The sequence below is a fragment of the Ruditapes philippinarum genome, unplaced genomic scaffold (genome assembly GCF_026571515.1).
Source record: "Ruditapes philippinarum isolate M1 unplaced genomic scaffold, ASM2657151v2 ctg1106_1_1_1_1, whole genome shotgun sequence".
Classification (NCBI taxonomy): domain Eukaryota; kingdom Metazoa; phylum Mollusca; class Bivalvia; order Venerida; family Veneridae; genus Ruditapes; species Ruditapes philippinarum.
In genome coordinates, this window is record NW_026855119.1 from 22219 (window position 1) to 89401 (window position 67183).

The 67183-nt window shown below is 30.4% G+C and overlaps 2 protein-coding genes and 1 long non-coding RNA gene across 3 annotated transcripts; 1 reads left to right on the plus strand and 2 right to left on the minus strand.

Annotated features, from left to right (window-relative positions):
• Positions 1-18039: 18039 nt before the first annotated feature.
• Positions 18040-20370, minus strand: LOC132742144 (uncharacterized). Its single transcript, XR_009627392.1, has 3 exons — positions 20243-20370; positions 18707-18941; positions 18040-18374 (listed from the first exon to the last, which is right to left on the minus strand). It is a non-coding gene; the product is annotated as an uncharacterized LOC132742144 (long non-coding RNA).
• Positions 20371-31671: 11301 nt separating this feature from the next.
• Positions 31672-40846, plus strand: LOC132742145 (uncharacterized). Its single transcript, XM_060730471.1, has 12 exons — positions 31672-31702; positions 33087-33174; positions 33911-33959; positions 34397-34624; positions 35019-35216; positions 35516-35641; positions 36364-36594; positions 37086-37283; positions 37581-37706; positions 38796-39023; positions 40193-40390; positions 40700-40846. Exons 2-12 carry the CDS (start codon positions 33148-33150, stop codon positions 40702-40704), a joined length of 1614 nt encoding a protein of 537 aa, XP_060586454.1. The 5' UTR covers positions 31672-31702; positions 33087-33147; the 3' UTR covers positions 40705-40846.
• A 1318-nt stretch (positions 40847-42164) lies between these two features.
• LOC132742154 (uncharacterized) lies at positions 42165-47420 on the minus strand. The gene is made up of 3 exons (XM_060730481.1): positions 47390-47420; positions 44477-45596; positions 42165-42195 (listed from the first exon to the last, which is right to left on the minus strand). Exons 1-3 carry the CDS (start codon positions 47418-47420, stop codon positions 42165-42167), a joined length of 1182 nt encoding a protein of 393 aa, XP_060586464.1.
• Between the last annotated feature and the right edge of the window lie 19763 nt (positions 47421-67183).

Genomic DNA, 67183 nt, shown 5'->3' on the forward strand with positions numbered 1-67183 from the left:
AAAAACAAATCAAATCTTTTCATTCTTTACAGAAATGACGACATTACTGGGAAGAGGCATTTTTAAATGTTTTTGTGTAAGTTGGATATCTTTTTCAGATAAAATAATCCGAAGACGCTTGCGTGGCTGAAACCTACAGTGATGAGAGGCAAGTGGTTTTAAGTCATATTTATTGGGGAAAAATGAAATTAACTATAAAATCCATGCTACTGATTTACGGGTTAACTATTTCAAATGACGACAAGAAAAGAGTAAAAATTAAAATAAAACTTAACAAAAACAAAATTTAAATTGACAATTTATGTGGCAAACATGCGACATGCATGTTGCACACACTCGGTTAAAGTAAAATTATGTTTTTGAACAATACGTTAGCATATTTAAAGTTATAACGGTCGTATATGTCAGTCCACTTTTAGGTCTGAAACAATATTATCTCGTTAAACATTAACATTTCCTCCAGTAGAAATTCACCGTAAACCTCAACAGTGTCGGTGCGGCTTAAAACCGAAACAAATCTATATTTCCTTAGTAAAGTTTAGACTGTAAAATCAAAAGTTTATTGTTTTAGTAATTGTTTTATTTAGTAACTTATGAATTAATTAGAGGTCAAGACATATATGACCGGCTTCACTTTTAAACTTCTGAAGTTTACAAGTACATACTTTAATTAAATTTATACATGATTAAAAATATATTGTACACTGTTTAAGATCACAAAATTTACAGAAAGGAGAAACACAAGTTTTTTAAAGAAAGCATGACATTTGAATCATTTCGCCGTTTATATCTTGTTATCTTTAACAGAATTTTAATTTTATAATTAAATGGAAAATGATTTATCATTTGATTATATTTTTTCACTATTATTTATTTTTCACTATTATTTAAATTGGGAAACATCAATTGTATAATATTTAAAAAAAAATACATTGATCAAATTTATGTATAAAATGAAAATAATATTAACAAAATCATTATACAAACAAACATGTAAAGTTTGTTGACTATAATATGAATAACCTTTTTCTCAATTCTAAGAATCTTGCATACAATAAAAAGAATAATCGATACATATGCACTTTATTAATTAGAACATAACATACAACACTTTGGCATGAAAGATGATACGATTTCCATATCTGATTTCTCCTGCATTGAATTTGTTTGCTTTGAGCAAACATTATTAGATGTTATATGATATTACACTACAACATTTTGATGAGCCAATAGATCTGCAAATAAATCACTTCTACTTATCCTTGAAATGTTCGTTCAAAAGTACATATATTTTGTTGACACACAAAATAAACTGTTAAATCAATGTTTTGTGTTCGGAATTTATTTCTATACTGAACACGACATTTTACGTGACAAAAGACACTTGAACATGAACACTAACACACCAGACAAAGTATTTTACTTTAGAAACAATACACCAGTAGATTTCTATATAAGCATGTCTCTGTGTCATTCTCTACCGTTTGTTTCTTAATTGTTTTCTGTATCATGTTTTTTTATGACTGAATTGAAAGTCTAAATGCGTCTTGGAACAAAGCACCAGGATTTTTTTAAATTTTATTATGGCGTAGAAACGAAAAAGAAAAGTTTCTTTCTTAAACGTTCAATGGTATAGAGCAGGCAAGAAGTTTAGCATTATGGGAAATATAGTTTGTCATAAAAAATAAACTGTTCGATCTATGATGATTTTTATACAAAATAGTTTATTTATTTTCTTTTCTATTAAATACAAGAATTTTACGTCTGGCTTCATGTTAAAATGACAATGTATGTAGGTAATTTACGAACCATAGCTAAGCAAATGAAAAACAGTTAGTATTATATTTAACTTTGATTTCTTGATAACGATATTGCGCCTATGAGATATCAAACAATTAAAAAACAATGGCATGAAAGAATGACGCCTTTAATTCGTACATAAACAAAAAATCAGTTTAATTAGTGTTATAAAAAATTTGGGTTGGTGCCCAACAAAAATTTCAAAAACCCAAAAATCTAGTAAACTAAAATATTGCGTTTGTTTTTTATAAAAAAAATTTTTTAAAGGCTGAAAAACATTTTTTTAAAAAGAAAACTAGCAAAAAGAAAATTTTAAAAGTATGTCAACAGGGCAGACTTAAAATTTTTGGGACCTAAAAATTTATTATTGTTATGGCCCAGTGTTCTTTGTTCGCCTTTAAAAACATTGTATCAATTTCGGGCAATTTTAAACCCTAAATTTTATGGGCCCATTCAAAAATTCAAAAAAATTTTTTTACTTTTACGAAAAATTTAAATTTGAAACCTTGAAATGAAAAACCTAAATTTTTGCGTTTATTCCGTGTTTGGGAATGATATTTTGGTTTCCCTAATTTTCATTACTTTCAAAGAGGGGTTAAATTTTTAAATTTTTTGAAAAAACCCTTTGTGGAATTAAAACCCTTTTCCCAAAGACTGAAATTACAAAAATTTTAAAATTGGGCAAAGTTTTAAAATTTTGATTTTTTTCTTTTGAATTTTTTTAGACCAAGGCCCCCTTAAGTTTGATTATAATGTTTATGTGAAAATTTTAACCGGGGGGTTGCCCAATTTTGAGCAATTTTTAAATTTTTTAATCAGGGTATGGAAGCGGTTAAAACGGGGAATTTAAAATTTTAAAGTTTTTGGGAACCCAAAAATTTTAAATTTTAACAAGTCACCGTTGGAAAAAAAAAAACCCCGGGGAACATTTTTTGTTCCCCTTTCGGGAAACCCCCAAAAGGGGAACCCAAATTTTTCCCCCCCAATTAAAAACTTAAATTGTTTGTTTGCAATTTTGAATACCTTTTTCAAAAATTAAATCAAAATACATAAAAAAGTTTCCCCCATTATATTTCCCAACCCTTAAAATTTAAGGGGGGCTCAAAATTAAAATCATTAAAAAAAATTTAATTTTATTTTGCCTCTTTTCCAAAAACATTTCCTTTAAAAACAATTCTTGGGGAGACAGACATTGTTTCCTAAAATGGATTTTTTCGCCCCCCAAAGCAATTTAAAAACCAGGGGGAAAAATAAAAGGTATTTCAGATATTTGGTTTCCCGAAATTGGAAAAATATGTAATAGTTATCAAGGAAACCCCTTATTGGATTTCGGTTTTTCAAGAAATAGAAAAAAAAAATTTTTTTGGTTAAAAACGGGGGTTAAAAATCAAAAAAAAAAAAGTTTTTAATAAAACAAATTTTAAACTGTTTTTTTTTGAATTTTGGGTATTTGGCCACTGATTTTTTTTGGGCCTCTTTGGCCAAGAAAAATTAAAACCATATTGCTTTGGCCCTTCTTCAAAATTTTGGGAGAAACAAATTAAAAATTTTGGGGTTGCCAACCTGGGGGGATTTAAAAAATTAAATTCCCCAAAATTTTTAAAAAACCCAGCACGTAAATAACAATTTAATGTTTGAAGGTTTTAAAATTCGTGTTAAATTAACGCCTCGCAGATATCTGAAAAGTTTTTTTGAACCAATAGTCAAGAATAAATGAAAAAGCGCATTTCTTGTTTTATTGACCAAATTCATGTCTCTGAAAATACGAAAAGTCTAAGTATCACAAATATGATAAAGTTTTGATATTTTAAATGTAATTCAAGGGTTTAAGAAAAAACGGGAAATTTACACACGCTTTTTTTTTAGGTTACCCCCTGAACTTAAACAATGTACCCTTTTAAAAAAAATGTCATTTTAATTGGGATGAAATTTTCTTTTTTTAAAATTCGCATTTCGAAATATTTTGTAAGTGAGGGATGAAAAGTAATTTTTTTTAAAATTATCTCATACCTCATTTTAACTTAAACACTTTTAAAAATTTTTATTTCCAAAGTAAAAGTTTTTATAAAATCCCTTTTCCCTTTCCCGTTTGGGTGCCCATTTTAAATTTTTTTTGGGGTTTTGGGGTATCAAAAAAACAATCTTAAAATAATTACATGAATTGGGGCATTTAAATGTTTAAAAAAAATTTACATATTTCATTTTACCTGCAAAATGTGTTCAAAAAAATTAGTGCAATGAAAATATTCCCCTAAGGTAATTTAAAAAATAAAAAATGCTCAACTTTTGGGTACTTTCTTAAAAAAATGTAAATTAAGTCCATGAAATCCTTTTCTGAATATGTTTTTAAATTTTAATAAAAATAATAATAGACTATTATGGGAAAACTGCAAATTTCCCATTACAAGTCAAGTGAATTGGCTTTTCCCTTAAAAAATTATAGTTTCGTCAAGTTTTAAAAAAATAAAAATATCTACTTTATAAAAGAAGATAAACATTTAAAAAAAAACTGTGTAGCAAAAGATTAATATTTTAAAAATTTAAATTTTAGGGATAGTTTTATCTTTTAAAAGCTTTTTTAAAGTTATTTTTCTTTTTTTTTCTTTTAAATTTTCCCTATTTGTGGGTTTTAAATTAACATTATTACAGTTTTTAAATAACAAATTTTTTAAGTTTTAATCTCAAAAAGGTTAAAAATCATTTCAATCAGAATTATTATATCCTGTAATTTTTAAACACATTAAAAATAGGGTTCCCGTTGTTTTTCTTGTGTTTTTTGTTTTTTTCGTTTGTTGTAGTTTTATAAAATTTGGGTTTTGTTGTTGTTGTTGTTGTTTATGATCGTCATTTTTTCTGATTAGCACCAAAAACATTATAAGTACCCTCAAAACAAAAAAACTGAAAATACACCTTTTGGGATTTATTTTATTTTCATTTCTTGGGATTCCTTTAATCTTCATTTAAACAAAAATAGAAATAAAAACTTTCCTTTTAGGAATTTAAACTCATTTAGAAATTTTTTAAACTGGTTTCAACTGGAAAAATGTTTAAGCTTTTTTTCGTTTTATTTTTTCCCTTTTTTGTTGCTTGTTTTTTGCTTTTTGGGTTTTTTTCCTGTTTGTTATTGTTTGTTTTTTTTTTGTTGTTTTTCTTTTTGGGTTTTTGTTTATTTTTTGGAAAAGGGGGAATTTTTTCTACCCCAACCCCCTTTTTTATTTTTCATTTTAAATTTTGAGTTTTATTTTCCAAAACTGCATTTAGAGACAAAAAAGCCAAAAAAATTTAAATTAATTTTTAAAAAAAAACTTTTTTTCAAAAAATATTGTTATTTTAAAATTTTTAAAGTTTTCATGCCATCCCCCCTTAGGGAAAAATTTAAATTTCTGAAATTAAAGGAAATTTCCCGCTTAAAAATTTTAAAATGTAAAAAAATGAAAAAGTGGCATGGGTAACCAAAATTAGAAAAGAAAACTTGCTCTTTTAAAAACCCATGTGAAAAGGTCAAGTTTGCTATGATTGTCAACAACTTTTTTTACACAGGGATTCATTTGAAAACATTTCGAAATGTCAGTTTCCTTAAATTATCATTTAAAAAAACTGCAGCAAAAACGTATACATTAAAAAATTTTTGTAATAACTATATAAAATATTTTAATTTTTTACTTTTTTGCAAAGCCTACAAACATTTTTTTTTTGTTTAAAACGGTTTAATAGCATCATTTAAACATTATTTTTAAAAAATTTTTAAAAAATATGTTTTACAGTGCATTGAAATTTAAAACTACATGTAGGGTATTGTTTGTCAAAAAAGGTTTTGAAAAACACTTTTGGGTTTTAAATGTTTTTTAAACGGTACCCAAAAGAGAAACATAGAATAAACAATATTTATCCAAAGCCTTTACGTGTTCAAAATCTTTTTTGCCCTTTGTTTTTGGGGCCCTTTCCCTAAAAGTAAATTTCCGTGATAAGCGTAAATTAATCTGCTTCCTATGGGTTTTAAATGTTCATCCTTTTACTTGTTTTTATTTGCTCAAAAGGGGACCCCTTCTCTTTTTCAAATTAGCAATGTGGGGTTGTTTTTTTCTTCTTTTTTAACAAAAAAAATGCGAAATGGAAGCCCTACCCAAAATTTGTGGGTTAAGATAAAAAAATTTTTACCGTCTTTGTTTTGGCGCGTTTTTTTTTTTGGAAATAATTTTTTTTTAAATTTACTTGCAAAAAAAGAAAGAATATCAAAATTAAAATGCTATTTCGGGCTTTTTTAATTTAAAAAAACCCGTTACGCCCCAGAAAATTTTTTTTTGTTTTCCCAAAAATTTTAAAAATTTTTGTACTTTTAGTTTCCAGAAAGTTACTCTTTGGGCCCAAATTTAAACGTTTAATATCTTTTTTAATATGTTTTTTTGGCAAAAAGTATTTTTAAAAAAAAGCAAATTTAGTTTTTAAAACAGGAAGCAAAAAATACAAAATTTTTTTTAAATTCCCCTCCTTTTATAAAAAATTAAATGTCGTTTTTAAATTCTATTTTATTCAGGAAAAAAAGAAACTTTAAATTTTTAAATTTAAATGTTACAATTAAAAAATTTCATTAATGTCCTCTCAAAAAAATTTAATTTAATAAATTTCATTTGGGGACAATGAGGCTTTTAGAAAGGAATTCTTTATTATTCTTAAATTAAGCCGGGGGTACTTAAATTTTTTAGAAGTTGGATTTGCATTGATACTTTTTTGAAACGTAAATTTGGAAAAAATGTTTATAAAAATTTTGTTTGGGTTTTTTTTTGTTTTTAAATTTGATTTTATTTTTTTTTTTGTTTTTTTCTTTTTTTTTGTTTTGTTTTTATTTTTTTCCATTTTAGAATGTTTTATTTTAGGCAAAGGGGGTTTTTTTTTTTTAAAAAATAAAAATGAAAATGATAATAAACTAAGATATTTCACATTCGTAATTATAACATAACAGAATTTTTAAATTTGGGAAATTTTGGGGTTCGTTAAACAAATTTTTAAAAAGTTTTCATTCTTATTTTTTTTAAAAAGGAATATTTAAATTTTTGGGATGAGACCCACGGGGTTTTTAAAAATTTTCCCAAATATATGCTATACTTAAAATCCAATCTACATTACCCTTTTTAAGGATGACACATTTTTGTAAATTTCGGGGAAAGGGTTTGGGGATTTTTCATTAACCATCGCAAAAATTTATTCCCTGATAAAAACCAAACGCATTAGTGTGAAGGTATTCTTTATCAGAAATAAAAGAGTGACTTGTAAAAAAAATTTCCCCCATTGAGAATAAAAACATAACAGTCAATTAAAAATCGCAATGTTTTAAATAAATACCTTTCTATTTTTTGCAATAAAAAGAAGAGAAACTAGTATATTATACCCGTTTCAAAATTGTGAAACATAATTCCCCTTAATGTTTTTAATCCGTTGAGAAAATTAAAAAAAAAAATTTTTTTTTCGGGAAAAAGGTATAAAATATTCTGATAAACATAAAAAACTTAGGCATAACATGCATTTGACGTTTATCTGTTTAACAAGTAATTTCCCATACGTTATACCCTTTTGCAGAAACGTTTTTAAAACATTTACGTTGCAAAACTAAAAAAAAACCATTCAAATATTTAAAAGGGGGTTGTAGAAAAAATTAGAATACTTTAAAACCAAACAAATAAAAAAAAAACAAAAAAAAAGGAAAAACAAAAACCCTACATGACCAAAATGCACAATATTCAGACACAGTGAACAAAATTTGAAAACTTTTTTTAAATTTTTAGTGAGTAATTTGAAAAGGGTAATTCATAAAAGTGTTAATATTATGTCATTTTTGGAAAGGGCTGTTAGGGAAATGGGGATGGGACGGACTGTCGTAAATACTTCCCCTTAACAATAAGAAAGGGAAAAATTTAAACGATTTTAATTTTCTCGGCTTTTTTTGGGTGACCCATTATTTTTTTTAGACACTTCAATTAAAAGTTCGTTCTAAAATTAGTGTCTGGTATTTTTTTGGAAAACCCCCATAAAAACCAGAAATAACTAAATTTTTTCAGTGCTACCCTGTAAAAAGGTTTTCCCGTTTTTTGAAGGTATAAAATTAAATTCCCCCGTTTTTTTCCCTTTTGCCTTTTCAAAAAATGTGGGGAATAACATAGAATTTTTTTTTTCATTTCCTTTGTTTTTTTTTTTTTGAAGGGTGGTTTTTTTTTTATTTTTAAAAAATTTTTTTTTTGAAAATTTACAGTTAAATAAAATTTTAAAACGTTTTATATGAGATAAAAGTAATATTATTCCCTATGTTTGAGATTTCTGCAGGGGCAAATAGGCTTAAAAATCCTGGGACAAAAAATAATCCACATACAGAAAAATTTTTCCAGGATTTTCTTTTTAAAGGGAATGCCCTGAAAATTGTGCCCAAAAAAATTTATTTTAAATTTTATTCACTTGTAAGCATAAGGGGGTTTTATTTTAATGTGTCAAAAGTTTTGTACATAATTACCCTAAAACTATTGATAGGGAAGATATTAATTATATTTGATAATTTCCATAATTATTTTTTAAAAAGACAACAAAACACAAAACAAAATTTAAATTAGGGCGAGAGACTTCCCTTTTTTGACTTTTTAAATTTTTGAAAGGGGTTTATGTTAAGGGTGGGGTATAACATTCAAACAATTTATATTTTTGCCCAATACTTGTATTTGGGGAATGGACAAATGTTTAAAAAAGGCCCAAATTTCCCTGAAACAAAGCTTTTCCCAAAGTGTTTTTTTTTTATTCCATTCAAACGCACCCACTTTGACCCTTTCCATTTTTTTCTCTTCCCAAATCCTTTTTTTTATAAATTTTTTTGTGATATTTAAGTTAAATACCCGTCTTTCCTGGTTTTTAAAGGGAAGCAAAAAAAAATATTTTTTGAAAAATGTGAAAAAATATTTGTTGAAAAAATTGGAAAAAAAAAAATTTGGTTTGAAAAAACTTGATTAATTTTTATTCTTTCAATAAAAAGGGAGTTTTTTTGGGAAATTCAAAGTTTAAATTGAATCAATATTAGTTTTTTTTTTTAAAATTAATAAGATTTGAAAAAAGGGGCCTTTACAATTTATAATACATTTTAAATGTGCTCCTTGCTTTTTAAATTTAAAAACCAAAATTAGATTTTTTATTAGCATTAAAAAAATTTGTTTTAAAATTAAAAGAATGAGTTTTATTATTATGAAATCTTTTAATTTCTTAATGGGGAAGAAACCGTGGTTTGTTTTACAAAAGGGGAAATTTGATTTTAAATTTTAATGGGGAACAATGGGAAAAATTTTCCCTCATTGGGTTTAACTAGAGAGCGTAACTGATGTTAAATGTTTCCATTATTTCTTATTACCAGACTGAATCGGGCCCAATTCTGTGATCAATGTAGATGTTAATTGTTTCTGAGGATAAAATTTTTCCCCCCCCTTTTTCCCAGATAAATTTCATATAAATGTTTGTTTTCCCAACTTATTTGAATTATCTTTCAAATTGCTGAAATAAATTTTGTTAAAAGAAACCCCAAAAACCAAATATATGTATAAATTTTGTTTTTAAAATATATCCATCATATAAACCTACATATTGGGGTTTTTCCCTTTAAAAACTCAATGCAAACAATTAATTTCCAAAAAACCCAAAACCCGGCCCGTAAGACTTTCTTCTGTATTACCACTTTTTTGGAAACACAAGAAGGCACATTTCCCTCTGACGTATAGGAACTTCTTTTTATAAAAGGGCCAAAAATTTTCTGTGCCTGTCATCATTTTTAGAAATACCATTTTTTGATTCGATCTATATTACCCTTTAAAAGGGCTCAGTAATTTTGTCGGCCAATATAAAATTTTTGGGCCAAACCTTTTTCTAGTCCCCTTTCATTCAGTAAAAAATGAAATTTTAAATTACAGTAAAAGATCAAATTGAATATTCAAATTCCCTGGCATGTTTTGGAAAATGTTTAAAGGGCTAAAACTTTTTGTTAAAAATTTTTGGCAAATGAAAAAATATCTTTCTTTTCCGTTATTGGAAAAATACATGGTATTTTGGCGGGGGCTTTTTTAGAGCAAGTTAAAACCCAGAACACAAGTCCCCCTTAAATAACACAGTTTAGTCTTTCAAAAAGGTATTAACATACTATACTTTTTTGTACAAGACCTAAACACGTATCCGTTTCAGTTGCTTTCCAGTACTCAGTGAAAACACGAATCGGGCTGCAGTTTATTTCATTTCCCACTCGGGGAAAAAACCAGGTTTTTAATGCTGCAGTTTATCCCCAGTCCCCATTCCCAAACTTTGTATTTTGAGCAGCGAAATTGCCCCTTTAAAACTGGAAATGACCTAAAAATTTCTTTATTAGGGGTTTTTTACGGGGTTTTTTAACTTAAACTGCCCCTTTTTCTTTGATTTTCTGCTTCTAACAACGACCTGCCAAATAAAAAATGTATTTCTATACCCCAATTTCCCATTAAATTTTGTCTCGAAATAAGTAATAAGGAATCATTATTTTTAAAACCTGTCTGAAAATTTTGACTTTTGCAAAAATCCCTTAAAAACCCTTATCTGGGGTCTAGATAAAGGGGTCTCTTAGACAGAAAAAAAAGTTAAAATTAAAGCTGTTTGTGTAACGATCCCCCCGAGACCCAATGGCGTTAAAATTTATTTATTTGACTACTTTACTAAATCATTTTAAATAATATATTCAGTGGATTTGAAAATATTTTTTATAAAGCCCCTTTGAAAATTTTTGGGAAATAAGGAAGAGAGATTTTAAAAAAATGTTGTTTTTTTAAAAATGGATAATTGTAAAAATTTTTTAAAAAGGTTTTTTCAAAAAAACCCCATTTGGAAATTTCCAAAGGTGGCCTTTGAATTGGAAAACCCCAAGGGTTAAATATAAACTTGTTTTTCTTTAAATTTTACATTTTTTCATTGAAAATCGACTTTTTTAATGTCAATTAATTTTATTTTTTAAAAGGAATTTTAAGACTTTTACTTTATGTCTTTGTATTTAAAAAAAAATTACTTCCTGAAAGCCCGTTAATTTCTTCGTGGTGGTTTTTCCTTCTTCCCTTTAATTCCCAAATTACAGTTAAAAAAATGCCCTTTTTAAAAATTTTTATTTTATCGGGGCCCATGTAAATTCGTGGCGGGTTAAAATATACGTTGATTGTAGTTTGAGTTTGGGTCTGAAATATATTGAAAAGGGACTGGTTATAAAGAAAAAAACTTATTTTTTGCTAAACTTTTAAAAATAACACAATTAGTGCAATACACGGGTTTGTCTTGATTGGGGAAAAATTGGGAGGGGGGTTAAAAAATTAAACCTGATTTAACAGAAAAAGTCCTACTTATGCCCCAACCTAAAAATTTAAAAAAAATTAAAAGGCCCCGCTTTTTTTTAAACAAAATTTTTTTATCCCTTATTTTAAATCGTGTATTTGCATTTGTAGGTTACCCCGGTTTCTTATACACGTGACATCACCGTTTATTTAAAACGTAACTTTTATGTTATGTTTAAAATTTAAATTTTATTAAATACAAACTAAAAATTTTGTTTGGGGTTTCACTTTTTTTCGTTTTGTTTTTAATTTTGTTTCTTTTGTTATTTTTCCCTATTTAAATTTCACAAAAAAGCGGTGACAAGGGTGGAAAGCTGGATGGTTTTTTAGGTTTGTGTGCTTTGGGTTTGGATACAAGGGGAAATTTAAAACTTAAAAAAGTGGGGCCAAAAACCTGAAAAGGATGTTTTTAAAATATCGATTTTAGGGGGTCCCCCCCCCCATTTGCGTTGTAATGGCCTGACCCCGGTCCCCCTCAGCTACGGGGGATACGTTTTGCGAATGGCGTCTTGTGGGATTTTAAACCCCCCTCCTCAAAGGGTCCCCTTCTTAAATAAAAACATTTAAAGGGTTTGGGTTTGGGTATATATAAATAAATGTACAAAACCTGGAAGGAAAATTTTTCTAAAAATTGAAACTACACTTTTTACGTTTTTAGATCCCTTTTTCAATCCGATGACTAATTTGCTATTCCATTATCTGCTTAAATTTAAGACCGCTCGGTCTGTTTAATTTGCATAAACCCCCATTTGAAAGATCCCCCACATCTGTTATGACTTTCGTTAATTTTTATAGGGAAAAGGACACTTAATGAAAAAAAAATGTTCAAAAATTTACTGTCAAAATTATTTTATACTATTATTTTAAGGTAAAAAATTTCAATTTCAGAAAATAAATTAAATTTTTGAAATTTTGGCGCTTTAAATTTTTTGTGAAAACATAAAGCCAAATTTTGATATAGGTAAAATACCTTATGTAATCTTTTACAAAACCTGTAAAATCCCAGAATTTAAATTTGGGCCCTGATTAGAAAAAATAATTTTCATTAGTTTTTTTTTAAAGGGTTATCATACTTTTATTATATTTTACAAATACATTATCAGATTGATAGAAATTGACTTTGGGATTTTTAAACCCAAAGGGATCCGGGAATACTAGAAAAGTTTTATAAAAAATATTAGCGTGTTTAGTATTCCTTTCAAATGATTTTTAAATTTTTGACAAATATCGAAAACATATTACCCCTTTTAAACTTTTTTGGGTCCTGATCTTTGACTAGACCTTTCTTTTGAATAAAAAGGGATTGCTGCGGTGGTAATAAAACTCAATTTGGTTCAGAAAGACACTGCTGTAAAATTTGAGATTTTTAACCCTTTTAAACTTTTAATGTTCTTTTGGGGGCAATGGCAATTCATTTAAAAAATGTGTCGAAAAAGCAAAAAAACATTCTTTTCCTTAGTTTAATGGGGGTTTTACAAATTTCTCATTGTTTATTTCCCTTTTTTTTTTTGCAAGCGCAATATTCCAAAAAAGAGGAAAATATGCGGTTAGCAGGGAAAATTTTACATTTTTCCCTTTTGGGGTTTTGTTTAAAGTATTTTTTTCATAAAAATTTTTGGGTTTTTAGTATTTTCAGAAAAATCTTACATATAAAAAAATTTTTATTTAACCCATAATGATTTTAAACAAAAACCCAAATAAAATATTTTTAAGTAAAAAATGGAGTTAAAATAGTTTTTTTGTGGACAAAAAGTGGTGGGAATCATATTTAAACAAATCATTCGCCATCTACTTTATTTTTAAAAGTTTTGAAAAATAAAGGCATAAATGGAAAATGTATGAAATATATAAATTATAATGAATAACCAAAGTTTACAACTTTTATATTCATTAATAATACTGGCCCAGGGATGTAAAAAAAAAAAATAAAATTTTAAAGTAAAAGTTTTAAAATTCAAAAATTTGTAAACAAATTTGTCCGTTATTTTCGTTTTTAAAATTCCTTTTAAATAATTTCAAGGCCCATATTTAAAACTTGGATTTATTAATGCTAAAGAAATCTCGTTAGCTATTCCTCCAAGTTGCAAATTTGGGCAGGGGTGACCTCATTTTTTCAAAAACAACCACTACAAAATGGGAAAGAAAAGAAAATTTGGGTTTAGAAGATTTAAAAGGGTATTTATTTTTCCTAAAACCATTTTCTTCAATCAAAGGTTTTTTTCCCGTTTTCCCCAAAAATTTTTATAAGATTGCGCGTCTTTTTAGCTTTTTTCAAATTAATTTTCAAGTGCATTAATTTTTTTCACGATAAATGCCCCAACATGAAACACGAAATTTCTTACACGTCAATGAAAGAAATTACTTCTTTTGTTCAAAAATAGTTCAACATATTTGATCCCTTCTTTTTGTTTATTTGGGTTGTTTGGGAAAGGAAAAAAGACAATTATTTTTTCTTGTATTTTTTTACCCAAAAAATTTCACTCATATAAAAAAGATTTTTATAAAAATTTTCAAATGTTTTTTTCGGCCCCACTCTTTTTAATTAATAAAAACCTCTACGCCAAAACTTTTTCTAAAACGCCACAATGCACAAAAATTGATATCTAGCCCCCCTAAATACATTTTAAAAAGAGGTAAAACCAAATAGAAAAATGTATTTCAGGGGGGCCCGGCATTTTTTAAAAAAACCCTTGTTATTTTTTATTAAATATTAGGCTTATTTTAAATAAAGTTTATGGGCTGTTTCCCGAATAGTTCAGTAGATAGGAAAAGATTCTTTTCTTTCATATTTTTTGTATTAATGTTTAAAATTTTTGTTTTTCCCCTTTTAAATTAAAAAATTTTAAAAAAATTTTTTGGGTGCGTTATCTTCTCTGTTTTGGGTTTAAACTCGTAACAACATATTTTAAAGTTTCCATGCTATTGGTTTTTAGTTATGTTGTAAAAATTAAATTTCCCCAATATTTGTCTACTTTTTGGAAAAAGAGTGGGGCGAAAATTTCATGTATCCCTTTTTTAGTTGGAAAAATTTTTACTCCATTGTCTTGAGATATTTTATATTGGGATCATTTTTTCAAGGGCCCAAACTTTTTGGGAAATTTCTTGCACAAAAAAGCCCCAAAAACATTGAAAGACATTTTGACTTTTTGTAATTCAAACAAAGTAAATTTTCTTGGTATTTTTTAAAAAAAGCCCCTTTTGAAAATGTTTACATTTTAAAGGATAAAAAACATGATTGCGTTGTATTTTAAAATTGGGATTGCCCTTTAAAAACCATTTTTAAAAACTGGGGCCCTAGCAGAGAAAAAAAAAAAATTGTGAAGAGACGTTTATTTTTTTTTTCGGGGTTTGGGGGAAAATTATTGAACATAAACAAAATTTTTTAGGAAAAAGCTTCCAAGAAACATTTCATGCTTTAGAAATGATTTTTAAATTTAGGCGGGGGAAAAAAACAAAATTTTGAAAAACTGTTTTAACTGTTAAACACATATTCGAAAAGTTTTTTCATTTTATGGTAAATAACGCTTGAAAAATTTTCAATAATTCGGATAATCGAAAACAAAACCCTAACCAAAAGGGATTAATATGGCTTTCTTTACTAAATCAAAAAAAAATATTTAAAACTTTTTAAATGTATCACAAATATCCGAAATCATCTCATTCTTGTTCAACCATGTATATGACATTTAAAATTGATAAAAAATCAAATGTATCACAAACATTTTGGCATCTCAAGAATATTATTTTTGAGATTAAAATTTTTTAGAAATTTAAAAACATGTCCAAAAAAAACTTTGAAAAAAATCAAAATAGAAAAAGGGTAGGGAAATTGTCCCTTTGGGAATTTTAAAACCAAACAAGTCCTTTAAAAAATAATAAAACTAGGGAATGTGTTATGTCTCTCTAAAAAACATGTCGCTTTTAAAAAATAAAAAAAAGCGTGGTCGAATTCTTATTCCTTTTTAATTTGCATTGCAATAATGTAAAGTCAGGAAAAAAAGGAAAAAACCTCTTCAATTTTTATCATAGCTCAGAGTACAAAAAGTATTGTTATTAGCAAAACATATTGCATTGGGATCTCAGCTTTTCACGAAATATTTATTAAACAGAAATACACAAAAATTAAAAGAAAAAAAATTGAATTGAAAATGCTCACCTATTTTTTGCATTCTGAAAGTGATTGATGTTTATTTCATGCATAGCATGCAGTTTTGGATAAAGTGAAATTTAAAAGGAACTGGAAGGCTTTTAAGAATATTCATAGATTTTGGAACCGAAGCTTTCTATTTTATCTAGCAAGTCAATACCAAAAACAGTACTGTATGGAATGATACATGAGCTATAATTATTATTGTAGAGAGTTGTTTCTGGACACACGCATTATTTGATATCAGTCGTTAAAGGTTACTAAAATAACACATGTTTATTAAAAAAAAAAAATTTAAAGAAATTTTTTAAAAATTTATTAAATTAAAAAGTAGGCCCATTTCAAATGCATAAAAAGGGAAAAATAAAATAAAAAAAAAAAAAATAGGTGAACAAAATGGAAAAAAATGGAAAAGTCCAAAAAAAATAAGAATAGATACAACAAAAATTTTTTTATAAATCATACGAAAAAAAAAAGTGCAAAAAAATTACAGTGTTGGAAAAATTTTAACAGGAAAGTAAATTTGTGACATTATCAGGGAAATAAATTTTTTGTTTTTTTTTAAAAATTTTCAAAAAAAAAAGAGGAATCGTTATATAATTATTTCCTTGTTAAATTTAAAATCAAAGAACAACAACCCGGTGTTACGATTTCCCTATCTGATTTTCTCCCCCATTTAATTTGTTTTACTTTTGAGGGAAACAAACATTAAGTTATTTTGATATTGCACTACAAAAATCTCGATTGAAACTTATAAAAAATTTGTAAAAAAAATACTCCTTTTTAAAAACCTAAAAAATGGGTTTTCAAAGTAAACAAATAAAAAAAACAAAAAAAAAAAAAAAAAGAATTTTAAAAAGAAAATGAAAACATTTTTTTTTGGATTATTTTTTTTGAAAAAAAGTTATAACATTTAAAAAAGTGGGTTAACAGTTTCCCATTAAAACCCTTTTTAAAAAGTTAAGGGGGATGAATTTATATTTCTTATTAATTTGGAAATTAAAAACCTTTAAAATATAAATTATTTACATTTGAAAAAATTTTAACAGGAAAAACCCGAACAAAAAATTTTCTTTTTAAAAAAAAGTTTTTATATTGAATAATATTTTTTTTGGTCTATATAGTTATAACATTCATTTGGAGATGATTTCACGATTCGTTTTAGTTTTCAATAAATGGTTCTTTAGAAAAAATATTGATACCCATTAAACCAGTTATCTTACAGATATAAGACATTCGCGTATATCGATTGAATACGTAATTGTTAAGGACAGACATGTGGTGCTCAATTTAATTAAATCAAAACATTACCTTTTTCTACCCACACAGTGTATTTGTTTTGTTCTTCATTTATAATTATAATTGTCAGTTATTGCCGACATAGAGAACGACACTTACTGATGTCCTTCACATTCTGGAAATGGTTGGTCCCATGAGACTAGTGAGACACAAATTTAAGCAAATAGTTTTCAATTACAGGGACTGTTTGTGAGACGTCATCTTACGAACAAGACATTATGAAAACATTGCAATACCTTTGTAATGCGTTAGAAATCGCGAATTTTATAAAATTCCTTTTTTAAGTTTAACATGAAATTTAAATCTGTAAGACTTATAGTATGTATTTCAAAACCGGCCCTAGTAAAATACAAACAACTGTTTGGTAGTATTTTCTGTTGGTATGGACAATCGTTTAGATATCAGACAATTAAAACATTTGTATTATGGGATATCGCGTACATGATAAAATCATTTATGAAATTTCTGACTTTAGCTATTAATCACAAGATGTTAACAAGAAGAAAAACACCAGTGAATTGTGCATGGCGTTTCAAAGCCAAACTCATTATTAGCAAAAATATGAAGAAAAAAGAAAGTCTTAAAGGATGGCTATTTATAAAAACAAAAAAAAACAGGTTATTAATTGGTTTATTTCAGTAGAGCGATTGTTTAAAAGACTACGATAAGAAAAGATTTAAGTGTCAATATATGAAGACAACTATTATCAAAACGTATGTTCATAGAACTTCCTCTTCTCGAAATTCATGATGTAATATATATATTATGTCATTCTTGGGATACTCTGCAGTTCCGTGTATGTATTTCCTTCTTCACCAGATTCATTTAATTGTTCGTACAAAGATGTTTCATAGTTACTACTTCGATTATAATTTCAAAACGTATGTTCAAAGAACTTCTTCTTGTCGAAATCCATGATGAAATATACATACTATGTCATTCTTGGGATACTCTGCAGTTCCGTGTATGTATTTCCTTCTTCGCCAGATTCATTTAATTGTTCGTACATAGATGTGTCATAGTAACTATTTCGATTATAACTTTCATCAGCTGATATTGTCTGGGATTCGTTAAACCCCTCTGAAATAAATAATTTAATATTTTCATTAATTTACTTACAAAAAAGAGAAAAACAGAATCCTTAAAGAAAGCCAAACAAGGCAAAATTGAAAACCGACACGGGCTCAGTTTCAATGTAACATCAGTAGCTGCTGTTCGTTGTAGCATTATCTTTAAGCATAACCATGGATAAAATCATTTGACATTCAAAGACAAAATATTTCATATTCTTACAATATATCTATGCTTACCAGATTGTCGTGCTTCACTTGTTTCTGTTCTTTGTTTACGGCTGAAATTTACAAAGAATATTGTTATTTTAAGATTTCCGTATTAGTACATGGTATACAAGGAAATATAATACAAGTTTAGGAAAAGTGAATTTATAAGAAAATAATGTTTATTGTTTTAAAGTGATAGTTATTCAAACATCACGTATGTATCAGACTTTGTTAAAAAAATATGAATTAAAGTATAATTATTTATGTTGCCTCAGACAACACCAATTATTGAAAAGTTGTCTGTTAACCCTGGTAACGCTTATTTCTTATAAAAAGATAACTACCTGATATATCTGTAACCCATAAAAGTCAATACAACGGCAACAATGGTAAAAACAAAGGTTCCAAAAGCGACACCAATTAATGTCAAAGTATTTGTACATACCGAACATTCTGGAGTGGTACATGTTACCGTTTCTTTTCGTTCTGTAATGTTTTAAAAATAACAACGCAACACTATAAATATACATGTTTAGAAATAATACAAGTTTTGATTACAATTCGACACACTAACCTATACTATACATATAATGTGTGTGGCATAAGCCCGAAAAATTCTCAATGTACAGTATGATTGGCAAAATCATGAAAATAAGGTCTTTATTTTGTGTAGTTTTGACATTTCAAAGAAAAGACAAGAAGTTAAGAATAAATAAAATCCTTAAAAAGAAATGGGACAGTAAGGGTATACATATATTTGCTATCTAACATGTTTGTAGAGCAATCTGCTAATCTTATAACTATTGTTTATGACTTACGTTGTATTGTATATACATGACTAGTCAATAAGCTTTTAACCTCCAATGGATAATCTTCGTGGTATATTTGAATTTTAAATGAAACTGTCTGAGAGCCACTTCCATTTCCTTCAGTATGTATAAAACCTGTTGTTAAAGATGTTAGTGAATCGCCGTCACATTGATTGCATGAAGAATTGTTGGCATCGAAAATTGATCTACCTTGTTCAATCATATATTCTGTTTCAGATCCATCCTTAAATAAAATATTATATCCAATATTAAAGTAACATTGTGCTCATTTTTTCACTGTCAAGTTGATTAAGTAATATATTTCCAAAGATTGACTTTTAAAAGGATGATTGACCAACAACTGATAAAGAAAAATGTTATGATACAATATATAAACGATCTAAATTATAAAAAGACAGTCCCACTCGTTTTAAGAATTGCACAATTCCAATACATTCTAAAGGATATTTATAGACATTTCCGTTGGTAGTGTAGATTATTGGTTATTTTTTTCTTATTTAAATGTAAAATAGAACCAATTAAGGCAAAATGTCAAGTTTTTTAACCTGTGCACCGACCATTTAGTTGTGGATGAGCACAATGTCACTTTAACATAACAGGCGAACTAAGATGTTTTGAGAGATGAAAATATATTTGATTACTTTACGATTGAATTTGCATCTTATGGCCGCATTTACAATTGCACGATTTCTTTTATATATGTCGTAGAAATATAATTTATTTCTAAAACATTCTAAACACATTGTTCACTAAATACGGTTGGTGTAGATACAAAGTTTGCCGAAAATATGCATCAAAGAATGAAGAAGGTATCCGCTTTGTGCGGACGCTGACACTTTATTTGACGCATTGTTTCATTCCGCTTAGAGCTTCATAGTTAAACACATCTATCTAAGATAGGGTACAGTAAAACAACAACATATTGAAATGTAACCAAGTGCAAGTATTGCTAAAACAATTACTTACCATTAGGGACAAATTGTGCAAGAACGATATCTATTTACATAATTTTGTCATGTCATAAATTTATATGCGATCTTGAGCATAGAAAGACACATGGCATGAAATAAAGAAACTGTATGCAGAGATTCTAAGCCACAAAATAAACCTGCCTTTTTTCTTTCCTTTCCTTGAACAATGAGTGAGCACCTTAGGTTCTGTAGTCTATTACTACATCAAATTGCATTGTCTATGTTGTATTGTCCACAACTAAATGAATGACGCAAGAATGAAATCTTCAGATATTAATGGCTTACCGGCATGCAGACAGTGTCTTAACATAAGTTGTGGAGAAAATATGAAAGCATGCGCCCTGTAAGATGAAGTGACAATATGCAAATAATATGTTTATACTTATGGTTCATTAGGTAAGTATTTAATTTATCAATCAAGTTCAGGATAGCGCCTTTTTTTTAATTTTAGACCTGGTCAGTTATTTGCCGAGAAAACACTTGTTAACTCCCTCCATATCAATTTTGTTCCTACGCTTAACTATAAAGCAAGGAATGATTTGCATGTACTTACTTTGACAATAAACCATTTGTATTTCAACTTCGAATACTCAAATATGCAAGCGGTGGTTATTGATATTTTACCATTTGAGTAGCTGGAAGTCGGTTCGCTGAGTGAAATAGGTGTTGTTGAATCGAATTCTAAAACAAAATGTTATATAAATGTTTTAAGAAAAGATACAAAATGTCTGATTAGAGCAATATTTTTATTATAATTAATGAAAAAGAATACCACCATAAGTCTTATAAGTATATACATGATATATTTATGCAAAAAAGAATGATTGCATTTCTATGGATATTGTTAAATAAGTTGTTTCTTTTCTGTCAATAGAATTTGCCATGCTGTAGTTGGTTTTCTTTTCAGTTGACATGTCACAGAATTGATGTGTGAGCTATTGGTTTTGTAACATTTTATTTGGTTAGGATTAGATATTTGTGAAGTAAATAAATCATATTTTTTTGTAGTTTGGATTGATTTCCTGTGTTTTATTTAAATTTTGTATAAGTTGTTTTAGACATAATTTACCGTCCCGGTAATTAATACTTTTTAAAATGTTTGATATAGTTTGCTTACTAGGACAATGTGTCATTGATAATAAATGTTTTAGATATTTGTGAAGTAAATTTTCCAGATTTTTATTGTGTTTTGTCATTGATTTCTAGGGTTTTATAAAGATATTTTGAAAGTTTTTTAGACATAATTTATCGAATAGGTAATACATACTTTTTAATGTTAACTTTGTGATATAGTTTGCTTACTAAGACAATGTGTCATTGATAATAATTGTTTCGTTTTGTTCAAAGCTGCCTTAAACACGCGGTTGTGCCTATTTCCCTATCTTTGCTTACTATGTAAATTATAATCAAAAATAGATTTCTTCTGACAGTTATATTCAAAGAGGGTGACACATTTAACAGTAAGTACATGTACAAGACTGCATCCTTTTGCGCAATTAATATACTTTTATTGCTCCAAGAACGGGCAATTTTTCAGACATTATATTATAAAGTGAGGAAACGTTTCTCCAAACTAACAGATGTTTTTACGTAATGTTTACTGTACTTACAAACATTTGCATTAGCTTTTGCATTATAAGAATCTTTTTTTACAATCAACATGATGCCTTATTGATTTTCTTATAAGAAAACATCTTTTGAGATGATACATTATATTCATAAATATTTTTACTCATTCAAAAAGGCAGATATTCAGAAGTACAAACGTTAATATTATGCTGGTAGAGATTTTATTTAGACTTGAGCATGATACTTGCAATAATGTATCATATAAAGAGAAAAATCTTACTTAAAGGTGATGGTCTTGCAGATATCAGATCAGCTGAATTTCTGATATCTTTACAGGTAATAGTTTCGCAATCTCTATATCTGTAGTTAATAACTGTCATCTTATATAATGATGCTGACTCATTAATAGAAAATATGAAACCATTTATAGTTGGCAAACATTGCACAGATGGTAAACAATGCTCTAGTATGGTACCATTTGGATAAAGCCAAGAAATACCATAACCAGAATATTTACATATGCATGTTACACTTGCAGGTGCTAATGTGTCAACAGCACCACAAGTGAGCTCCATATCACCTGAAAAAGAAACAGGTTATATAACCCAGAAATCGTTAACAGGTTGTGTGTGTGTGTGCGTGCGTGCGTGCGTGCGTGCGTGCGTGCGTGTGTGTGTGTGTGTGTGTGTGTGTGTGTATTTGGTATATCATAAGTATATATTTTATGAGGTGTAAAATCATAAGGTATATATTTGGTATATCATAACTATATATTTTATGAGGTGTAAAATCATAAGGTATATATTTGGTATATCATGAGTATATATTTTATGAGGTGTAAAATCATTAGGTATATATTTGGACAGGAATACATGTAATTTGTAAACCTATATTGGACGAGTCGCCTGGCGAGTCCAAATTGTTTTTTCTGTGTACAGACATCATTCGGATACTTTATCGTTATCGGCTTTTATCCTTAATGGTACATAAAAATTCATATTGGATAGTGTCCAGTACAGAAAATACAAGTATATTGGACGGTAACGAGGCTCATTTCGAAAGCAAATAATCGGTGTGGAAATAATATAAGATAAATATTGTCAAACAAGAAGCTGACATGTAAAGAGAACATCTGTATTCAATAACGCACTGGCATTTATTCCCCAAAATAATAACAAATATCTTTACAGTTTAGTGACCGGCTAAACAATATAAACTCTGCTCACAGATTCTAGATAAAATATTAACCCTTGTTATTAGTTTGTTTTCTTCGTTTTTTTAATATGAATTGCAATTTTTATTAGTTTTAAAATGTCCGTATGATATCCGGTTTCTAATAGCTTCTAGCTAAAGCCATTTTCAAAGGAGAACACTTAAAGACCCATTAGAAATAAAAAGTTAAACGTTACGTACGCTAAAACATAAAATCGTTACGTACATGTATTTCAAAGCATACATTTCAAAAAGGTAGGCAAGAACTTCACCTTAATCTTGCGTTTATTTCTGCATATCATTAAAAATAAAACTTAAATAATTTAGGTATATATGCGGACACTTTCCAACTTTATAAAATGTAAAAATCATTTTTAAAACTGATGGCTTATCACTGTATATAATTTATTCTGTCCGCTAACCGTAATGTTGTTAAAGGGACTCCACTAAGGTTTAAAAGCCTTAAAACATAACATTTGAATTTCTTACATAAATGAGCTGGGGCACTTTAAACAGAAATATAAATTATTCAAAGATAGTTAAGAAAAATACTTTGAAATGAATTGAAAAAAACGTGTTTTTATGCTTTTCTAAGACAGATTTGAGTGAAAGGTGTTTAAACGCTTTTCATTATGTTCATTTTTGGGTCCTTTTTTTACAGTTTGAATAATTATTCTGAAAAAAAAAAAAAGTGCGCGAATGATCTGAAATTTTGCGCGGAGATTACTGGTCTAAACCTACATCAAATGGTTCATTTATCTGGAATAAATATTTTCAGTGCCATCATTTCAAAAAACCTCAGCGGAGTCTATTTAAAGATACAAAAAATGAATGAGCGTCAATTTGGTAGGTAGTTGGTAGTTGGATATTCGAATAACCAGCTACCTACTAGCTGATAGTTGGTAATTCGTAATTCCCAACTGTTCAACAGCTAGTAGTTGGCAATTCAATCCACTATCACCAGCATGAAATGTTAGAACACATCATACATTTTTAAACACAGAATAAAGGAGGGAACCTAGTTGTTAATGCGCGAATCCCAAACTATCTAACAGCAGAAGTTCGAATTACCAACTACCTTGTGGTAGGTAGGTAGTTGGGGATTCAAACAAATAACCAACTGGGTCCCCTTGTCGACGTCGGGAGACGGGGTGATACCATTTGTTAAAATTCATCTATCTATCTATCTTGTCATATATCTGTTACTTTTTGTGTGTGTGTTTTTTGTTTTTTGTTTTTTTTTTCGATTTTTTAGAGACTACCCACCAGAAGTTCGAATAGCCAACTACCTTCTGGTTGGCAGTTTGGGATTCAAGCTAACAACCAATTGAGTTCCCAGGTCGATTTATGGTGAAGGGTGTGTTACCATATTATACATATAGAAAACACATATTGAGTTATGTAACGGTAACATTTGTTTCAGAAAAATTACTTTGTTTTCGGAGGAATATATGCAATATCCGAATTACCAACTACCTTCCAGTATGTAGTTTTGTATACAAGCGAAAAACTAACTAGGTCCCCTGGAGGACATAGGGAGACGGGTTTTCTCAATGTTGAAGAATACATATATCTTGCTATATACCCGTCATATTTATTCTGGAAAAAACACTTTCTGTTATCATGGGTAAACATGCAAAGTTTGAGTTGCCAACTACCTTCTGATAGGTAGTTGTGGATTCACGCAAATAACCAACTGTGTGCCTTGGTCGATGTATGGTGAAGGGTTGTTACCATATTATGGAAACACATATCTTGTTATATAACCGTAACATTTGTTAACCGTTAATATCCATGCAATATCCGAATTACCAACTACATTCTGGTAGGTAGCTGAGAATTCACGGGAATAACCAACTGTCTGCCTTGGTCGACGTAGAGTGCGGGGTAATACCATTTGGTAGAATTCATCTAACGTGTCTTTGTTTTTTTGTTTTTTTTTTTTTTGTTGTTTTTTTTTTTTGCATATTTCGAAATTCATTTGCTAATTTACGTGGATTGAAAGTGTTCTTTGCAATATGTATTTTAGTTTCTTTGTTCACTCGAAAATGTTTTACCTTTAATTTACATTATTTTTTTTTTAAATTTCATGAAAAATAGTACTAGTATGAGGCTGGAGTTTTGCTGCTTTGACATACTTTTTTCACCTAATTTCCACTAACAGCGTTATCTTTAACATGTGAAAATTAGAGTCTCAAACCATCATTTATCATTAACAACAAGTATTAATTTCGCTTACTTACTGTCAATATTGGAACTACGATTCTATTTAACGAAACATGTTTTTTTCTGGCATGTTTTTTATTGCATGTCAATACCAGTGTTACTTATTTTCTTTTTACTACTCGTTTTTTGTAAAGTCCTTTATCATAACCCCTCGAGCAAAGACATTGTAAAACAATTTAAAGCTAACAGCTATATTAACTATTTAGGTGTGAAAATTAAATTGCATTACTCAATTTCAAGCAGGGCATTACTGACACACTGACACAAGACACTACTGCAATACTGACACACAGGACACTACTGCAACACTGACACAGGACACTACTGACACACTGACACACAGGACACTACTGACACACTGACACTACTGCAACACTAACACACAGGACACTACTGACACACAGGACACTACTGAAACGCAGAACAATTCTCAAACACTAACACAGGGTACTCAAACACTGACACGCAGGACATTACTAAACACAGCAACACAGCACTACTGACACGCAGATGCAGCGCTACAACAATGAAACACAGGAGTACTCATACCCTGATACGCAGGACATTATTTAAACACTCACACACAAGGCACTACTAAAACACTGATGCCAAAAAGATACTTCTCAAACACTGACACGCAGGGCACTACTAAAACACTGACACACAGGGCACTGAAAAGGACACAACTCATACACTGACAGACAGGAAACCTGACAGACAGGACAACACTCTGACACACAGGACACTACTCAAACACTGACCTGACACACAGGACACATAAACCCTGCCAAACAGGGCACGTCTCAAAAACTGTACACACACTGACGCATAGAACACTACTGATACATGACTCACAAACCATGCATCCACTATGTTCGAACAAATTTAACATGGCATAAACAGTAATATTCTTTGTACTTCATAAAATATTCAGGGCAATAACAGAGACATAACTGTGTTAAATAGTAATATCTGGACATGCCAATGGGATGTAAATTGCCTTTGTGTATCCATGGTTGAAATCAATACAGCAGTTGCAAAGAAAAAGCAATATTGCTCTATATGCATACTACATAACTAATCAAGGGCCATAACTCTGTATTGAAGGGTCTGGTCTGAACAACTTCGACAAGGCAACAATATGCACATCTCCTCTTGGTATTAATGGTTCCCATAAAGTTTATTTGAATTCCAGCCAGTAGTTGCAGAGAAGTTGCGCGAAAACAATTATTGCTCTATATGCATACTGCATAACTAATCAAGGGCCATTACTATGAGTTAAATTGTCTGACAGGAACAAGGTAATGATATGCCATCTCCTCTTCGTATTGAAGGTTCCCATAAAGTTCGCTCTGTATGCATACAATACATAACTAATAAAGTGTCTGACCAGAACAAGCCAACTTTATGCGCATCTCCTTTTGATATTGATGATTCCCACAAACTTTTGTTAAATTCCAGCAAGTAGTTGCAGAGAAGTAGTGCGGAAACGAATATTGTTCTATATGCATACTGCATAACTAATCAAGGGCCATAACTCTGAGTTAAAGTGTCTGACCGGAACAAGGCGACGATATGCATATCTCATCTGATCAGAACAAGCCAACTTTATGCGCATCTCCTTTTGATATTGATGATTCCCACAAACTTTTGTTAAATTCCAGCAAGTAGTTGCAGAGAAGAAGTGCGGAAACGAATATTGATCTATATGCATACTGCATAACTAATCAAGGGCCATAACTCTGATTTAAAGTGTCTGACCGGAACAAGGCGACGATAATATGCGCATCTCTTCTTGGTATTAAATGTTCTCATATAGTTTCATTGAATTCAAGCCAGTAGTTGCAGAGAAGTAGCGCGGAAACGAATATTGTTCTATATGCATACTGCATAACTAATCAAGGGCCATAACTCTGAGTTAAAGTGTCTGACCGGAACAAGGCGACGATATGCGCATCTCCTCTTGGTATTGAATGTTCCCATATAGTTTCATTGAATTCAAGCCAGTAGTTGCAGAGAAGTAGCGCGGAAACGAATATTGTTCTATATGCATACTGCATAACTAATCAAGGGCCATAACTCTGAGTTAAAGTGTCTGACCGGAACAAGGCGACGATATGCATATCTCATCTTGGTATTGAAGGTTCCCATAAAGTTTCGTTGAATTCCAGCCAGTAGTTACAGAGAAGTCGCACAGAAACGATTATTGCTCTGGTTGCATACTGCATAACTAATCAAGGGCCATAAATGTAAGGTAAAGTGCCTGACCGAAACAAGGCAATGATATGCGCATCTCATTCTTGGTATTGAAGGTTCCCATAAAGTTTTGTTGAATTCCAGCCAGTAGTTGCAGAGAAGTAGCGCGGAAACTATTTTGCTCTATATACATACTGAATAATGCATACTGCATAACTAATCAAGGGCCATAACTCTGAGTTAAAGGGTCCGACTGGAACAAGCTGACGATATGCGCATCTCCTCTTGATATTGATGATTCTCATTAAGTGTCGTTGAATTCCAGCCAGTAGTTGCAGAGAACTAGTCCGGAAACGAAATTCGGACGGACAGATGGATGGACGGACGTGCCACCAATTAGGGTTTATGTGCTTTATCTTTGATCTTTATGTGACATTTTCCCCCATTAACCAGTAAAATTACCACATAAACCAGTCGGTTAATGGGATTTCCTTCTTTTTTTAACTTAAATTATGGACAGAATGAAGCTCATATACCATTGGATGTTCACCCGGATGTACGGCCGGATGGAAGGACGGACAGAGGGACAACGCCAAAACAATATCCCCCTCCCGATTCCATCGGCGGGGGATAACCAAACAGCCTTCATTCTGTATGTATTATTACATTATATTTTAATACATTTACTAGTTTTGAGACTTTATGGAAAAAAAGAATGCTTTGAAGCTGTCATAGAAATACTTTCTAATATAAACAGATGGAGTATCTTAACTCATTAAAATATAATCTTTATCACAGGTATTAGAAATATGTGTTTGCTTAAACTTAAATGCCTCAGAAACAAATAAATTCTTACTTCTTTAGAAAGGGCAAACATGAATGTTATAATGGTTAGAGAAATGTTAGATGCTTGTTACCTGAACAAAACAGAGATAAATGTGACATACTGAGTCTTAAAAGTACCCATAGCAATTTGTAAATACAAGCAGTATTTTGACTTCCATACAAAATACTACATGTAATTCATTATAATTATACTTATTGCCAAAAAGCAACAGATGAAAAAGATGGTTCTGATAATTGGCCAATCTGTAACTTTTTGGATACTTAAAATTACACCAAAAAGATTTGGAGAAATTAGAAAATAATAGCATGATAATATGTCAAGGTCACAAGGGCCTTAAATGTCAGAATGGTTTCCACTCATTATCTTGGTTACAATTCATCACAAAGTCTTTATATTTCACGTATTGACTGGTCATAACTAGTAGATGACCCTTATTTATTTTGGGGTCACTAGGCCAAAGGTCAATTTCACAGAGGCATTGACCCCTATTGATTTTGAGGTCAAAGGTTAAGGTCACAGGGGCTTTAAATGTCAGAATGGTTTCCACTCATTATCTTGGTTACAATTCATCACAAAGTCTTCATATTTCAAGTATTGATTGGTCATAACTAGTAGATGACCCTTATTGATTTTGGGGTCACTAGGCCAAAGGTTAATTTCACAGAGGCCTTGAATGTTAATATGATTTCCGCTAATTACCTTTTGTTACCGTTTATCACAAAGTTTTCATATTTCACATATTGATTGCTCATAACTAGTAGATGACCCCTATTGATTTTGAGGTCACCAGGTCAAAAGTCAAGGTCACAGGGTCTTTGAATGGTAGAGGGTTTCAGCTCATTATCTTGAAAGATAATTATCACAAAGTCTTTATATTTCGCATAGTGATTGGTCATTACCAACAGATGATCTGTATTGCTTTTGGGGTCACTACCACAGGGGCCTTAAATGTCAGAATAGTTTCCGCTTATTATCTTGAAAACTATTCATCACAAAGCCTTCATATTTCTAATATTGATCGGTCATAACTTGTTATTGACCCCTATTGATTTGTGGTCACTAGGTTAAAGGTCAAGGTCCTAGGGGCCTTAAATGTCTCATTATCTTGAAAAATATTTATCGCAAAGTCTTCATTATTTTTCTTTTTGCCATAATTGAATACTTCAATGTACCCATTTATGGCAAGTTTCTCTAACAAAATTACCAATAATGTGAGTCAAGGGCTAGAAAGGGGTCATATGTGTCGTTCGACATTTCTTGTTACACTTTGAATTTACACGGGACATAACTCTGGAACTATAAGAGATGTCATCACGAAACTTCATAGATAGATATATATCATTGAATAGAAGTGCAGTGCAAAAAGACATAACTCAGCGTTGGCTAATTTTGGAGTTTTTGACTTTGTTCATTTTTTTATACTTTCCTGTGTCCAAAACCTCTCGGGGAGCATCACCCTGTTCTTGTCTTTATACATGTATGTGTATTTAAAAAAAACTCAAAGCGCTAGAGCTTACATATTTAGCATGCCTACAAACATTTTAATCAAAAGCTATACGATGAAGGTCAATTTAAGATATTTGTGAATATTTTTGACAAAGATATGTTACCTGTAATTATCATCTAGCATTAATTTATTGATAGGTGAAATTTTGCGATTGTGATCAAACTTCAAACCATCAAAAGCAGATGATATCATTGATTGGTAGAGTATGACATTATTAAGACTTTAAAATATATATATACTTTTACATTTAATTTGAAAGTTAATCATCATTTACTAGTCTGGTGGCATTTTTTGTTTTGACGAAGAACTCGCAATCAGATCACCACCACACCATTATTATAAATCATTGACAGGGTTTCTTTCACTGTAGATTAATCTTATATTACATATTCATTCAAATTCTGTCAAAATTATAAATTTGTCCCATACGCTGTTGTTTTGATGTGAAACTTACAATGTACATAATCAGATAGCTACAATTCTATACCATTGAATGCTTTATCCAAGTGTAAAGATATCTATACATTTTCCTGGCTGTTGTCTTTGTGCTATGAATGCATGATAACAGCTTTTATACTGATCACATTTTGTAGTTTTACATAAATCTGTATGAAATGACATGTACGTACCTGCAAACATATTCATTTTCCGTCTCAAACCGCCGTCAGCTCATTTCTACTGGGTCACCAATGGGGTTTAACTGCTGGGTGTTAAAGATCATTTTTGGAATGTGCTAAATACCTTTAGGTTTAGATATTCTATCACAGTGTCAATATTTTCATTGTGAACATATATTTAATTGTAAATACATCCATTTAACATGAATTCATATAAGAATGTATTGCAACATAACACTGAAAAATAATTATATTAATTTCTCAACTTGTCTTAATGACTTTATCAAACTGATAAAATAATCTATTCACAAATCAAATAAGAATTAGCACTTAATAAAATCCAATGTGAACGGCAACCTTTGTATTACATTGATTCCTTGTTTACGTTTCGTTTATTTACAGCTCAGTTTGCATTTATACAATCACAAGAGTTTCGTCTAAAGTGTTTCAAACGAGTGATTGTTTTATTAGCGGAACCAGTTTTTAGACTAAAAACAAAGAAATGGGATGTAGAATGGTTGATAGCAGTGTGATTTAAATAATTTCAGAAATTAATAATAGAAATTGCGGATTGGCCTAAATTGTGGGTGGTCTTATAAATAGGAAGGGTCTTTTTTTAGCTGTAAAATAGCCGAAACCATTCCTTGGGATTATGGGATTATGTACTATGACCCTCACAGGGATATGGTATTTTGGTAATATCAGACTGTAACAATGCATTTTATCCTCCTGTTTGGTCCCTAATTAGAATGATGTAACAAAATTAACCACATGTGCGTTTAAACTTGGGTCTTGGTCTATGCCAAAGAAATATTTATTAACATTTATTGGACATTGAGTGATGTTCAGGCAAATAAATGACAAAAATATTAAAATGCAAAAATTATTTTCTATTAAAAAATTAAAAATAAATATGTAATTTTCAATCAAAATCCCCGCAGATGTTTCCCTTTTGATAGAATCCATAAAATCTATCATTCTGAAACTGCTGCTTAGAAATTTTCCAAAATAAAAGTATTTCAAAATTTAAAAAAATGATATATGATAAACAGAAGCCTACATTTTCACTTTTCTGAATTTTCATAAAAAAGAGGCAAAAATTGTTTTGGTAGTAGCCAATTTTCAAGAGGCCCTGCAAATGTAAAAATTAAAAGCTATCATGTTAATGAGTTTTTTCTGGAACATGAAAAAAGACATCGTTTGTAAAAATTTTATAAAAAAAACAAATAACAATAATTTTTGGATAATTTAAAAAAAACCTTTTTATAAAAAGCAAAAAATTAAATTTTTGGACGCATAAAAAGTATCTTTTTAATTGTTTTTCCTTGAACTTGGTTCACATTCATGAAAATTTTTGAGTCGATAATTTCTCATCGAAGAACATGAAATTTTGATTCAAAATATTTTATGGTATTAAAAAAAACAAAGCGAAAAAAGGGAAAATTTTTAAATTTAATACATAAAGAAAAATCCTTAGCCAAAAAAATTTTTTTAATTTTATATAGTAAATTAAATTTTTACTCTTACTTTAGGCTTCTAGGGAATTCAATAATCTCATCCTCACCAATTTTTACTTTTGAAAAATCTTTTGTTGGCATTTTCTTCAAAAGGCTTACAAGTAAAACAATTGCTTGAAAATCATATCTTCAAATGGAATTGTCAACTCCATAAATCTTTGTTAACAACAAAGTGTTAAGCGTATGATTAAAATCTTTTGCTAGAGTAGTATATTCTGGCTTTTGAAATGTTGCAATATGTTGCAAGGTAGACAGTACATGTATAAATAAATCAACGCAAACTATGGAAATACCGGCATATGCAACTTTGTCAGTGAAACATGTGAGTAGAAATATTATTTTATTTTTAACATTTCTTTTTTCTTTCTAAATATTTATCTTTATGTATTGGATATCAACCGAGTTCGAGGTGTTTCTGTTTAGGAAAGACCTGGTCACGAATTTCATGTGGCACTGAGAGCGCGTAGCGCTCGAGTTGTTACCAGGTCTTTACTAAACCACTTGTATAATTATGCTGTTACTATAAGTAAGTTTTTGGATTTAATTTAAATCAATACAAAATTACTTTTACGTTGTTGTGTAGCATTTTGTGTAACTAATCCTTATCTTCGGAAGTTTTCATGGAAAATCAGCTTGAACTTTATGCCGGTTAAATGAAAAGGCAGGATGAAGGCTAACTCAAAGAGAGGGACATTTAATCGGAAATGAACAATCTAATTGTTTCCGCGGTTGGGAGTTATACCAGGAACGTCCCTATTAACTATGGGTAGCGGCTCCGTTTTCCAATGCAAAGCGTATATCAAATGTACGTCATTTTAAATCACAAATAAATATTTAAATAACGGATATATTTTTGATATATTTTTACGATATGAATTTGTGATACAATTTTTATGTTCTGTGAATTTTATAGAGCGCTTAAGATGTTATGGATATTGTTATTTAAAACCGTAATTAGTAAGCTATGATAACTGTTATAGGTTCATAGAAATGAACTTGAAGCGCACACTTTTGTCATATTGTGAACTTAATTAATGCCAGAAGAATCGCTTAGATTATTATTAATCTAAAAAAACGCTATTAAATAAATCTTAAATTAATGTTTTCTTTGTATGCCCACTGGCAGGTCAAAATCAAGGTAGATAGGTATTGCATATTAAGAAACATATTCTGTATAACTCATTGTAATTAAATTCTAAGAAGTTTGGTCAAAATGAAAAAAAAGCATATTTTAATCTAAGCCTTGATATGTTTTGTATTTAGAACATGAATCTCATTTATGTTCTTTGTCCAAGGCATATGGTTGTCTTAGCTAGGACTTTGTATTATTTCATAACATTTATTTGAAAATGATTTGAATATTACTATTTTAAGATATTCATGTAAAATATGTATACATCTTTTTTACCTGAAATTATATTTCCCTGGTTTCGAGCTTCGTACATTATTTAAATTCTATATATAAAGGTAACTCGACAGAAAAACCATGGTGGACGGCTTGCTCCGTAAGCACCCCATTTTGAATTTTTTTGTATCACGTGGTATTTTTCTCCATTTTGATTGTGATAGGGTTAGAAATGGTCAAATCTTGTTAAATGGATATGTCGCCGATCAGCGGAAGAATGTGTTCTGTAGTAAAAGTTTAACATAGAAAAATAATTTTACACTTGTGTTAGTTGAATAAATTACATGTTTTGTAATTTCAGAAGAAAATAGACCTTTTTGACTTCACTCTTGTCTACTGGGAATATTGTCAATCTGTAAAGAATGAAGACGTTGATATTCCCTTCCTTGGTATAACATTGATTTCAAATCACATTTCTCATTAACATACGCGTAAAACTTAGTGTTTGAATTTTTTTTTGTCCAATAGGATTGCAGTATTTCAAATGAATCGTAACACATTACTTTGGTAAATATGTAAACTGTTAAAGCAGCACGCCTCCAGATTCATGTTAATTTTCATGAAAATTTTAGATATGTATTTGAAAGTAAAATATTGTGAGGTGAACAAAAATAGTAATTTACATATTGCAATCGGCACTTACAATCTAAGAAAATTACCAAAAATTACAGAGTTAGTGAACGCAGAAGAAATATGTGATAAAATACTGCAAAAACAGTCTTAAACCGTACATAACATTAAAAATCTATCTTGGATCTTGAATGATTTTACCTTTCTTAAAATTGTAGTACATTTTTCTCAATATTGATTTTCTTGAAATATGTTGGCTCATCTGGAGGCGTGCAGCTTTAATCAGTCTAGTAAATCGACTGTTTATCAAAATAATTTAGAACACTACGCTGGTTGAAATTTATCAGTACGTATTTACAAACTTTAATTGGTCGCACGACTGGTGCGTATAGTAAATATGTACTAACAAACTTTATCCTATACTTAAATTATAATATGTATTATAATTCACAATTATCATCCCAATAATATGATGATTTATAGAAACAGAACAGATATTAAACCAACAAAAGTTGTAAAATGCTCATATTTAATGACAAATAACTAATACTTCAGGTATGCCTATTGCTTATGACTGTTCTGAAAACAACTGAATCGAACGCAGGTAAAAAGCAATCAACTGAAAGCTATCTTATTATTTCAATTATTATTGTTTAAGAACAGTTTCAAATTCAATAGTAAATGTAACGTAGAGCAGTAACCAGTTGTATTAAACGACTGTAAATGTTCGATACAGTTTAAACGATGAAGAGGTGCAGATGATAAAACACTTAATTGTATTCACTAGATTAAATTTTCCTTTACAAAAACTGTACCCTTGTAAAAATTGTTTCCAATCTCCAGCCTTTTTACAAACTACTTGGCTAATTAAAGGCTGATAGCTGTTTTCTTGTTGCGTTTACATAAGGTAGAAATGCCTTCATTTTGTTGATAATTGGAACTTCTAAGGCAATAAAAACAATTGGCGATGAAAAAAAGTATTTTCAAATAAAAGTGATTTTGAAAATTTATGGTTTCTTATAACGGGCTGTTTTGCTTTAGCTCTCGTGAACCTTTCCGAGAAAAAACCAGCGAGTCAGATAAATAACTATGATGGACAAAACAAAATTTGGATTGCTGACATGGGCAATGATGGAAATGCTGATACCACTATGGCTAACAACCATTGTTTCCATACTGGAGAAATCATGAGTCCCTGGTGGCAAGTGGATCTTCAGGATATATATTACATAAGTAAAGTTGATATCACCAACAGGAAGGATTGCTGCTGTATGTATCTATTTTTTTACATTTGCTTTATTACTAAAATATTATAGATTTTCTGGTTTATCGTTAATTATTGAATTCATTAAGATATTCGAATTAAAAATTTGAAACGGATTATTCTTGGTCTTTTTTAATTATTTAACATGTTTCAAGTTCGTATTTAATTAAAATTTGATACAACTATTGACATCATATAAAGTTGAAGAGTGCTCTTATGTATGGCCATCTTTAAAGACTAAAACTTTCAATTTAAGAAGATCCGATAGTTTGAAATTTAGCCATATTTGTCGAAAAATTTTTTATCCGATTCTACACTTTTTCAAAATTTCAAAAATATGGTAACACTTTCACAAATCATTTTTGTTGTTATCAAATAAACATTTATTGTAATATTTAGCTGATAGAGCTTCAAATGTTGAGATCTCCGTAACAACAGAGGAAGGTGGTAATTGGACGGTGGTAGCGTATCAGGAAAATGCAATAGGTGATTTCAAATCATTTCAATTTGATCAGGTGAAAGCTCGTTTCGTCCGAATAACTTTAAGGGACAAGCTGGTAATATTTCATCTATGTGAAGTTAAAGTCTTTGGACAAGGTAAGGCCTCTTTTCTTTTACATGTAGGGAGCTAAGTTAAAATTCAAGTCACAAACACTGTTGTGTCATTTTCTTCCATTTTATATTCCTTCTCTTCGTAGCATTTCAAACGCTGTTGAAATTTATAACTTAAAAGCGAGTAATGATTTTCTAAATAGGCTGACTTATATCGTTTGTAAATAAAAATATTTAATATTCTGTAGGAATATAAATCTTACCTTCATATAGTCGAAATAAAACCATTTATTATTAGTGTTACCCGCTCGGTGGACGTTCTCATTCATGTCATATTTATTTAGAGACACCTGTCGATGACTGTGCAGATAATCCATGTTTGAACGGCGGTGTGTGCACTGATGGCATCAATAGCTTCACTTGCACATGTGCGCCTGGGTTTGATGGAAATACCTGTGAAAATGCGAAGCGTAAATACAATTTATATCTTAACCATAAATTGACCCAATATTAAATTTTGTATGCATCAATGCAATTTATTTGAATGATTCTAAGACATTTTTTTTTCTTTTTAACATCCCGTTTTGCATTACACCTAACAAAAACGTTGGTATTTACATACCAAAATGTCTGTTCAAGAATAAAACAGTTTCAACATTCTTAATTTGAACTAATTATAAAATAGTTACTGTGGCAATTCTGTTACAGTCTCATCATATAATCACATTCATTTACCAACTACAACATGTGGCTTTTTGAGTACTTGCACATTTTACTTATAACTGTTGAAAGTTTCATATGTAATTCAATATAAAATGTTGCTTAGTGTAGTAACCAGTTGTATTAAACGACCGTAAATGTTCGATACTGCTTGACCGATGACGAGGTACAGATATAATGATATGCACTTGTAAAACATTAAATGTATTCACTAAGATGATTTTTTTCTTTACAAAAACTAAACCCTTATAAAAACTTTCCAATCTCCAGCCTCCTTTTTATCGACTATTTGGCTTATTTAAGGCTGATAGCTGTCATTTTGTTCTTGTTGCGTTTACATAAGGTAGAAAAGCCATCAATTTGTTAATAATTGGGACTTCTACGGTAATAAAACAATTTGTGATGAAAATGTATTTTTAAATAAATGTAATTCTAAATGTTATGGTTTCTTATAACTGGCATTTTGTTTCAGCTCTCGTTAAACTTTCCGAAGGAAAACCAGCGAGTCAGATCAGTAATTATGATAATGAAACCAACAATTGGACTGCTGACAAAGGCGTTGATGGAAATGCTGATACCAATATTCGTAACAACCATTGTTTCCATACTAAAAATAACATCATGAGTCCCTGGTGGCAAGTTGATCTTCAGGATGTATATTACATAAGTCAAGTTAATATCACCAACAGGAAGGACTGCTGCTGTATGTAGCTTATATCTTATTTTTCTTTACATTATATTATCTTTTGAATAACGTAAATAAAATATATTTAATGTCATAAGGTCAATTTTTAATTTAAATTTTGAAAAAGATTATTTTTCAGCCTCAATAAGTCATGAAACATTTATGAAGCTCATATTAAATTTCTTGTTGAACCACGGATATAAATCCGTGGTTGTACAAATAAATTATCGAGGTTGTCACTGACCAATGTAGGTTTTCTTTTGGGTCAGAAGAAGGTAAAGCGAGAGACGAATGCTCTTATGTATGGCTTCTACAAAAGCTATAACTTTCAATTAAAGACGATCTGCTAGTTTGAAATTTAGCCATATTTGTCGGTGTAATGAATCCGAAATTTGTTTTATCCAATTTTACACTTTTTCAAAATTTCAACAAAACTATTCACACAATTTGTAAACACTTTCACAAATCATTTTTGTTACTTTGAAATAAACATTTATCGTTATATTTAGCTGATAGAGCTTCAAATGTTGAGATCTCCGTAACAACAGAGGAAGGTGGTAATTGGACGGTTGTAGCGTATCAGGAAAATGCAATAGGTGATTTCAAATTATTTCAATTTGATCTTGTGAAAGCTCGTTTCGTCCGAATAACCTTACGGGATAAGCTGATAGCGTTTCATCTATGTGAAGTGGAAATCTACGGACAAGGTAAGGCATCCAACCTTTAACATGTAGGGAGCTAAGTTTAAATTCAAGTCACAAACACTGTTTTGTCATTTTCTTCCATTTTATATTCCTTCCATTCGTGGCATTTTAAATGCTGTTGAAATTTATAACTTAAAATGAGAAATTATTTTCCAAACAGACTGACTTTTATAACTGAAAATATTTAATATTCTGTAGGGATATAAATCTTACCTTCATATAGTCGAAATAAAACCATTTATTATCAGTGTTACCCGCTGGGTGGACGTTTTCATTTCATTTTATGTCACATTTATTAAGAGACACCTGTCGATGATTGTGCTGATAATCCATGTTTGAACGGCGGTGTGTGCGCTGATGGAATCGATAACTTTAAATGTACATGTGCGCCTGGGTTTGATGGAAATACATGTGAAAATGCGAAACGTAAATACAATTTATATTTTTACCATACATTGACGGCAATATTTAATGTGATCAAAACAAATTCATGCATCAATGCAATTTATTCGAATGATTCTAAGACATTTTTTCTTTTTAACATCTCGTTTTTCAGTATACCTAACAAAACGTTGATATTTACATTCCAAAATGTATGGTCAAGATGAAAGAAATTTCAACATTCTCAATTTGAACTAATAATAAAGTAGTTATTGTCACAATTCTGTTAGTTATAGTTTCATCATATAATCACATTCATTTACAAACTACAACATGTGACTTTTTTTAGTTCTTACACATTTTACCAATAACTGTTGAGAGTTTCATATGCAATTCAATATAAAATGTTGCCTAGTGTAGTAACCAGTTGTATTAAACGACCGTAAATGTTCGATGCTGGTTAACCGATGATAAAACATTAAATTTATTCACTAAGGTAATTTTTCCTTTACAAACACTGTACCCTTGTAAAAAGTATTTCCAATCTGAATCTTTTTTACCGACTACTTGGCTAATTAAAGGCTGGTAGTTGTCACCTTGTTCATGTTGCGTTTACATTAGGTAGAACTGTCTTCATTTTGTTAATGATTGGGACTTCTAAGGCAATAAAACAATTGGTGATGAAAAATGTATTTTCAAATAAATGTGATCCTCAGCACGACATTATTGTTGTGTTTGTGGTACTTTCAGTTTTTACTTTTGGCATTTCTCTAGTTTGGTGGTTCCAATATTCCTACTTGAATATTGTTGAAACACCCTTAGGATATGTTGCCTGCTTTTTAAATTTGTCTTTTGACGTCATATCTGTGATATGCAGGCTTCATAACCTCTGATCCCCTTTCGAAATTCCATTTTATTTAGTTCCGTCCATTGTTTTCTCGTTTAGGGCACACGCATTCTTTAACTTAAATGTTGAATTCTGCATAAGCCGGTGCTAGGGGCGTGGACGGTAACTTGAACTCATGAACAGGTTCAATGAAACCGAGCCTGCAACATTTTCAATTTTGTCTTGTTGGGCTTTCTTTAGGGATTCTTTATTTCTCTCTATTCTTATATCTGGCATTTTTGCTTCAGCTCTCGTTAAACTTTCCGAAGGAAAACCAGCGAGTCAGATAAATAACTTTGATGGACAAAACAAAATTTGGATTGCTGACATGGGCAATGATGGAAATGCTGATACCACTATGGCTAACAACCATTGTTTCCATACTGGAGAAATCATGAGTCCCTGGTGGCAAGTGGATCTTCAGGATATATATTACATAAGTAAAGTTGATATTACCAACAGGAAGGATTGCTGCAGTATGTGTTTACATTGGCTATATTACTAAAATATTTTACTTTTTTTAATTTATTGTAAATTATTAAATTCATTAAGATATTCGAATAATAATTTTGAAACAGATTATTCTTGGCCTTTTTGAGTCTTTAAACATGTTTGAAGTTTGTTACTTATTTAATTAAACTGTTGTTCACTTTTAAGGATGAATATATTTATAACATGTGCATTGTGTTTGTTACTGACCCAGTACGGAAATATAGGGCACCTTTTGGATGAATATGACTAAGGCTATAGTCGAGGTCTCAGTTCATCCGACAGGTCACCTATATAATTTCGTAACGTCTCAACGACAAACTCATTAAATGATGTAATTTCCACCACTCCCGTATTTTTAACCTTGTACGACTGGTGGTGTATTCTTTATCAATTTATCCTATTATCATTATTTTTTTCTGAAATTCATTTTTTAGTCATGATTTATCATGTACAGCATAGGTAAGTTTGAGAAATCAACTCCATATTCAATTAAAAAATTTATTGTATTATTTAAAATCACAAAATACAGCCTACTTCTTATTACAAATGTGCCTTTGCAACATATATGAAGACACCCATATGAAACTATGAAGGTATAATATTTGATATATTTTTTGACATCATACAAAGTTGTTGAACCGATGAATTGACAAGGTGGAGGTCAGCATGGAGACAAAAATATTAATTGAAATTTGTCATGTTACGCGGAAAAATAATTTCAAAAAGTCTATCTTTGTTGAATAGCAGCTATTTTGCTATTATCTGGTGGTATAATGGGTCAGTTTTGGGAAATAAGTCAGTCGAAAAAGTGGCTGCTCATATCCAATGAAAATATGAAATGAGAGGTTTTATAAAATACTTTCCTGTTGTTGGTTTATTTTAACCTTACAGATTTCCACGTAAACAAATTATTTCATATAAAGAAAAATGTAATCCATGTAATCCATTCACCACGTACGAGCTTGTTATACGTGTATACATGTTGTACTTTTGTGATATTACACTAAAAAATGCAACAATTTCATCAGCACAATATGCAGCCACTTTTGTATTTGTAGTTGCTTTCGGGATAAAATATTAATTAGTTTTATTTTTAGGTAATAGAGCACATTATTTTTGTTACTTTGAAATAAACATTTATCGTTATATTTAGCTGATAGAGCTTCAAATGTTGAGATCTCCGTAACAACAGAGGAAGGTGGTAATTGGACGGTGGTAGCGTATCAGGAAAATGCAATAGGTGATTTCAAATCATTTCAATTTGATCCAGTGATTGCTCGTTTCGTCCGAATAACTTTAAGGGACAAGCTGGTAATATTTCATCTTTGTGAAGTTGAAGTCTTTGGATACAGTAAGTCGACTTTTTTAACAGTCATAATTTATTTGTTTCTAATCAGTAAAAGAAATCATAAAGTATTTTCATATAGTATTTTTTATCAACATCAGAAGTATGTCTCCTATTTTGATCAATGGTTGAAGCTCTCTGTGTTTTTAACCAAATATACATATAGCATGCTTTTGTTTTCATACTAAACATTTTCACTGTTTTTAATGAAACTATCATTTTCATTTTTTATGTGATTAGATTGCATATATATTGTAAGTGCATAGTTATTTACGTTATTGCCAGTGCATTTACTTAGATTATTGTCTGCTACAGATTGACAAAGAAAAAACGACGAAAACGACAACAAGAAAGCAGTGGTGTAAAAGAAACCAATATAAAACAATAATTTTCTTGCAAGACCTACTATCAGATGCTTATTTATGTAAAAAAACGTTCCAAATAAAAATGATAACATAATAATGTATTCAATTATATTTATTGTTATCAATTTAACGAAAAACAACAACAACAGAAACAATTTTAACAAAGAAAAAAAAGAAATCAACAACAACAAAAAACAAAAACAGAACAAAAAAAAAACAATAAATGAAGGTATAGAATGGCACACCCTTAAAGACAAGCACGCAACATCGCAATCTTTGAGAGTCCTATTTTCAAATGTATTTTCAGATATCTTTTATATATAATATATAATATATCTATTATGTTTGAAAAGGCGGTCGGCGAAACATTAGAAAATGTTTTTGATTTCGAATAAGTGGCGAAGACAAACTTACTAAAACAACGGTTATCTAACTGTTGTTTTCAATACAAGCGTTACAGTGATGTTTCTAAGTATTACCCTTTTGCTCTTCTTGTGCCAGTGACAGAAAAGCGCAAGAAACACGTGTACCAACCTGATATGCTTAAAGATGAAACTGAAACAGTGATAAATTTGCAATAAGTGCTATATTTACGAGAGATCGATTAGTGCATAATGTGGGACCTTGTTAATCTGTACCCTTTTAATCCAAATATTTTCCTTACGGCACCAAATTCTTTGCTCACAGTAATTAACTAGTACTATCTTAAATGAAAATGTAAATCGTGTCGGATAAATAAAGAATTCGGATACAGAAAATTAATACATTGACATTCTATACAGTTCACATTGATATTAAAACATGTTTGATACACGTCTTATCATGCTTGTAAACAATATAATCACACAAAGTGCTATTATAATTCATAACAATCAAATTCCTTGCCCTTGCTTACATACACTTGCGACTTGTGTAATAGTAATATCTGATCTATCAAAATTACATTTTAATAACTTCCAACCAATATTTATTCTTAAAATAATAATAATAATAATAATACAATTATTATTATTATTATTATTATTTTGTTACACAACTAGGTTAAGTCCATAGCTTTTATAGTTTAGGAAAAATGGCCCGCACAAAAATAAAGTAAGAAAATTAACAAAGGACAATAACTCAAAAAATTAAAAAGCCGGATTAACGATTCTTGTGCACTGCACTTCGGGTCATTTAAAAAACAAGCATAGTCAATCCAACTTATAGTGACTGAGTTATGCTCCGGACAAGCTTTCGGGGACGCCGACGCAAACACCAATGCCGACGCTGCCGACAAAAGTAACCCCTATATGTCACCTTTTCAAGGCGACACAATAAGTCTACTTAATGAAATTTCCACATTATCATGTTATTTTAATCATAAAGAATGTGATGATATCACAGAAACCAATTAAATTATCAAATGTATTGAAGTTTTACCTCTGAAGTCTTGTCACATCCTCTTTCCTAAATTTACAAACTAAGTTTACAATCTGGCTAATTAGAACTCCGCGAGTCGGATGTGTGGCCTTGTGAACAGTATAACTGACACTTATATAGGTTATTTATAAACACCACTAAAGGGCAATAACTAAAAAATTAAGAAGTGCAGAGTATCGGTTCTTGTGCACTGCACTTATTCTTAATGAGAGATATCATCTATGAAGATTTAAGTCCGTAGCTTTTATATTTCAGGTGAAATTGCCGGGATAACAATAAAGTAAGAAAGTCAACAAAGGGCAATAACTCAAAAATCATGGAGTAGCGGTTTTTGTGCACTGCACTTCATCTCAATGAGAACTGTCATCCTATAAAGTTTCATGTCAATAGCTTTTAAAGTTAAGGAGAAATGGCCAAGACAAAAATAAAGTATTATAAATAACAAAACAAATCAAGTAACTATTTAATAAACATACCGGTACGATTGGCAAAACATTTTCATATCTCTTCATGAATTAAGTTTGTCAAACTGGTAGTTCCTTGAAACCATTCTAATTCACGATTTTCAAAATATAATTTGAAATTAGCAGATCAGCGTACATGCATGTATTTAAGTTTCAAGTTGTATTGGTTCATGAAGAAAAGTTAAAGAAAATCACCTCCGAATGAATTAACCTAACTGTTAGATTTGAAAACTATATCAGAAATTCTTTATTTGAGTTTAATTCCCCCTATTAGCCGATTGACAAAGGCTACAACTTCTTATTCTGCCCAAGGACATTCCCCCTTACATCTTTTTTTTCATTTCCCAAACTTGACAAGTATATTTTTTTTATTATTTTATTATTATTATATACCACATTTCTATAGCACTCTTTTCATAAATAACAAATGTTCAAGAGTGCTTTACATAAATCTGATAAAACATAATCATATATATATAAGACATAATGTACAACATTAATTAAGTAAACCTATTAAACAATAATGATAATCTAAAACCAGTAAAGGATGGTAAGAAATACAGACACATTTAGTTTAAAATCAAGGCACAATTAAAATTAACACTGATAATATAGCAAAAGTAGTACATGTATGATGATTTATGAACTAACGTCCATAGAACTTTATGAAATAATGTGTTTTGAGAGCTCTCTTAAAACATGGCAAGGTATTACAGACTCTAACGTCAGGTGGTAACGCGTTCCATAATTTCGCTGCGGCTGTCTGGAAGCACCTGTCACCATATCGTACTGTCCCAGATTTAGGCACAACTAATGTCATTGAGTTATTCTGGGACCTCAGCTTTCTGACTGGGATGTACACGTCTATCATGTCTTTTATATAGGCTGGTGATTGATCGATGAGGGATTTATATGTATAAGTCAAAATTTTATATTCGACCCGATACTCTACCGGAAGCCAGTGAAGTTCACGTAAGATAGGTGTTATGTGGTCATATTTGAGTGTTTTGGTCACAATTCTAGCTGCTGTATTTTGAACATGTTGTAACTTGGTCATTGACTGCTTAGAGACTCCATATAACAGTGCATTACAGTAGTCTAACATAGAAGTAACAAGTGAATTTACTAGAGATTTGGTTGCTTTAACAGTAAGATAGGGTCTGATGTGACCGATTTGTCTTAATTGTGCATAACAGTTCCTACAGACATTATTTACATGTTGTTCCATCCTCATGTTCGAGTCAAGAAATGCACCAAGATTGCGCACACTAGATGATTGGCTAATTTTCGAACCGTTGACTGTTACTGTAACATCTGAAACAGGTTGTGCGTTATGTTCAGATGAGAAGATGATCAACTCTGTTTTATCGCCGTTTAGCTTCAGCATGTTGGCATTCATCCAACTTACAATATCTTCAAGACATCTTTCAATACGGTTTATATTCTCTTGAATTGAAATATTAGTCACTGGTGTGAAGGATAGATAGAGTTGTGAGTCATCTGCGAAGAAATGGTTGTTTAGATCATGTTTACGGCAGATTTCTCTGACAGGTTTCGTATACATCACATAGCTCTTGGGTCCCAGGACAGACCCTTGAGGTACACTGTACTCCATGTGGACTGGCTGTGATAGTTTGTTGTTTATGCATACAGTCTGGTATCGGTCGGTCAGGTATGACGTCAGCCATGCGAGTGGCTTGCCTGTAATTCCAAAGTGTCGTTCAAGGCGGCGAAGGAGCGTTCCGTGATCAATTGTATCAAAAGCAGCAGACAAATCAAGCATCACGAGAATAGTCACATTGTTATTATCCAAAGACCGTAGAATGTCATTTTGAACTTTTAACAATGCAGTCTCGGGCGAGTGGAACTTGCGATAAGCAGATTGGTTGACCTCTTGTAGTTTATTTGTCTTCAAATAGCTCTCAAGTCGTACGTCAACGACCTTTTCCAAGATTTTAGACAGGAATGGCAAGTTAGACACACGCCTATAGTTTTTCAGTTCGTTAGGATCTAGATTTAGTTTCTTTAGAAGTGGTCTTATTCGTGAGTGTTTGAACATTTTTGGTACATAAGCAGCATCCAAGGACACGTTTATAAAACTGGTTATCACTGGTGTTAGTTCATCTAGGCATTCTTTTAACAGCCATGTTGGAATGGGATCTAACTCACAGGATTTGGTGGCTGATTTTTTAATCAATGCTTTCACTTCTTGCTCTGTGGTTGGAGCAAACACAGTATATTTGACACCCGTATATTCAGATTCCATATCTACATTATCCGGTACCGATTGTGTTTGAGAACGTATGTTATTCCTTATTCTTTCAATCTTTCCGATAAAGAAGTCACTGAATTTCTGGGCAAGGCGCTCTGAAGATGAATCAAATGGTAGAATCACTTCATTTGTATCTCCAAGTAGACCTTTGGTAATCTTAGATAGATTTTTATGATCATTGCCAGTTTTGCCACAAGACTCTATTTTACTTGTATAGTATTCTACACGAGCTTGTTTTAACATCTTGTTAACACTAGAACAGTGTGTTCTGTAGATCTGATGGTCTATTGTAAGTTTAGTTTCACGCCATTTCCGTTCCAGTTTACGTTTTTCATGTTTGGCTTCGTGGAGTTGCTCTGTATACCACGGACAAGCAGGTCTCAATGTAATAGTCTTGTTAATCATCGGAGCATGTTTATCCAAAATAGAGGTTAGACTGTCTGAATATTCCATCATAAAACCATCTATGTCAAAAGGGATACACTCTTTGTTGAAGAATTCCATTTTCCGTATGTCATCTCGAAAAGAATCAATGTCAATTGCGCGAAGTTTTCTGTAAGAAACCAATTTCCGTACCGGTGCAGGTTTTGAGGCTTTGACATCAAATGTAACAGCAAAATGGTCACGTAAGATATTTCCACTAGAATCAGAGAGTCCAGGATCTACGACCTCTTTGTTTGATACAATGTTGTCTGTTTCACATTTTTACAATGTCGCTGGAAGATTGTTAACTTATATTAATGTTTATTGTGTGTGGCAGTATGGCCAAGTGGTTAGCATGTCAGTAGTCTAAGGATTGCTGTCCGCATGGGTTCAAACCCCCGTCAGAAGCGAGCTGTTGTTTCTTTGAGAAAGAAACTGGTACTGGTTGGTTCCAGGAATGGATTTGAGAGTTTGCCATAAGCTTTAAGCTTCTTAAACAATCAAAATGAAATAAATCCTTTATACCAAACAGCCTTCATTCTGTATCACGGATTTATATTACATATATAAATCCGTGTTCTGTATGTATTATTACAGTATATTTTTATGCCACCGCAGCATCTGCGATGCGGTGGCATATAGCGATTCACCTGTGTGTGTGTGTGCGAGTGTGTGTGTGCGTGCGTGCGGTGGTGTGTGTGCGTGTGTGTGTGTGTGTGTGTGTGTGTGTGTGTGTGTGTGTGTGTGTGTGTGTGTGTGTGTGGTGTGTGTGTGCGCGCGCGCGCGCGCCACGTGTGTGTGTGTGTGTGCGTGTGTGTGTGTTGCTGCGTGTCTGCGTGCGTGTGTGTGTGATTTTAATGTAGTTTTTTGTAATCATTTAATTTTTAATAGAAAGAGCATTCAGACATTGAAACACGGGGTTTACTGTTGTATTTAGGGGTTGTAGCATCTGAGAATAAGTTAGATTGTACAGTAAAAATTATTTGTATGTTCTTTTTTATAATAGCCAAAACTAAAAAAATTTCCCTGGCGTCACAATTTGTTAACCACAGAAAGTATTCACATCTGAATATGACTTTTGTACGGTGGCACAAATGTGACATGTGTGTGTTTTTATTTATCTCGTGGCCACGAGAGATACAATGTCGTGGCCACGAGATAGCTAAAGCGTGGACACGAGATACCATGTCGTGGCAACGAGTTACTAAGTTGTTGCCACGAAATACTTTGTCGTGGCTACGAGTTACTAAGTTGTGGCCACGAGTTACTAAGTCGTGGCCACGAGATAAATAACCAATCAGATTACACCATTTATATGAATTTCCCTAATTAACTAGAATGCCATTTATATATTTATTGACTGGCCAATAATTTTACATTTAGCGTCACTGCGACCCTGACCCAATGACTTCGAAATTATAAGATGTCATCTACTTATCAGGTGCAATGATCTGTCTGGGTTATATAAACCATGGCTTATCCCTTCATATATGACTTGACGTATGTCGGAGACATGTCTTACCTGATTTGTCAATTATGAATTTCAATTTAATTAAAAACGAACTGTCCTAGTAATATCCTAGAGTATCCATTTTCTTTTTATAGAAACAGACACTTCGTTAACATGGGAAGACCCTGTTAGAAATATTTATTTCACGTAAATCTTAGGACGAACAGTTGAATAAAATTGTGTTCATATGTACTTAATTGATTCTTTACTTCAATTAAAACATTGTTAGGCACAAAACAGATTACATAGATGATTAATCATGGAAGAATCAGGGTATGATTCGGTTTGGTTTTAAAACTACCCTCAATCCCGTGAAATAGTGATGCTAAAATATTATTTTATTTTCCTTATCTGTTTCATTTTACATTGTATGGATCTAAAAAAACTCTTATGAATTTATACAATACACATGAAAGAATAATCATATAATAAACTGCATACAATAAATGAAACATTAAACATACTAAAAAGAAATTAGGAATCAATCGATTCCAATCACGTATACTTTGTCAATGGTATATGTAATTATCCTAACTTTGCCTTAAGACTTACATTTATCGTCTGCATTTGGCTGACACGACATCTATACGTTGGTTATATGAATAACTGGCATGTTACCAGAAAAGCATCAATTTATTTCAGAAACGCTGTCTTGTCTCAAAATTCAGAATTTGATATGACAGGCATACCATTTCAAACTGCATCTTATCGCATGTCCCATTTTCTATTAAAGAGACTTGTTGGTCAAAACTAATTTTATGGATTCGTTTATTATTTATTTTTCGGTTTCAGTGGTACGAGATGGCAACAACAAAAGTCTCTGAACATAGACGGTTTTTTATTTCATAAAATCCGTTTTTGTATGACAACAAATTCAAACTTTGTCGTGTAATGATTAAAAACAAAGATATACCGGTATTCTTTTTTTAGAATTATAGATTTGATTATGTTTATAAATTCAAACAATTCGTAAACTAATTTCAAAATTACAATTCTTGACGGCGAAAATATATAATTATGTCATTTCGTTTAAAGTTGTGTTGGATATGTATTGAATATTACCATAGACATTTTGTCTAGTTATCCAGACAAGTCACTAACAGTGACATTAAAAACGAAAATGTTTCTAAATCTTTTTTTCTTCATTTTACGAGAACGAAATAGACTTTGTTAAGCCAATGCTAGGTGGCGTTGACAATAACATAGGGTGACATTATTTGCAATGATGTTTACTACATGTACACTGCATGTATAGAAAGTTATCATTTCGAATGGTACACATTATATTCTTCTATTCCTTGAACATGTTTGTTGTAATAATCATTTTTGTCTTCGATTTTGTCTGTCAAATGATCTTGAATGATCAGACTTTACTTTATCAATTACATGAATTTTCAATTAAAGACCATCGATAATACAATGTAAGTGCCTTTGTCTTTGATTTTCAAATGTTCATATCTACGATCATTATTGATATTGTAAATCAATTTTATTTACGTGCTAATGCGTCAAGATGCATTTCTGCTATCTTTGAAAGAACTGACTGGTATCTTGTGTCCTTTAATGTAATATGAGCCGCGTCATGACAAAACCAACATAGTGCGTTTGCGACCAGCATGGATCCAGACCAGCCTGCGCATCCGCGCAGTCTGATCAGGATCCATGCTGTTCGCTTTCAGTTTCTCTACTTTTAATAGGGTTTGTAGGCGAACAACATGGATCCTGATCAGACTGCGCGTATGCGCAGGCTGGTCTGGATCCATGCTGGTCGCAAACCCACTATGTTGGTTTTGTCGTGACGCAGCTCATATTGTCTTATATTGGGACATTATATAACGAGAGAAGCAACTACCGACTAGATAAGCAGTATCACACTTATGTTTGCATGAATGCTTGACATAAAATATTAGATCCCAGACTTCTTTTAAAAGAATGCACTTAAATTGAGTAAAATGATGTTTCCACTTTAAAAGTAATAAACTCGTCATGCTTCAGACTTACTATTAATCGATCCAGAAGTTTCACATGCGCTTACGAGTACATGTAGATAAAAAATGTAGATACATATTTGTTTTCAGATGCGATACATACGTTATTGTCTTAAAGTTCTTACATCTAGTAGATTTAGCGGCGTATTCTCATAACTGATTTCATGATTGTTTTGTCAGAATACCCTAATTTTTGAGTATGTTTTTTTTTTCTTTCTTTTTTAACCTTATACTTATATCCACATACATATATTATAAAAATGTCAAAAAGATGAATTTTAATTGTGTATTATAATTATGTAGTTATCTCTTTAAACTAGATTTTAACTTTCAGACTACATGTTGTTCCAGTTTGACATAGAATACTGTTGGAAAGGCAGTATTGAACTTTAAATATAATAATTAGAATCGGTGGACGTATTAGATATATCGTAATATCATGTCAACAGTCATGAAAAATTCTATTTCATAATTCGTTTGTGCGTTATTTATCAAGTTCATTAGAAACTGAACACACCCAACGCCCCTGTAAGATTATTTTAATGTTATCATTTTTTCCTTAGGAAGACCATTTATTAATTCATTCTACAAAAATATACCCATTATAAATTAGACCCGGTGAGATTAACAGAAATGAAATTCTTGCGACATTAGCTATATACAACAAATAATAAGAAATTCTAGCTTCCTCAAGAGTTCCTATATAAGCTTTAATGTAACATTATCCCTCAGAAATGTTTTCTAGGGGTAAACACGTTCTAGGGGTAAACACGATTTACATTGCTTTAATAATAGGTGTAAAGCATAGTCGATGCTTATAAAGGGGAGTAAGAAGTGCTGAAATTAGAATAATTTGTCATAAAGGTAGCACAATATGAACAACCTGGTATATTGACTTCCATACAAAATATTAAAACACTTATACTGTACTAAGTGAGGCACACTATGGAAACGATGGTTTGTTTATATAGCTGTATAAGTACTGTTTTGGAAATTGTAAAAGAACCAAAAAGGATTTTGAAAAATGATATAATAATGCCATTTGGTTTGGGTGTTTAAAGTTCATTTAAATATGTTGATAGAACATGTAGAAGGATATGTATTCGTAGAAAATTTGAAAGTTTCTTTTAACGTTTTATTTTTCTACAGGCAACTTTGTTGTTTTTTATTTTCACTCCTGGGGACCCTCTGTATTTCAGAATTTTTCAAATCAAACAGATTTTATGCATATTCTTGCCGTTGAATGTTCATTTATATAGCACCTAATCAATTTCCTTCGTTCATTTGCGTTGGTTTGAAAATTTCATTTTACTGTATTAAGTAGAGACAATCCCAAAGACTTTAATATCATTATTCATTTTCAGGGAGATAATGTAACAGTCGCTACTTTGATGGGTTTTTTATATCATCTAAATAAATTGAAGTTCCCTATGAAAAGAAATGGTAAGTCTCTGACATTTATTCTCTTTAACAATTTAATTTTACAATGACATGAGCATGAGAATGATCGATTTCAAATTGCGAACACTGTGGTTTCGAAACTGTTTTAAGCTAATATTCCTGCTCATCATTTAGTCTTTTTATGTATATTTCATCGCTTTTCTCATGACTAGTATTAGACAGTATCCTATAAATGTTCCTCAAATTACATCATATAGAATATACACGTATTCAGCTATTTTGTCTAGTCTTAAATACTTTAGAGTATTCAGAGTCAATCTAAATTCTAATCCCCTTAGTATTTTCGCAATATGTGCTAAGGAATAGTTCATTTATCACTGTTGTGAAATGAATTACCGTTTTCACTCAGGGGAATGCCTCTGTTTCTCTCTTTCTCTCTAGCTTTTGTTCTACAAGACATTGTCACAGGGGTTCTAGAAATCGTAAACAATATGTATGAACGATATACACTAGGCATCATTCGCGTAGTCATACCTGACTTAATGCTTGTTTTGCCCGAATACCCTAATTTGTGAGTACATTTTTTATCTATTTTTTTATACGTATTTTGTTGACCGGGCCATTGAGTATACAAATCTGTTGATATGATTCATTTTTATTTAACTTGATGCTTATCTACATATCTATAATAAAAATGTAAAAAAGAAGAAATTAAATTTGTACGACTCTACTTACACTTTCTCTTTAATCTTGTTTTCAACTTTGTACACTACGTTTTATTCGAAATTGACATAAAAAAGGTTGAAAAGACAGTATTGAAATTTAAATGTAATCATTGGAATTAGTGGGCGCATTAAATTCTTCGTAATATTGTGTCAACAGTCATGTGAAATTCTATTTATAGTTCGTTTGTAAGTTATTTATCAAGTTTATTAGAAACTGAACACAACACTTACGTCCCTGTAAGATTAATTATTTTCAATTTGCCATTAGAAACGACAATTTATTACGTTACAAAATATATACATTGTAAATTTAATCCGCGAAGATAAATGGAAGAAAACCTCTCGCGACATTAGCTATAATTACAAAAAAGTATCCTGCATCCTCAAGTAAAATAACATTAAAGGCACATTATGCATCAGAAATGAATATATTTTTCTTGGGGTAAACTTGAGTTTGATACTGTTCATAAATAGGTTTAAAGCATATTAGATACTTATTAGAGGGAGTAAGAAGTCCTGAATTTGGAATAATTTGTCATTAAGGTAGCACAATGTAAACAAAGTGATATTTTTACCTCCATTCAAAATACTGAATCATTGTAACTGTCCAAATTGAGGCATACGATGGTTCGTCTTTATAGCTGTGTAGGTATATTCTGGATATTGTTACAGATCACCGAAAATAGAAAGGTTTTGAGAAATGAAAATAATGGAGTGTTGGTGATAAACTGGCCTTTAAAAGTGATTCTAGAAGGGTATTTATTTATAGTATTGTAGACATAAAAGTGCAAATATTATGAACACAAAATAAATCGTCTCAGACAATCTAATATTATATTTAATAATGTATTAAAATATTTATTTGACGTTTTCTCTTTCTACAGGAATGTCATTTGGTATAATTCTGCACTAACTTGCCGCCAATGTTCATTTGCATAGCAAATTAAGCTTTTTCCATTTCATTAATTTGTTTAAATAATTCAAAACCTGAATTACATTTGACAAATTGAAGATATTCAGTTGAAGCAACTTCAATGATTTTATAAAAATTGTTGATGCTTTTTAATGTAAAAAAATAAAACTGTTCTATTTTACTTTTAGTGCACTCCTAAATATTATCAATTAGAAAGAGATTACTGTGCTGTTCGTTCATTTGCGTTGGTTTGAAGTTTCCATTTTACTGTATTGAGTAGAGAAATCTCCAAAGACTTTGTTATCATTATTCATGTTCAGGGAGATAATATTATCGTCGCTACTTTGGTCGTCAAACAAAGCGTTAAATTTCATATCGTCGTAGAATAGATTGTGTGGTTACTAAATTTATTATATTATCTAAATAAACTTAAGTTCTCAATGAAAAATAATGGTAAGAGACAGACATTTTTTTAAACAATTTGTTTTAACAATATTAATATGAGCATGATCGATTTCGAAATGCAAAAATTAGGTTACCGAAACTGTTTTAAGTTAACATGCTCATCATTTTGTCTTTGACACTTTTATGACTTTTATGACTTTTTCATCGTTTTTTGTTCTACTTATATCAGACAGTTTAACTTAAATGTTCCATGAATGACATCTAACTAAATCTTATCAACCATTTTAAAGAGATTTTGTTGACATTTTGTCTATTCTTCAATTCCTTAGGGTATTCAGAGTCAATTTAAATTCTAATCCCCTTAGTATTTTCGGAATATGTGCCATGAAATAGTTCATTTATCACTGTTGTGAAATGAATTACCGTTTTTATGAAACTTGAACACCCAGGAGAATGTCTCTTTTTCTCTCTTTCTCTCTATCTTTTATTTAATAAAGCATTGTTAAAGGGGTTTCAAAATTGCTGAACAGCTTGAACGAACGAACAAAACAACTATAGCTTCAAATATTTAATTGCATTAAAACAACATGTTCTGTAGCAATAAGTACAATTTTTAATAAACAGACATGTTTTTAGAAGAGCACAATGCATGTATGATATAATAGTTTTACAACAACCATAACATTAGGCATTATTTGCAGAAAACAAATGGCCATTCTATCTTTATCTAACGTTATATGATCAGGAATCTTTGCTCCAAGCGTTTAAGAAGCTGAAGTTAAAATGCACGCTTAAATACAGCAATAATGTATGATGGTGCAGGGTCTGTTAATAGAACCTTTGAAAATCTCCACCTTGTGTTGTCTCAATGGAACGTCAAAAAAAGATTTATTGCGTCTCGTAATGCGTGCTATTGTTGGTGTTTATATGCTATCACCGATTTGATTAGTGCCTGCTGTTTTTACTTGCTTGTCATAGATACGTAAATAAAATATTTTGTTAGTGACAGACGGTGCTTTAAATTAAAATTTTGTAGGACTGACTTTGAAGTTAATTGACTTGTAGAAAATTAAAAAAAAATGTCAGTGCTCAATACACTACGTGCACCAATCAATTTCAGTGTATTCATTCTAACATAATCGTACTAAACTAGATAAATCCTGGTGGATAAGGACTTTTTCTGTCGTTAATTGTTATCGATTTAAGTATTTCCTAAGACTAAAATGAAGCATTTCAATTATTATGTACCACATAATGGTTTCAATTCTATTTGACTTGACTCAATACATTACTTTATATCTGAATTGCAGAATATTTGCATTTTCAAGTCAGATACAACTTATCACTTTACTTATGATGAAATTGGTAAAACAAACGAAGTACATTTTCACATATGTCTAAATAATTTTATCATCGTTGCTGAAACGATGATAGATAAAAATGTTGTTTCCTTGTATACTTCTCTGGGAATAATAGATATTTATATTCCATATTAAAATATTAAACGGCATTGTACGTTTAGCAATAACCACATTAATAAAAAGCTAATTTTACTTGAATTAACATTATTTTCTTTTGGGTACTTGGCCTGATTCCTTTCAGATTAAAATCATGTATTCTTTCTAATAAAATAAGAGTTTCTTTAAGTCGTAAAATCTGAACAGTCTGTGGCCAGGAAGTTAAGGTCATTGATCCGAATCCCGCCAGGAACTTTTGATTTGTTCATGTGTGAAAACAATCCTGCTACCTAACGGCACGTCGGTGGTTCAACTCAGGTGCCCGCTCGTGCCATTAATAATGCACCCTGGCTCCTCTTCCACCAGTTCAGATGGAAAGTCTCAATTCGACCATTACAGTTTTAGAGCGACGTACACCCCTGACCAATAAAGGAAGAATTGAACCGCGATCAAAATTTTGCTCATGAGATCGAGAGTGAACAAATATTCACAAATACAAGAATATTTCATTAGAAGATCATTAAAATAGTTTGATCATCCAATTAAAACGCGTGTTGTGTGATTTTATTATGTTTCTTTTTAAATCGGAAAGACAATTTTGCTTGTGGTGTTAAAAAGATAATGTTTTGTATGCATTCAAATATGTAAAGTTATCATTTATTTCGAAGAATGAAAATAGCATTTTATCAATGTGATGTAATATGATTAAAATTAGAAACTACACACACGTTATTGCACTAAATTATTCCAAGCGTATTACAAAAAATCTACTTAGGGGCAGCGTACAATATGTCTATCAAAGGTTTTGTTATAGATGTCGCTTACGACATAATCATCATTAACGATGTCATTAACTTGGCCGGTCAACTGATAAATATACTTTCACATTCTTCTTTTTGCATCACTGTGCACAATCATCTATTAATCATTCTGCAACGTATAACGCGATATATATGTAATAGTTAATATTGCCTTCAGTGTTCGGTGTTCAGTAAAATGTTTTCAGAAATACGCTGTTTGTATATGACTTGAATGCATCTTTTAAGTTGGTTTGTCTTGATTTTAACTTTGAACACGATTAGTTGGTAGTAGCAATGATCTAAAATGAACTTACTAAAAATATTCCGATTGAAAATACTTTTCATCTCTCTGTGTCAATAAAATTCCAACAGTTTAATATGATACAATTTGAAAGATTTTCAAAATTTCAGACTTCGAGTCGTGATTTATGTTATAATGATTCTTTCGTCAAATTGAATTGTACTGTAATCAACATTGGGCACAGAATGTTGTTCTTTTAGCCTGTTTCTTATTTTGGCTTTATCTTCATTTGCGTGATTTGTATAATGTAAAAGAGACGCTCAATGTGGCTTTCAGTTGTAATACTTTTGCTGCTCTGCAGAATTAGGGGAAGTTTTGTCTGTCATGTTTAAAAGATACAATTTCAATTGTATTTTTTATTTGAAAAGGAAACAAAATACTTTTTTTCATTCTGCATGTTCAACAATAGAAAATTTTGATTTATATCATAGCATGGAGCCTTTATTATTTAGAATAGAAAGGAATCAGACATGCAATTAATACCAATCATTCTAAAATGTTTCGGTATTGTGTACAGAACAATACTTCATGTGCATGTTAATGTCTTCATTTTTGTAGGTCATGTGTTATGATGCGATAGTTTACAAAGTGTTATACATCTTTTGACCAAAAAAATGGTTACGTGAGAAATAGATTTTGATTGGTTTGGGAAGTAAAATAAGATAAGAATTGTTGTTGTGTCTATATTACTTTTGTGTCATTAATTGCATTATTGTTTTGATAAATAACGTTTACAAAATATATAGCAGAGTCAGAATATAAAAGACGTAGAAATCAGTTTATCAGCATTTCATAATGATAGTAACACTTATAGATTTTCAAAGCCACGTAGTTTCATGTACAAATGTATTATTTCCTTTCTGATTATGACTTACTTATCAACGTGGATAACAATAGTATTAAAACTGGGTATTCATTATAAATTTAAATATTAGAAAGTGTGAGGATCTAAAATTTTAATCTTTAACATCTAATTAAAATGACAGTATGCTCATTTTTTGCTTTTTAAGTTGTGCTGAAATACTTGTAATTGTATATTTTAAAAAAATGAAATTTGTGTTGATATTTGACAAATAACTGATTAAAAATGTGTTGGAAAAAATGTTAAAACTGCCTTGAATATAAAATGACTGTTATACTGGACACTGAAGAAAATCATAAACTAGGAACAAATGTTTCTCCAAACACCACACGTTCTCTTATTCTATGAAGATTTTGAATGTGAAATAATATTTTTTCATACGCTTTTTTTCTCCCATAAGATAAAATAATTAAGGATCATACAAGCTTGAACACACACGTTATATATGAAGTGTAAAACTTTATTGTTATTTTCCATACGTGGATAAAATGATATATGGGAAATGGGTGATCTTTCAGAATAACTGGAAATAACAATATCATATGCAAATATTGAGTTGATTTGATTGAGTCTGTTCATAATAATGTAAACTTGCAACATCTCTCACGCTCCCCTAGCACCGACTTAAGCGGCATTCAATCGTCAAATACAAACACAAATGTGCTGGTATCATTGATTTCGAAGGACCAGTAAAATAAATTAACACTTTAGTAAAGTATGGGACAACCTTCTACAGCGGTACACCCATTGAAAACATATTTGCAATACTTGTAAGGTGAGGGAGTTTGGTCAGTATATAGATATACAACATTATTAACACGTTATATATGAAGTGTAAAACATTATTTTCCATACGCGGATTAAATGATATATGGGAAATGGAGATTTTGAAGGACACCACGAAATTCAGATCTATTTTGCAAAACACGATAAATTTTGATTTCTAAAGCTTTATTGACTACAACATCTTACTGAAGCAATTATTTGCTGCGGCATGAACTGCATTTTGTTGAAAATTGATGGTCGAGTTGGTGTCTGTTTAATTTCAACTTCATTTTAAAGGACACCATTGGCATCTTGAGACATTCATCTTTCATTATTAATGTATTACATGTGAAAGGGCAATCAATTTTAATTTGGTTTAGAGATCATTACGGTTTGCGAAATATGTATTATTTTCTTGTGTGTTCCAACAATGATGAAACAAAATAGCGATAATGTAAAATATTTTTTGTGTAGAATTTTAGAAAGAAACAATATACGATATTTTTCAATATATTTGCAAAAATAAAGATAAAACTTTTGGTGATGACTTGATAAACTTGTCAAAATATTTTTCTTTGCTGAAATCAACGGATTCATTGTAATTTAATTAAATATATGAAATGTTGTTCAGCTTTTTGATAATATGTACAAAAAATACACCATGTGCATATAAACAGCTTTTAAAAGGCTTTGCAATATCATGCGATACTTTGCAAAAGTCCTAAACATTTATGCAAAATCTTTGAAAAATAGAAGTTTGAGGAAGTAAAATTTCTGTTCTGGCATCTGTTTATGTTACAAACATTATCATTTATGTCATGAATAATATTGGACTGATATGAACGAAATTCACATTTCAGGTTTCCTTGACAAACAGCTACAAAAAGTTTCTTATAATGTATATGATCAAGATATTGAGTTGTTTGAATACTTACTGATTTAGGATATCTTGTTTACTTTGAGAAAAACAGTTTTTATTTAATCAAAATGAATCTTTTTATTGACATGATGTTGAAGTTTGTTTCAATAAAAGATCTTACGGCGTCTGAAGCTGTATCTGAAGTTAGACCAATCCTATAAAATATTCAGCATTATCTATCTGATTGCAAACTGAATTCAATTAGATTATATTTTCTTTTTTATTTGTGTAGGAAGTAATACAGTGACAAATCGTGTGAATGTTGCTTACAGTGTCCTTCATAAATGATGAGCTTGTCAATAAATACCGAAAACAAACAGGAAATGTAATTTCCTGAATATACAATGATTGTATTGAGAAAAGAATATCAAATGAAAGTTAACATGTTATTTTCACGAGATTACTAAGCTTCATGCCCTAATTCATGTAAGTTGTGTTGAAATTGAGTTTGGACTATTTTAGTTAAAACTGATGCATCTATGTCTATATATCTAATATTTCGTTTCTTTCGTTTCATAATTTGCAATATACGATTAAGAAACATACATGTATATATAAGTAAAATTTCATTTGAATTTGCTTAAGCAGTCAGATAACGCCTAATTTGTTATGGCTTTAATACACCTAAGAATATACAGGAAAATAATTCAAGGTGACAGTTAAAATTAGACTCATTAACTGTGATATATCTTGTTAACTGTTATCATACGAGAAATTTAAGTTCTTAAAATTATCTAATTTATCAATAAAGTAGTAATTAGTTTTAAAGGCAGGTGTTTATATTATTCATGAGAAAGTGGTTGCAAAGGTCAACTTAATGCGTCATATTTAAAAAGATATAACATTCATAACATTATATAGAAGGGTACAGTATTAAGCAGTTAAATTTGGAACACAAGTTATCAAATATGCTATATTGTCTAATTGGTTTAATATCCTTGTCACAATATATCGCGTTCCTTTTTGCTGTTACATGTGTCATTTGGGCGAACCAAATGGCCTTGTATCATAACCCTAAACGACTTTTTTATGTTCTGTGCAGGCTCGAGAGCATGAACTTGAAATGTTGAAATAAAAGAAACTAAATCGTCAGATTATTGCTGTAATGTCAATGTTTTATGCAAGATTATACTAGGAAAATGTCGGTGCTCCAGTTTCTCTTAGACTTGTGCATTCTTTTATGCCTACAAAATGTCTTTATTTTTTCAGGTATAAGTATTATTGAAATATTGTAGTAATTTGATTTCTTCTGTTAACAACGTATGTGTGTTGTACTGTCCGAAATGTTGTAATTCAATGCACCTAAGGCAACATTGTTGGAACGTAGAAAATAAATTAAACGTTAAACATTGGCTATAAATAACGTTGAAATAATTATTTTGTAAGTAATAGTTTCCAAGCACGTATACTTTGTCAGTGTAAATTATTCTTACTTTGCCTGAAGGCATAAGTTTGTCTGTTTCTCAATGTCTTGATTGGCACGTCAATCTATACTTTGTCAATGAAATCACTGGCACATAATTACCAAATAGATTAATTTATCTCTAAGTTTCTATCTCGAGTGTCTCTACCAGTGCAGAATTTGAAATGACAGACAACTCAAAAATTGAAAGAATATCTATCCATAGGACATCAGAAATATTCAATTACATGTCCTATTAAAATTTCGGTAAATTGTTCCTCAGAGATTTTTTCCTTGTTGTTGATTTATGCGTTACTTTTTTAAGTTTCCTTAAAACGGTTCATTACACATGAACAAAATATTGTAACAGTGGTGACATCAGCTTACATGTTTTGAAACATATTTTTTTCAATTACATGTACAGTATTGTGAAAAAAAATGCAAGCACTGACTGATTAATGCATCCTTTTTGAAAGGTGAAGTAATGAACCAAATGGAACATGAATATGAAAAGTTCTAAATTAAACTTCAATATACAATCCTTGACAAAGCAGGCAAATTTATCCCAAAAGTCCTCTGTAGTTTCTGACAGGCACAGGTTGTTATTGACTTAGATAATCGGTTTAGGTAAATTAAATTATGTTTACAGCCATAGCAGTTTCTTTACAAGGTAAGTGGAAAAATTAAGTGTTTCTACAACAAAACACATTCCAGGCGACATAACGATACCCTCTTTTAAAGTTTTCAATACCAGTCATTTACTGTTGTAAATGTCTCTAGAACATTAGCAAATCTGTTTCTAAGTCTTATCTATTTCACGCACGCCAATTCAATGTGCAGATTTAGTTAAAGGCACTGTGTGACACTAACTGCAAACATTGAATGCCTAAAAAACCAATCGATTTGAATCGTAATCCGTCTGCAAAATAATTATCATATACTGGACACTCTCCCTTTGCCTAATATTGTCAACGATTATATTTTAAGATAGTTCTATTGAATTATCAGATTTCACCTTATCAATTTACATGAATATTCAATTTAAGAGCATCAGTAATGAGTGATTTTAAAAAAGTACTTGGGAGTCAATTGTTTGTTTCAACAGCTATAGACATGGATAATCAATTTTCGTTTACTTAATTCCAATCATAATCAGATTCATTTGTTTGCTTACATCCTACTGCGTCAAAATATAAACATGGTTGTCTTGAGTAAGAAGTGTTTTTAATGATTTGTTAAAATGTTATATGAACTTGTGTTTTAATTTACATAAATTGCTGAAATTATGTGATTTATCTGTACAATTTAAGGATAATTACATATTCCAAAAACAACTGCTGACTTGGAATAGGAAGCATTAAAAATAAACCTCTCTAATGACCAATGAAAATGTAGTTCTGCAGACATGTTGTTATTGAATGATCAATGAGCAATAATGGAAAGTGTAAATATGTCATGACCTCTAGCAACCCTTTTAGTGATAAATTACACAATCATATTATATTAATTGTTAATTTAAATGTCCTTGGAAAAGGACAATCCCTAAAAAAAACAAAAAACAAATATTTCCAAATCGCAGACTCGTTACTATCTCAAAGATTGGAGTAATGAAGCTTTACATAATGTAAACACAATTAAAACCTTAATGGATATAAGAAAAATGAAACAAAAATATTTGATTTTTTACATGCCATAACATCGCACTCATCTTAAATGTTTTGACGAGTCTTATTTTAAGTTGTCTTTCATTGACAATGAATGATTGGAGAGTTGTCTGTTTTCATTGAATTTATTTCCTCTGTTATTTGTAGGACATTAATTGCTCGCTTTAAAAGCTTCACTTGCACACAATGCAGTTACTCGTACAAATTGTCATTTGTATTTCATACTTAAAAATCAAGGATTTTGTACTTTGTCTCATAAACATTAGGATATTTATCTTATTTGATTTTTGGAGAAGAAGTTACCATCGTATTTCCCTCTGTATATCTTCTTTGAATTTCTTACCAAACTTAAAGTCAAGTAAAAATACAAGTACACTTTTTAGTAAGAGGCTTTTGCTTTGAGTATGAAGCTTGAATGTAGCAAATATTCGTGTGTTTATACAAAACGTTTGGAACAAATATATCTTTGTGCACTGAAACCATAATGAGTCTAAAATACATGATTTTTACTACAAAACTAACATTATCTTTAGTTGGTTAAAATGTGTTTATGATATAAAGTCCCCGTAATCGTGACCTTTTTCGTCCTTGATCAAGGTGATGACCATCTGCTTTATAATTAGATTCAGTATTATCATGTATCTTAGGACCATAGCTGCTGGTCTATTAATAACAAAGGCATACATACCTCTACCTCCCAGTACATGTCATAAATGAGTTTAAACTGAATGTTATTTTTTTTGTGTGTATGAAAAGAAACGTCCCGTAGCCAGGAAAGTGTTCTTCCAATTTGGTGATTTGTCTTTCGTTTGATTAACTATTGATGTTCTCTGTCTTTTTTCCTTCTTATGGCCTTATCTGTTATTTATTAACAAAGCCTAGACGGACTAGAAATTACATAATTTCATACGAAAACATTCTTTATTGACGGACAATATATCACAATATTTGACCGAGTTCATCAAAATATTCGACCGCACCTAATCGATCAACACCCATTTAAAATTAGTAAAAAGCAGTTATGATATTCGAATAACACGCATATGATATTCGTTTTATAACCTTCATACAATTGTATTCATTGAAACGTTTGAAACAGTAACACGATATGGTCTGTGCTTTTGGAGTTCGTTAAAAAATCAGTTTAAAAAAAGATCAATTAAATTGTTCTTTATAGAAAACATGTTAATATGGATTAACCTGTAAAACTACACCATAAGAAAGAATGATAACATGCATTTCAATTACAATAGATCAATAAAAATAAAACGATATCCGATATGATATCCGAATATTATATAGTTTGTAACTCATTATTAAATCCATGAATAAGTACATAACATATAGGATAGATTAGTGTGTCTTCACTTTCATTGGCTTAAAAACAAATGAATTGAGTTATCTTCCGTTTTCTTTTACCTTCTCATAGCAAGATCTTTTAAGTCCATTTATTTCAGTGGTGCACATCTTTATTAATTTTCTTTCAGACATACTAATCTAATACATTCATACATCTAATTTAGGTTTTGAAAAAATAACATTATATTTCCTACCACAGAGATTATTTAAGAGAAGCTCTTAATCACAGTGTCTGCCTTTCTTGAGAATAAGAAGTTTTAAGGTTTCTTTAACAAGTTTGTAGTTTGAATTGTGAATGATAATGACAAACTCTCCGACCCTTGTTTCCTACTAGTTTAATGCGCTAGTTATTTAATAGAAATAAGAATCAAGAACATGTTTTCTTTACATAGGAATACACCATTGAACATTTTTGAAACAATAAGCCAACCAACTGATTAATTTACGCTATCAGATGTGCCATTTTCTATTGTTTACACGTAATTATAATAATGTTCTATTTGAAACGCTAATAAAAATATGTTAATCGTATTTCAATTACTGATGTTATGGTATGTTCTTCTTTTGTTGTAGATATATAGAAGGAGCCACTTAATACTAAAATTTCCGTTTTAAATTATCAAAAGAATAATTCTAAAAGTTTTAAATAAACTAGTAAACAAAATAAACTCGCAAAAAAACTAAAAGGGTAAAATTATTATCCTTAATTTATCTATGCATGAAAAACAAATGAAATGGTCAAACATGTAAAAATAAGTCATTAATTGGTTTGTAATCTGGTAGCAAATGGTGATAAGATATAAGATTCGATTGCATGTTCCATAAAACAAAACTTGATATACTTATTATTAAATTCTTAGTCTTAATATTTTTTTTGTTTCTAGGAAATTTATTTCCTTAACAATAAGTATGCCTCTTTAACAAAGCAAAACCATTTGCATTTGCAGGCATGGACTTTTCAAATCATTTTAAGATGTGTCGTTTTCAACAATCAATAACCGTGTGTTTTGTCCATAATGACATGTAATTAAAAATAATATTTTATGTAGATTCTTGATAAATTTCATTCCTTTGAAAATATGTCTTTGAGACTTAGAATTCTATTATAGATTCCACAGACACAATCATACTTAGTTTTTATGTTTCATACTTTAAGTTAGTGCAACAAAACTTTTATTTACTAAATCACACTTATTATCCAGAAGAAAAACTATTAATCAAATGGAGATATTACGAGTATTTAAATCTTACGCATATTATTGTAATGACTTATGATACCTTCCTTAGGCAAATTTGTTTGCTATACATACACAATTTTTTTTTTTAATACCTTTGTTTATAATTATTAGGACAAATACAATATCATAATAATTCTACGGTGCCCTAGACATTATATTTTGATATGTCAATTTTAGTATCTCGTTTCTCCTGGTTAAAAGAAGCTTAGATATTATATCTTAACAAGACTCTAGATTAATTACTTCGTGGGCGTTTCGTAAATTATTGTTAGTTGTGAGAATGAACTTCAAAATGCTTGTCACATGACAAGGCCGCCTTTGTGATGTACCCATCTTTAGTAAGAACTAATTTAAGAAAGTTTTAACCTACCTATGCAACGCAAAAGATTAGATTTTTTGTGCCATCAATAAAGCTAGGTTTTAATACCAGGATAGCTCAGATATGACATAAAAATCACTATACGGTTACTTTATCGTAAGAATGATAAGATATACCATTTTGCTGCAGTTTTATTGTAGAGGACTGAAAATGACTCCTGTTTTAGTGCTAGCGAAGGGCAGTTTACTTGATTTTTTTGGTATTGTAGTGTTTACTGGATTCATTAACCAAATAGAAGACGAGCGATGTTGCTAACTTGTATGCTTTATTCGAGATCAGATTTTTCTTGTCAAATAGTTTGAGTTTTCAGATCAAAATCAGATTCTAAGTATTATCCAAAAACATTCCAAAATTAATTATACGCAATAATTAGGTAACAATTTGTTGTAAATTTAATTATAAATTTATTGTAAGGAACAATTTTTTTTATTTTTTTTAAAAAAAACTCCATATTTAGCATTGATATCATCATTGTCTATAAACAAACTATCCGGGAAATTATAAATAGCCTCTTATGAAATATAAACGATTTAAATATTTCGGTTTCATATCCGTTGGAAGTTAATCAAATCACCCTGGCCTACTGGGACATAAATTTCTCGCAGTTAAAGCTTCGCCTGCATCGAAAGCAATCCATTTTGATTACGTATCCAGACAAATCCACTTTCTTGTACTTTCTTTAATTTCTTGTTTTCGTCTAGTAGAATAAGATTGGTGGCTTCAGAAATTTTAAGAGAAGAAAGGTTACATGTAGTTGCTTTAAAACAGTTCTAACTGTTTTGGAAAAGGAAACGGTTATAAATGTTCATGTATTATTTAACGTGTAAAATACTAATGACGAAAATAAATGATGCTCAAAAAAAACGTCTGATATTGCTGAATAGAAGAAAAAACACCAATGATGCCGGCTGATTTTTTCATTTTTGTCTGTCAATTGTTTGAAACATTTATAAACGCAGAGACTAAATTATATAATAAATCTTTATTTATTTTAATTGGTCTTTGTTAAAGACTTAATTTAGTCGACTACTCACGAATTCGTAAGGTGTTCGTAAAATGTGTCGGTTGCTAAATTGATACAAAGTATCCCAGAAGAATAGCCTAATTGAATTAAGTGATAGATGCATTTAGTGTCTAATTTTTAATTAGCCTATATAGCCTAGACTAAATTCGTGTGTTTTTTGTGGACTTTTTTTCCATCACGAACACTTCTGCGACAGTTTATTTCCAAAAGCTTATCAAGATCTTAAGCGTTTGCTCTAACATTTGTAGGTTCCCAACGTGTGTACCATTGATGGTAGTCAGTTTTCAAAATTAAGTGAATCGTGTATTTTAGAACAAAAATGACACGAGAAGGATAAATACTTCAATTCACATTGCCTACAATGATACAAGAACATTTATTAAATGTTTATAATGCAATAATATTAGATAGAGTGGCTTTGATAACGTTTGAACTAAGGATTTATATGCATAAATACATACATTCATAGCGGTTTAATTACATAATTATATAAAATTGTTTACAGTCTAGCATTTTTTCAAAATAATTGAATCACTTAAGAACACATGACTATTCCTTGTTTAAGGAAGTCATAACAGTCACCTTCGTCAATGGCATGTTATGCTTCAATTATTTCATTTTAGGGTATATTTAATATCATAATAATCCAAGACTGCGTTAGACGTTTTGTTTTGATATGTCAATGTTTGTCTCGTTTCTCAAAGTTACATTGTATCCTAGATATAATATCTTCATGAGCTACTGTAGATAAATCACTTCGTTGCGCTACCGTACATTATCGTCAATTGTGATAATGAACTTCCATTGTGTACACCGGTCTTACTGACCTGTGTGAAACCACGCTAAGCATGATGGGAACGCACTACTTTTTACATGGCGGCTTGAACACCGAAGTGATAGAACAAATCGAAAATGGGGCCAGTTGAAAAATTAAACTTTTTCCATACTCTGTTGGCATAATAGCCATTACATCATTTTTACTCAAAACATGCACCAAACACTCTTCTGACAATCCTTTATTGGTTTTATTAACCTAGTTTCGTTCAACACCCGTGATAGTATTTCGTCGATTTTTAGTTTAAATTAAAACCGAAAGTGAAAGTAGTTTTGAATATTTGAATTGGAACTATCAATATTGCACATGCAATATTAAACTCTGGAAAATAGTGATCCCTTGAAAGCAATAAACGATTTTAATCACTCGAAAAGATATATTGTGGTTTGTAAAATAAAATTGTCATCCCTACGCGGACTTCTTTCTGTCGGAGTCATTTTTACCCTCATTTGGGGTGAGTAATGCGTCGTAAGACACAGGTCGATATTTGAGACCGGTGTGTATACAATGAATGAACTTCGGAATGCTTGTCACATGACAAAATATGATAAACAAGGTCAACAAGGAAAGGCGGCGTTCGATGAACAAAGAAACAATGAACAAAGTCGCCTTTGTGATGTACTTACATTTGGTAAGAACTACTTCAAGAAAGTTTAAACCTGTGTATGCAAAGCAAAGGTTTCATGTGGATAGTTCAGATATGAAATGGCAACGTTGACATAAAAATCAACATACTTGGACTTAACATTTACAATCGGTATCTGTCTTTTCAACCAGTGTGAGTTTGTGGCTATAACATGTCTGTAATATTATTATTTTATCGTAAGAATGATAAGATATATAATTGTCGCTGTAATTATAAATTGAAGACTCAAAATCGCTCTTATTTTAGTGCGAAGGGCAGTTTAATTGAATTTTCGGTACTTGTAGTGTAGCTGGATTCTCTCGTCGAAGACTAGCGATGTTGCTGAATTACATGCCCCATTCGAGAGATCAGATTTTTTCAAAAAATCATTCTTAAACTTGATTCTTATTATTATCCAAAAATATTCTAAAATTAATTATAATCAATAATAAGCTTATAATTTATTATAAGTTAAGTATTAATTATTGTAAAGAACAGTTTCTGCAAACTTCATTAAATTGCACTTATAACATTATTGTCTATAAACAAACTATCCGATAAATCATAAATAGCCTCTCATGAAATATAAACAATTGAGTTATTTCTGTTTAATAACAGTTGGAAGTTAATAAAATCACCCCGGCCTACTGGGACATAAATTTCTCGCAGTTTAAGCTTCTCATGCATCGAAAGCAATCCATTTTCATTACGTTTCCAGACAAATGTACATTTTGCACTTTCTTTAATTTCTTGTTTTCGTCTAGTAGAATAAAATTGTTGGCTTCAGAAATTGTCAGAGAAAAAAGGTTACACGTAGTTGCTTCAAACAGTTTTGTCATAGAAAAGAAAAACAAATGTAAAAACAAATGTATACGGTGCTTTTCGTATTATATGCATTATTTTTCTTAATTATTTTTATCATGTCATTGAATAAAATGATGGTAAGGATTGAGTCCTTATTTATATACTGTCTGATATTGAACTGTTGACAAATGAATAACAAATGAGAAATGGTTATTTTATATTATTTAAACCACATAGTCTAGACTGTCATTTACATAAAATACTTTTGTGATATCAAAGACTTTAAATGAACTATGAGACATGCAAATTAAAATAAAATCGATTCCATAAAGAACGCAAGCAACAAACAAAGAATGAACAAACAAAACAAATACCGACAAAATGTATTATATTGCACGCTGACTATTATTGAGTGTGTTTATGGACGGTAGTGGCAAATGCAATCTACTATCAACGCTGCTACTACTGTTAGTACTCGTA

Excerpts from the sequence above, each read along its gene's own strand:
- LOC132742154 (XM_060730481.1), bottom strand. The coding sequence starts at position 47,420 with ATGTCGTGTCAGCCAAATGCAGACGATAAAT. Across the intron at positions 45,597-47,389 it reads GCCAAATGCAGACGATAAAT|ACAACATTGTATCAAACAAA; the intron begins GTAAGTCTTAAG and ends AATGTGAAACAG. Across the intron at positions 42,196-44,476 it reads CACTCGCCCGAGACTGCATT|GAAAGAGGATGTGACAAGAC; the intron begins GTTAAAAGTTCA and ends TTGTAAATTTAG.
- LOC132742145 (XM_060730471.1), top strand. The coding sequence starts at position 33,148 with ATGAAGACGTTGATATTCCCTTCCTTG. Across the intron at positions 33,960-34,396 it reads AACAACTGAATCGAACGCAG|CTCTCGTGAACCTTTCCGAG; the intron begins GTAAAAAGCAAT and ends GTTTTGCTTTAG. Across the intron at positions 36,595-37,085 it reads CAACAGGAAGGACTGCTGCT|CTGATAGAGCTTCAAATGTT; the intron begins GTATGTAGCTTA and ends CGTTATATTTAG.